Source organism: Desmodus rotundus, chromosome X (assembly GCF_022682495.2).
Source record: "Desmodus rotundus isolate HL8 chromosome X, HLdesRot8A.1, whole genome shotgun sequence".
NCBI classification, from domain to species: domain Eukaryota; kingdom Metazoa; phylum Chordata; class Mammalia; order Chiroptera; family Phyllostomidae; genus Desmodus; species Desmodus rotundus.
Window position 1 is genome coordinate 62,432,843 of NC_071400.1, and position 72,089 is coordinate 62,504,931.

Here is a 72,089-nt window from a genome sequence, read left to right on the forward strand (position 1 = left end):
TCTGGCTAAACTGTCCTAACAGGATTTTTGTTGAAGGCAGGCCTGGGTGATCAGACATCCTCTGAGGGGATGGTGCAGGATGAAGAACCCAATTAGATATTGAAGATGGTCAGATATCAAGGATGAGGGATTCTGGCTAAACTTACTTAGCAGGATTCTTGCTATCATTGACAATGCAGAGAAAAATACAGAAGCCTAAGAGTCGGGGCCTAGTTGAGAAGACAGTTCAAAAGAGCCTGAGTACAGCTTGGTCAAGGAGACAATCTTTGTCAGTAGGGCAAAGGAGCGTCATGTTAAAGATGAAACTATAGGTAGAACTTTCTTGTCAGGAATATGAAAGATGAAATTCCGTTAATTAGAGATAAATGTCATTGTGTTGACACCACAGTTAACCCATGTGAAGTGTAGTATAATGATTCATAAGTTGCAGTAGCAATGGCAGAATGTTAGATGATCTTAGATGATCGAAGGCATAATGTATTTCAAACATATCAGAGCAGTTGTCCATATGTCACTAGATGGCGCATTATTCTGGGAAATAACTTAATAGTTAAGTACATCCTCTCAAGAAAAAATATAGTATATGAAGTAGAAGAGTATATGGAAAAAATCATAAAAGTGGTAAGAATGGGAAATAATGTAATATCAGTAAAAACACTATTTTATACATTTAGGGATCCATAATCAGTAAAATTATACATACAGATGGCCAAGAGACATATGAAAAGTTGCTCAACATCACTAATCAGCACAGAAATACAAATCAAAACCCTAATGAGATACACCCTCACACCTCTTAGAATGGCTGTCATCAATAAATCAACAAACAAGTAGTGTTGGAAAGGTTGTGGAGAAAAGGGAACCATAGTGCACTGTTGGTGGGACTGCAGACTGGTGAAGCCACTATGGAAAACAGTGTGGAATCTCTTCAAAAAATTAAAAATAGAACTGTCTTTTAACCCGGCAATTCCACTTCTGGGAATATATCAGAACAAACTGAAACACTGTTTGAAAAAATATTTGCACCCTTATGTTCATTGCAGCATTAATTGCCATAGCTAAGCTATGGTGCCAACCAAGTGCAAATCAGTAGATGAGTGGATGAAAAAGCGAAGATGGCGGCGAGATAGGTGGGAGCGGAGTCCACTTCCCCTCAATGCCAGTGAAATACCTAGCTGATCTGAGGAGCAGAGTGAATAGCCAACAGTATTCCAGCATATATGAAGATCGGAGACCAAAGATAGAGGACATTGAAAGATCAGACGGTAAGAAGAGTGCTTAAGGACAATAAGATCCCCGGGACCTGCGCGGGAGAGGGCGACTGAAGCCCCGCCCGGGCACAGGGTCGGCTGCAGGATTATTGGGAGAGAGCCAGGCTGGGCTGTGTGAGTAGCCAGGTGCTTGTTTGGACCAGGGGGCCTTGAATAGGAAGAATTTCTCAAAAAGGAAAAGAAAATAGAGGCACTAAGCAGCTAGTTAGAGAACTCTCCACAGCAGCCAAGGCCTCTGGCGCCCCTCGCCCCTCAGCCCCTGGACTGTGAACGTGGAAAAGCAGCCCCGGCGCTCACCTGAAGCCCAGCTGGCGTGGACCCAGATTAGCGGACTGGGGGCCCACAACTAAAACTCCGGGTGAGCGTGTGCCCCAATAAGCAGCCCGGCTGCCTGGGCGCCAGACCCAAAGTGCCCCAGTGGGCGCGTACCCCAATCAGTGGCCTGGGGCCCACACCTGAAACCCCGGGTGGGCGTGCGCCCTGATAAGCAGCCCGGCTGCCTAGGCGCACAGACAAAAAGCGCCTGGGTGGGCGCGCAATCGGATCAGTGGCTGGCTGTCCCCGTGCACTGACCCAAAGCTGGGGATCCGCAGCCAACCCAAGTCCCAAGCGGAGATCAGCCACACAACCCAATCAACAGCCTGGCTGCCTGCAGGCGACCACACCCAAAAGCACCGGTTCTGAAAAACTCCTACCTAGCCCCTTTGCACAGAACCCTGCAGGGCCTACTGGCTCTCTAGGAGGAAGGCAGAACGCCCAGCAGAGGGGAACAGCAGGGCTAGGGGAGACTGCACTCCCTGGAAAGACTCGACCCAGTAGGGGGCTGAACTACCCCATAGAAGCACTGAGAGCCCCTAGCATCTAAGACAGCAAAGAGCAAGAAGGTGGAATGTGAGTTGCTTCTAATTGGTGCAACTCAAGGACAGCCACAGCTGGTGAACTAAACACCTAGTGGGGAGCAGAAGGACCCGGAGGAACTAGACTGAAGGCTGAACAACAGCGAAGAGTGTGGCTCAGGAAGGGAAATAAGTGAAACCAATCCTTCCAAACACCCCCTCCCATTCCACAGACAGGACGACCAGCAAAACTAACCTGACCAGTTTAAAGCCAGCAGAAGACTTTTTTTTTTCTTTTTCTTTTTTTCTTTCCTCCTTTCCCCCTGAATTCCTTCTTCCTTTCTGTCCCTCTTTCTTTTTTTTATTCCTTCTTCCTTCCATCCTTTACCTGTTTTATTCCTTCTTCCTGCCTTCTTTTATTTATTCTGTTGTTTTAATTTTTGTTAAAATTCCTTCTTATCTTGCCTCTGATCTCTTTCTATTCCTTCTTCCTTCCTTCCTTTCCTTTTCTATTTCCTTTTTTCCTCCTTCCCTTTTTTTTGCCCCCATTCCTCTTTTTCCCACAGGTGAGACAAGAAAACCTGGAGTGCTGAAAAGACCAGAGTTAGACTGTGTTACACCCATAAACGTCAGCTCAAGACCAGTGAGCACAGGAGATTAAGGAGACAGCACCACTGAATCCCACTGGCATTCTACCATAGAAGTTCATACCATAAACCCAGGGAGTCAGAGTAGATCAATTTAAGAAGCAGAGGCTAACAAGAAGAGTCTCACAAAAGATGGAAAGACACAGAAACAATTCCCAAATGAAAGGAAAGGACAAAGCCTCAGAAAGAATGCTAACTGAAAAAGAGGCAAGTCAACTATCAGATACTGAGTTCAAAGCAATGGTCATCAGGAAGCTCACTGAGCTCTCTGAGCTCAAAGAGAACTACCAGAAACTACAGGGAAACTACAATGAACTCACTGCAAACTATATCAACATGAAAAAGGAAATAAAAACTATCAACAAGGGCCAAGAGGAAATGAAGAATACAATTTCTGAATTGAAGAACACAGTAGAAGGAATGAAAAGCAGACTTGATGAAGCAGAGGATTGGATCAGCGAGCTGGCGGACAAAGTAGAAAAAAACACCCAGAAAGAGCAAGAAAAGGAAAAGAGGCTCAGAAAGAATGAAGAGGGATTAAGGGAAATGCAGGACAACATGAAACGTAACAATATCCGTATAATAGGAATACCAGAAGGAGAAGAAGAAGAGCAAGGGATAGAAAACCTGTTTGAAAAAGTAATGATGGAAAATTTCCCTAATCTGAGGAGAGAAAAAGTCACCCAAATCCAGGAAACACAGAGAGTCCCAAGCAAGAGGAACCCAAAGAGGCCCACTGCAAGACACATCATAATTAAAATGGCAAATCTCCAAAACAAAGAGAGGATCTTAAAGGCAGCAAGGGAGAAACAGGAAGTAACATACAAGGGAGTCCCAATAAGGTCAGCAACTGACTTCTCAATGGAAACGCTCCAAGCCAGAAGAGAATGGCAAAAAATACTCCAAGTAATGAGAAACAGAGGCCTACAACGAAGACAACTTTACCCAGCAAGGCTCTCAATCAAGATAGAAGGCCAAATAAAGAGTTTCCCAGACAAAAGAAGTCTAAAAGAATACACTTCCACCAAACCAGCTCTGCAGGAGATGCTAAAGGGACTGCTTTAAGGAAAGGAAGGAAAAGAGAAAGAGAGAAGAACACAGGTACGAAAGAATGGCAATGAATAGCTACCTATCGATAATAACCTTAAATGCACATGGATTAAATGCTCCAATCAAAAGACATAGAATAGCTGAATGGATAAGAAAACATGACCCACACATATGCTGCCTACAGGAAACCCATCTCAGGAAAAAAGACCTACACAGACTGAAAGTGAAGGGCTGGAAACAAATTTTCCAAGCAAATGGACAGGAAAAAAAAGCAGGGGTAGCAATACTCATATCAGATAAAATAGACTTCCAAAGAAGGGCCATAAAGAGAGACCTAGAAGGTCACTTCATAATACTCAAAGGAAGAATCCACCAAGAAGACATAAACATTGTAAATATATATGCACCCAACATAGGAGCACCCAAATATATAAGGAAAATCTTGCAGGATTTCAAGAAAGATATTGACAGCAACACAATTATAGTAGGGGACTTTAACACCCCACTATCAAAAATGGACAGGTCTTCCAAACAAAATATCAACAAGGATATTGTGTCACTTAACAACACCCTAGAGGAAATGGACTTAAATGATATATATAGAGCTTTTCATCCCAAAGAAGCAAAATACACATTCTTTTCAAGTGTCCATGGAACTTTTTCAAAGATAGACCACATGATAGGACACAAAGCAAGCCTCAACAAATTCAAGAAAATTGAAATCATATCAAGCATTTTCTCTGACCACAAGGGACTGAAACTAGAAACCAACCCCAAAGGAAAAAACCCCAAACACTCAAAATCATGGAGACTGAATAGCATGCTATTAAACGATGAATGGGTCAAGAACGAGATTAGGGAAGAAATCAAAAACTTTCTGGAAACAAATGAAAATGTACTCACAACAACCCAAAACCTATGGGACACAGAAAAGGCAGTCCTGAGAGGGAAGTTCATAGCAATACAGGCCTACCTTAAGAAGATAGAAACAGTTCAAACAAACAACCTAACCCTATGCCTACAAGAACCCGAGGAACAACAACAAAGACAGCCAGAGAAAGCAGAAGGAAGGAAATAACCAAGATCAGAGCAGAATTAAATGACATAGAGACTAAAAGCACTATTCCAAGGACGAATGAATCCAGGAGCTGGTTCTTTGAAAAGATAAACAAAATCGACAAGCCTTTAAGTAGGCTCATCAGGAAAAAAAGGGAGAGGATCCAAATAAACACAATTAGAAATGAAAGAGGAGACATTACAACTGGTACCATAGAAATACAAAGGATTGTAAGAAATTACTATGAAGAACTGTATGCTAAGAAATTTGAAAACCTAGGTGAAATGGACACATTTCTAGAAAAATATAATCTTCCAAAACTGAATGAAGAAGAAGCAGAAAACCTGAACAGCCCAATAACAGCAGAGGAAATTGAAGCAGTCATCAAAAAACTCCCAACACACAAAAGGCCTGGACCAGATGGTTTCACAGGAGAATTCTACAAAGCATTTAAGGAAGAGCTAACCCCTATCCTTCACAGACTATTTGAGAAAATCCAAACTGATGGAAGACTCCCAAACTCTTTTTATGAAGCCAACATCATCCTAATCCCAAAACCCGATAAAGACACAATAAAGAAAGAAAACTTCAGGCCAATATCGCTGATGAACATAGACGCTAAAATTCTCAACAAAATATTGGCAAACCGAATCCAGCAATACATTAAAAAGATCATGCACCATGACCCAGTGGGATTCATCCCAGGGATGCAAGGATGGTACAATATTCGCAAATCAATAAACATAATACATCACATCAACAACAGCAAAGACAAAAATCACATGATCATATCAATAGATGCGGAAAAAGCATTTGATAAGATACAGCACCCATTTCTGATAAAAACACTCAGCAAAGTGGGAATAAAGGGAGCATTCCTCAACATCATAAAGGCCATATATGAGAGACCTACAGCCAACATCATACTCAATGGACAAAAACTTAGAGCTTTCCCACTAAGATCAGGAACAAGACAAGGATGCCCTCTCTCACCACTCCTATTCAACATAGTATTGGAAGTCCTAGCCACAGCAATCAGACAAGAAAAAGCAATAAAAGGAATCCAAATTGGAAAGGAGGAAATGAAACTGTCACTGTTTGCAGATGACATGATAGTGTACATGGAAAACCCTATAGACTCCACCAAAAAATTACTCGACCTAATAAATGAATTTGGCAAAACAGCTGGATACAAAGTCAATACTCAGAAATCAAAGGCATTCCTGTACACCAACAATGAAACTGCAGAAACAGAAATCAGGAAAACAATCCCATTTGATATAGCAACAAGAAAAGTAAAGTACCTAGGAATCAACCTAACTAAGGAGATAAAAGACCTGTACTCAGAAAACTACACAACACTGAAGAAAGAAATTAAGGAAGACACAAACAAATGGAAGCATGTACCATGCTCATGGATTGGAAGAATTAACATAATCAAAATGGCCATACTATCCAAAGCAATTTATAGATTCAATGCAATCCCTTTTAGAGTACCCATGACATATTTCACAGATATAGAACAAACATTTCAGAAATTTATATGGAACCATAAACAACCCCAAATAGCTGCAGCAATTTTGAGAAAGAAGAACAAAGCAGGAGGGATCACAATACCTGATATCAAACTGTATTACAAGTCCACAATAATCAAAACAGCCTGGTATTGGCATCAAAGCAGGCACATAGACCAATGGAACAGAACAGAGAGCCCAGAAATAAACTCAAGTCTTTACAGTCAATTAATATTTGACAAAGGAGGCAGGAGCATAAAATGGAGCAAAAACAGCCTCTTCAATAGATGGTGTTGGGAGATCTGGACAGCTATGTGCAAAAAAATGAAACTCGATCACCAACTTACGCCATATACAAAAATAAACTCAAGATGGATAAAAGACTTAAATATAAGTTGTAACACCATAAAAGTCCTCGAGGAAAACATTGGCAGGAAAATCTCAGACATTCCACGCAGCAACATCCTCACAGACATGTCCCCTAAAGCAAGGGACATAAAAGAAAGAATAAACAAATGGGACCTCATCAAAATAAAAAGCTTCTGCATGGCTAAAGAAAACAGCACCAAATTACAAAGAGAACCAACAGTATGGGAAAACGTATTTGCTAATGATACCTCAGACAAGGGCCTGATCTCCAAAATATATAAAGAACTCACACGACTCCACTCCAGGAAGACAAACAACCCAGTTAAAAAAATGGGCAAAGGACTTGAACAGACACTTCTCCAAGGAAGACATACAGAGGGCCCAAAGACATATGAAAAGATGCTCAGCATCACTAGCCATCAGGGAGATGCAAATTAAAACCACAATGAGGTACCATCTCACACCAGTCAGAGTGGCCAACATAAACAAATCCACAAACAAATGTTGGCGAGGATGCGGAGAAAAGGGAACCCTAGTGCACTGTTGGTGGGAATGCAGACTGGTGAGGCCACTGTGGAAAACAGTATGGAATTTCCTCAGAAAACTAAAAATGGAACTGCCCTTTGACCCAGCAATTCCGCTGCTGGGATTATACCCTAAGAACCCTGAAACACCAATCCAAAAGAACCTGTGCACCCCAATGTTCATAGCAGCACAATTTACAATAGCCAAGTGCCAGAAGCAACCTAAGTGTCTATCAGCAAACGAATGGATCCAAAAACTATGGTATATTTACACAATGGAATTCTACGCAGCAGAGAGAAAGAAGGAGCTTATACCCTTTGCAACAGCATGGATGAAACTGGAGAGCATTATGCTAAGTGAAATAAGCCAGGAAGTGAGGGACAAATACCATATGATCTCACCTTTAACTGGAACATAAGCAATAGAAGAAAAAAGCAAACAAAATATAACCAGAGACATTGAAGTTAAGAACAATCTAACAATAGCCAGGGCGGGGGTGGGGGGTGGGGCGGGGACAGTGGGTAGAGGGGATTACAGGAACTACTATAAAGGACACATGGACAAAACCAAGGGGGAGGGTGGAGAGGGGGGGAGGGAGGTGGGTTCAGCTGAGGTGGGGTGGAGGGATGGGGAGAAAAGTCATACAACTGTAATTGAATAACAATAAAAATTTAAAAGAAAAAAAAGGAATGTATTCATTAGTGTCGTGTTGGCTATTTGTGGGACCAAGTGGGTGCTTGGGGCATCAGAGGGACTGCTCTTTAGAGTATGTAATTTTCTAGCCACTGTGCTATACCTGTGAAACTAGTTCAGAATGGTGTTGATGGTAAATTGTCATAGGAAAATAATAAATAAATATATACGTATATAAATAAATAATAAAACAGTAAGAAGGATGTATACCTACCTCAGTTCAAGGTGAAAGGAAAAAAAGAGGAAGGGACACAATAAGGGCAACATTTATCACAAATATTTCCTTTGTGGAAAAAAAAAAAAGGAAAAGCATCAGTAGTACCAGCTTGTCCCAGGAATCAGGAAACATCGTATTAAGCCCTGACTCTTATAGGACATCACAGTTACATTAAATACTTTTCTCTCTCTGGACCTATTTCATACTTAGTGCAAGTGAGGAGGTGAACTCATTCATCTCAAAGGCGCAAACAGCACTAAGAATTCTAATCTGTTCTCACTAATGGTCCTTGTTTTTTTATGCTTAATGCCTTAATGTCCATGTACCCACTTAATAATATTCTATGTATCTAATTAACAAATTGATATTTTATCTACTGGTTCGGAATGAGGCAGGAAATTAAAGAGAAAACAGAATGGAAAAATATTGCTGAAATATATACGTTGAAATAACTGAGAATGTTGAGGGAAATAGCCTGTAGCATGAGGATCTGGAAGTAGTATAAAATAGCTCCAGAGTCATAGTGAGGTTGGAAAAGGGAAAAAAAACCCAGGTCTTGACGATCTTTTGATGGCAGGCTGAAAAAGCAATATTCATTATGAGGGTGATACTTTGTGAATGTCCTGCAGCTCAGTTTTCCTGCAGCACATTCTCACCTGGCAACTGAATTCACATGCTACACTCTCTTTTCTCTGTTTTGTGGTGCCATTAATTATCAAAGGCCACATCAACAGTTACAGCTTTTGCAAAGGGAACCACCACAATGAATATAGTGATGGATTTTCAGACGCACTGGAATATTTAAATCCGATTTTATGTAACTTTAGTATATACAAGTGCACAGTGTGAAGGGAAGCATTCTATGTTATAATACCTGATTCATAAGAGCAGATAGGACAGTGGATATAAGACAAAGGGAAATGTAAATTATTGCTGGCTGGCCCCCAAATTATTAGGACAATAAAGGAAGAATAAACACAGGTCCAGTGAGTTTTAAAGTACTGTATAAACAATGCCTCTTGAAAACAATCACAGGCTTTGTCCCATTAAGACCCCCTAGGCGTCAATCTCAAAACACTCTAAAATGCATGTTCACATTCCAAGATATCCCCCAGTTACTAGAACGGTACTGCCTTGGAATAGATGAGCATGAAGGAAATTCCTAGGCAAACCAAGATATAGCCATTGATGGAATGGCATGTGGACAGGGTAAATCTCATCCACACTGAATTTTGAATACCTGGGTAGGGGGAGCCAATACTATAGTGTAGAAAAGGGGAGATGCCAATGTATGGGGGGCAAAGTAAGTTTACAGTTTGTATAGAAAATAATACAATAGTTAATAAATAAATAATACAAGAATAAACATTGCATTTCACATACATACAACTGTGAACCTACTTTTGCCCTCCTTGTATTTGTTAAAGAATGAAGTATCCTGAAGGGCTTAGCCTTTTGTTTTTTAAAACATTTTATTTATTTTTTAGAGAGGGTAAGGGAGGGAAACACCAGTGTGTGGCTGCCTCTTGCCACGCCCCCTACTGGGGACCTGGCCTGCAACCCAGGTTTGTGCCCTAGACTTTCAATCAAACCGGCGACCCTTTGATTCTCAGGCTGGCATTCAACCACCAAGCCACACCAGCCAGGGCAAGGGCTAGCCTTTTAAATGTGCCTTTCCTCTGCAAATTCTGTATAGAAGCCAGTGTTTTCTCCTGGTTGCTTTGCTCTTCCCCCAGTGTTTTGGCAGGCCCTGAGATCCCGTCTTGCTATAAATCTTTCTCTCTGCTGGTTCTAAGGGTAAAACTGAGAATGCAGTGGTGCTTGTGTTCAACAGAAAATTTTCACAGCTGAAAGCTTTTCTGTAGGAAGGGTTAAAATGCTAGCTAGAAAGGATCAGGTCCTGGGGCACAAAGGCTGAACCAGCAGAGGCTGGGCTTGGTGAAAATGATGAACATATCCTCTGTCCTGGAGTTGATGGGCACGTTCTTGTAAACAGTTTGGGGAAGAAATAGGTAAATTGTTTTGAAAAAAATTTACATTGGCTATAGATAAAGGGAGTGAGAGAAAATGAAGAAAGGCTAATTCTGGGATAGGTGCATAGTCCTTAAGATTGCTGTTGGGCAAGAGTCTGGAAAGTTCATGTATAAGCAAGAAGTTCGGGTCCATGTTGGTCAGTGGTGCTTGGTTATTCTCTTTAGATAATGGGGGAAATAGCCACCTGGAAATTAATTCAAAATTCAACATACATTCAGGAATGTAAGTAGCCTTTTGTTGGTTTTGCCCTGCAGTTTTTAAATTTTAATTTCAATTACAGTTTACATTCATTATTATTTTGTATTAATTTCGGGTGTATAACATAATGGTTAGACAATCATATACTTTACAAAGTGTTCCCCCTGATATTTCTAGTACCCACCTGGCACCATACATAGTTATTACAATATTATTGACTATATTCCCAATGCTGTACTTTGTATTTCCATGTCTTTTTGTAACTACCAGTTTGTTAAATCTCTTCACCTTTTCCACCCAGTCCCCCAACCTCCTTCCCCTCTTGCCATGCACTTTTTAACTACTAACCTCTTGTTTCTTCCTTCCACCTTCCAGCTCACTGTAATTTAATTTAGCACATCTCGGAATTTTCTCCTTGTCACTTGGATGGTGGCCAGCAGCATACTTTCACCAGGGAATCTGAACATGGGTGAAACTTGGGCCTCCAATGTGGGCAGGGATTACAAAACATCCTTGACAAAGGCAAAGCAGAATGTTCTATACCTAATAATGGGTGTTTTTTAAATAACGAGGCCCAAAATTTCACTGGATATTTTAAAGAAGCACTTATGCCCAGAGTGCGGACTAATAAACTCACTCATATTCTGACCTTTCCTGGCTTTTTTTGTTTTTTTTCTGTTCGGAATCACTGAAACCTCCAATGTGGTCCCTAGAATTGCCCCTGTTGAACGAACTCAAAAAGTCGGGAGGCTTTGCTATAAATAAATAAATAATAAAATTTATTCAAGGGTTTTAGGGTTTGCAGACTGGAAACACTGTTAAGCTACAGCCAGAGTCTTCTGGGGAAAAAAAGAAAAAACAGAAACAAAAAGAAAAGCTAATGGTTCTTATAGTAAAAAGTACATGGTTGAGAAAAATGAGTCCTACATTATTAACCTCTGGATTGGCCCAATATGGTAATTCTCTAGATGACCAGTCATCTGAATACTGGATGTCATGTGGTCTGGATACATGAAAATTCTTTCCTCTTTGTGTGTTAAACAGAGGGTTACCTAGAAGTTTGATGCATATACAGGCATTGACATAGGACTGGAAAGTTCATAACTTTAAGTTTTCAGCCTAGTTAAACAGAATAGAATAGTTTCCTCATACCTCAACCCACTTGAAGTTAGTAATATAGTGGCTTGACTACAGTGACTCCATTTTATTTCTTCACTCTGTTCCTAATTCTCCCTTTTTGATCAGGATTTTTCTCTCTGAAACCATCGTAGATCAAACAAAACATTTTTAAGTCTTCGATGCCAAGGTGACAATGTCTTTCTTGGGTTCATCATGTCCCTTGGAGGGGGGACATAAGCAAGAGACACGCTTGCAGCATATGAGTTTATGTTCAGCTCAATATTTGTGCCAATTTTCCTGTTGAAACCTTAAGAAAAGCCCAGTTAGGACATTATTATTATATATGTTTTAAAACAAGTCTCAGTCTTGAAAATAGGTCAGTTCAGTTACATAATTGTCTCTTATTTCAGGAGGCTATGATGCAGATGGTTCCCAAACTTAGGCCTATTACTATAAGCAATCAGGTATTTAGTAAGAGGCATCCCTATGGAAATAAAAAGACAAGCAATGGTTAATGATTGATGCAGACTATTATCCCAGTTTCTCATTTCTGAAAGCAGCCAGTTGAAAAGATTTCTAGATGTCTGGGTTGAAGAATCTTCAGATGGAATAAAGGGAGAAAGTGACAATGTGATAGATTGCAGATTGAATGTCCCTGGTGACTTTTTCTGCAACAGGCACTGAGATTGTCCATATATGAGGTGTTGTGATTTCTCTGAAGTTTATATTAAGTTGTCCCACTTTAGCTTGCATGGGTTTTGGGAAATAGCAGTTTTAATTCTCATGATCGCAAGTCAGAAGGGTGGGAGAAAACTTGGAAATGTTAGTTTGGACAGTCAGCCAGATGCTGTGGGAGACAAACATAATTCTGGGTCCAGTCCAATTTACAGGTAGGAAAAAACACCCTCAAAAGATAATGAATGACACTAGAATTTAATATTCAATAAGGTGTATTACTGAAACTTTTTTTTTCCAAAACCACCCTTATTTTTCTACAAAAGATAGCCAAATTAAAACTAAGGTGTTTCCAAAATAGGTCTATTTTTAATAAACTACTTCTGCTATTTACATAGAAGCAGCAAATGAGTAATTATAGATTTTTAAAAATCTGCTTTGCTGGAATTTTTCATGAAGTATCTTCATATTAAATTTTAAAAGGCCTCTCAAGGCCAAAAATGTCAAGGCAAGGACTTGCTGTTAGACTTTACCTGCAATACCTATAAATTTGGGTGAGTTCCTTTCCTTGGTCCCAAAGTATCTTGAGTTTCCTGTGCCTTCTAGGAAGCAGCCTTCCTTACTCACCTGGTAAGGCTGCTGGGGACCCTGTAAGGAAGGTACCAGGCTGATATTTGCAAGGGTTTTACTTGCCTACCTAAGTCAAACCTAGTTCCTTACAGCTCTTTGGTCATATCTGAATCTATGAATGTCTCTTTTAAATATGACATTCCAGTTAAAGCTATTGTAATATAACCAGTTTCCAACCATGTCCTGTTACAAGGAAAACAGATTCTTATTGAACTTATGCAAATAACAACATTGCCATGAAAATAAGAATACTCACATAGAGTTTCTGAATTCTGGAAGAATCAAGTAGGGAGAAAACTATAAATGTTTCAATTCTGCTCACAAAGGTATAATTTACCAAATTGTTCTAAGTCATAGGTAGCTTAAGAGAGAAGGTTTTCTTATATCTGGAAAACAAAAGATTAAAGAATCAATAATATTTCAAATAAAATTCAAATAAATTATAATCATTCTTATCAGTTCATTCAGTGCCTTGTTATCAATTTTTGTTGCTCTTGATCTTTTTGTTAACAACATTTTATAAATCCAGTTTTTACACTAGTCTCTTAACCATGCCTGGTGATTGAGGGAGTTATGGCTAGTGATAGATAATTTCAAGAAGTTTTCAAGGCTTACCATCAAGGTTTGTATGATTTGCTTAGTAAAAGGGATGCCTTGAACACTAGAGATTGTGGAAGGTGTACCCCAACTCAGACACACATTTTCTAACAGCTTCTTTGCCACTGTGAGTGCATTAGACTTTTGGCAGGGGGAGGCTTCAACCCATCTAGAAAACATACACACAACAAGAACATATCAATAACCTATAATGAGTGGCAGTTGATTGAAGGTCAGCTTAAATGCACTAGGGAGAATGAATGCAAAAAAACCAAAAACAAACAAAAAAGGGCTTTGGCCAGGGAAGCATGAAGAACAAAGTATCTGTCTCATTTTTTCCATAGTCCTATTTGTTTAGAGTACAAACACTGTTTACCCATCTTAGTTTCTCTGATTTAGGAGCAGACTGTTGCCATGTTGAAAGGTAATTCAAGTTGGACACTTAGGGATCATTTTTGCTGAAGCAGAATAGACTTCATCCACATGTGCCACAAACTTTATAGATTTTGTTGCTGCTGCCTTTACATGAAAGTTAGGGCATTTCTTTGATACTCAGATTCAGTCCTTTTAGTGTAAGCCTCATTTTTTAAGACAGAAAACATCTTATGCAAAAACATATCAGGCTTCCAGGAATTTCACACATTTTCTGGAACACTTATATACCTATACAGATACAATATACACATAGGCTTAATATATATATGAACATAGATTATTATGAAACAATGCTTAATACATTGACCAAAGTAATAAAATATTTCAAAGACAACTACAGAAGGTTAGCTCTTACTATTGAGATGATTCAGTTTTATTAAGTAATCAAAGACCTGATTAAGATGACATAAAACACTGAAAATTATTTTGATAGAACAGAGAATCATTGCTTTCTTGGCAGAAAGCTTTTCACAATATCTAATTAGGAGCAGTCCAAAAAAGCTTTGTTCTTCTAGAAGGTGAAATGGTATGCTCACCACTTCTATTAAACATATTAATAGAAGTCCTAGCCACAGCAATTAAGCAAATATATATATTCAAAATGTGAAAAGAGCAGTAAAAGTGTCCCTGTTTGCAGATGACATGATCTTATATGTAGAAAATCCTAAAGACCCTACCAAAGAAATAGTTAAACCTAATAAACAAATTCAGTAATATTGCAGAATACAAAATCAACATACCAAAGTCATGCAAATTTCATTTTTATACAGTGACAATGAACTATCTGAAAAAAGAATTATGAAAACAGTGCCATCTACAGTACCATCAAAAAACAGGAATAACCTTAGCCAAGATAGTGAAAGATCCGTACAGTGAAAATTGTAAAACAGTGATGAAAGAAATTGGTAAAGGCACAAATAAATCAAAAAGTATCCCATATTCTTGGATTGAAAAAATTAGTATTATTAAAATGCTCATACTACCCATGATCTACAGATTCAATGCAATCCCTATCAAAATTCCAATGGCATTTTTCACAGAAATATAATAAACAATCCTAAAATTCATATGGAAATAGAAAATACCCCAAATAGCTCTAACAATTTTGAGAAAGAAGAGCAAAGCTAGAGGATCACTCTCTGATTTTAACTATATTACAAAGCTACAGACACCAAAAGAGTATGGTATTGCCATGAAAAACAGGCACATAGATGAAACTGAATAGAGAACACAGAAATAAATCCATGCATATATGGTCAACTATTTTTGAGTAAGGTGCCAAAATACACAATGGAGAAAGACACTCTTTTCAATAAACATTGTTGGAGAAATGGGATATCCACATACAAAGAATAAAATTTGACACATATTAAACTATACATGAAAATCAAATAAAAGTGGACTAAAACTTAAGCATAATACCTGCACAAATAAAATTACTAGGAAAACAGATAGGTGGAAAGTTCTTTGACATCAGTCTTGGCAATGTTTGTTTTAATAAAATACAAAAAGCAGAGGCAACAAAAGCAAAACTAAGCAAGAGGGACTACACAAAACTAAAAAGTTTCCATATAGCAAATGAAAAGACAACCCACATAATGAGCTAAAATATTTGTAAACTATATAAATAATAGGGATTAATATTCAAAATATGTAAGATACTCTTAAACCCAATAATAACAATAATAATAATCCAATTTAAAAATAGGCAAAAAACCTGAGAAGACATTTTTCCCAAACACATAAAAATGACCAATGTGTATATGAAAAAATGTTCAACATCAATAATCATCAGAGAACTACCTATCAAAAACACAATGAGATACCACCTCTCACCAGGTAGAATGGCTATTAACAAAAAGACAAAATTTAGTAAGTGTTGATGAGATCGTGGAGAAAAAGGAACCCTTATATACTGTTGATGGAAATGTATACTGATACAGCCATTTCAGAAAATGGTATGCAGGTTTCTTAAAAATTAAAAAAATAGAATCCCCTTTGACCTAGCAATCTCATTTCTGGGCATATATCTAGACAAAATAAAATCACTATTGTGAAGTGTTATCTGCACCTCCATCTTCACTGTAGCAATATTCACATTAGCCAAAATATTGAAACAACTTACATGTCCAATGATGAATAAATATATAAATAACATGTGAGTATATAGATAGATATAGATATAGATATATAGATATATATAAAATATTGTTAACCCATGAGGAAGAACAAAATCCTGCCATTTACAACAACACAAAAGAAACTGGAGGACATTATACCAAATGATAGAAGCCAGACTCAGAAAGACAAATATTATATGATCTCTCTTATATGTAGAAAGGATGATTTTACATACATATACAGTAACAGAGAGTAGAATATTGCTCATCAGTGGCTAAGTTGTAAGGGGGAAATGAAAAAAAATTAGAATGGTAGTTTGCCTGAGTCTAGGTAGATGGAGCCAGGAACAGTTATTATTGAATGAATACGGAGTTTCAGTTTTGCAAGATGCAAGTATTCTGCAGATAAATGGTGGTGATGGTTGCATAACCATATGAAATTCAGTGTCATTTAACTGTAACTGAAAGATGGTTAAGATAGTAAGTTCTATGTTATGAGTACTTTACCACAATAACAAAATGTAACTATGTGAAATGATAGATGTTAATTCAATTGTGATAATCATATCAAATGCATATATACACACATTAAATAATCATGAATATATACATTTTGTCACTTTACCTCAATAAAACTAGAAAAAATTAAAAAGTATATTTTAAAGGAGGTGTTCCTTTGAAGACATCAATAAAATTGATAAACCTCTAGCCAGGCTAATTGAGAAAAAAGGAAAGAGGACACAAATAACTAATATTATAAATGAAAGGGAGGAAATCACTATAGATCCCACAGATATTAAAGGGATAATAAAGGAATACTATGAACAACTCTACTCACACAAATCTGATAAATGAAATGGACCAATCTCTGGAAAGGTACTATTTGCCAAAACTCACACAAAAATAGACACACATCTGAGTTCACCTATATCCATTAAAGAAATTGAAATAATAATAATCTTCCAAAAGAGAAAGCACCATGTCCATGCTGGCTCATTGGTGAAGTCTACAAAATTTTTAAGAAAGGAATTACATCATTTTTCTAAAGGCAGAATACTTCCCAACTCACTCTACAAGGCCAGCATTACCCTAATACAAAAAGCAGACAATGACATTATCAGAAAAATAAAATTACAGAATAATATCTCTTGTAAAGACAATGCAAAAATCTTCAACAAAATATAAGCAAATTGAACCCAACATATATTAAAACATTTACACCAAGATCAAGTGGCATATATCCCAGATATTCAAGTTGGTTCAACATTAAAAAATAATTAATGTAATCCATTACATCAACAGGCTAAAGAAAAACTATGCATGCTCATATCAATAAATGCAAAGATAAAGCATTTTACAGAGTCTAGCACTCATTAAGAGTGATAAATCTTCTCAATAAACTAGGAATAAAGAGGAATTTCCTCAACTTGATAATGAATATCTATAAAAACAGACAGCTAACATCATGCTTAGTGGTAAGACATTCAAAGCTGGTATCAGGTTGTCCCCTGTCACTACTCCTTGTTAACACTTTACTGGGAAGTACTAGCTAATGTACTAAGACAAGAAAAGGAAATAAAAGTTACATTATTTGGAATGAATACATAAAGCTGTCTTTGTTTGCAGATGACTTAATAGTCTATACAGAAAATCTGAGAGAATTGACCAAAAAAAAAATCCACCTGGAACTAATAAGTGATTATAGCAAGGTTGCAGGGTACAAGATTAATATACAAAAGTCCATTGCTTTCCTATATATACCAGCAATGAACATGTGGATTTTAAATTAAAAACACGATACCAATTACAATGCAGCAAACTAAATAAAATACTTAGGTATAAATCTAACAAACTATGTCCAAGGCCTATGTGAGATAAACTACAAAACTCTAATAAAATCCAAGAACTAAATAAATAGAGAAATATTCCATGCTTGTGGACAGAAAGACTCAATATTGTCAGGATGTCAGTTCTTTCTAACTTGATCTATAGTCTCAATGAAATCCCAATCAAAATCCCAGGCAGTTATTTTATGAATATCAACAAACGGATTCTAGAGTTTGTAAAGGAGAAGCACAATACCCAGTGTAGCCAACACAATTCTGAAGAAAAACAAAGTTGAAAGACTGATGCAACCTGGCTTCAAAACTTAAAATAAAGCTACGATAATCAAGACAGTGTGATATTGGCAAAAGAATAGACAAATAAATTAAGGGAACAGAATAGAGCCAAGAAACAGACCCACATAAATATAAGGAAGTGATCTTTTCAAAGGAGCAAATACAATACAATGAATCAAGAAAGTTTCTTCAAAAAAAATGGTGCTGGAAAAACTGGATCTCCACATGCAAAAAAAAAAAGATTCTAGACACAGTACTTACACTCTTCAGAAAAGTTAAGTCAGCAAAGATCACAAACCTAAATGCGAAATGCAAAACTGTTAAATTCTGAGATCATATAGGAGAAATGCTAGGTGACCTTGGGTTTGACAATGACTTTTTAGATACAACACTAAAAGCATGATTCATGATAGAGATAACTGATGGGCTGGACTTCATTAGTATTTAAAACATCTGCTCTGCAAAAGACAATTTCAAGAGAATGAGAAGACAAGCAACAGATTGGGGAGAAAATATCCATAAAAGGACTGTTATTCAAAAATATACAAAGGATTCTATTTTTAAGATTTTTTAAATTTATTTTTAGAGAAAGGGGAAGAGAGGGAGAAAGATGGGGAGAGAAACATCAATGTGTGGCTGCCTCTCATGTGCTCCCTACTGGGGACCTAACCCACAACCCAGGCATGTGCCCCCCTTTCCCCCCTCCCCCTGGAATCAAACTGGGAGCCCTTTGATGAGCAGGCCAGCACTCAATCCACTGAGCCACACCAGCCAGGGCTACAAAGGATTCCTAAAACACAATAATAATAAAAATACCAACCTGATTTTAAAATTGAGGAAAGAACTTTACAGACACATCAAGATGATATACACAGCAAAGCAGCATATGCGGAAATGCTCCACATCATGTCATCAGGGATACACAAATTCAAGCAACAATGACATACCACTACAAAACTATTATAATGATCAAAATCCAGAGTACTGACAACAGCTAATGTTGGCTACAATATGGAGCAAAATGAACTCTCATTCATTGCTGTTTAAAATGCAAAATGGTACAACCACTTTGAAATACAGTTGGTGATTTCTTACACAGGTAAACCAAGCCTTACCCTACAGTCCAGCAATTGTGCTTCTTGGTATTTAAAAAAAAATTTGAAAACATGTCCACATAAAAATCTGCACATGGATATCTATGGTATTTTTATTCATAATTGCCAAAACTTGGAAGCAAACAACTTGTTTTTCAGTAGGGGAATGGATTTATAATTGTGGTACATCCATGCAATGGAATGTTATTCAGCATTCCATTTAAAAATAAATGAGCTATCAAGCCATGGAAAGAATATGAGGAAGCTTAAATGCACATTACTAAGGGAAAGAAGCCAATCTGAATAGGCTATGTACTGTATGATTCCAACTACATGGTATTCAGGAAAAGGCAAAATTATGGAGATAGTAAAAAAAATCTGTGGTTTAGTTGCCAGCAGTTGGGGGTGAACAGGGGAGGAATGAATAGATGAAGCAGATTATTTTAGTGCAGTGAATATATTCTGTATAATACTATAATCATGTTCATATGTCATTATACATTTGCTCACACCCTTAGAATATAAAACACCAACAGTTAATGTGAACTGCGGAATTTGGGTGCTTATAATTGATCAATATAGGTTTATCAACTGTAACAAAGGGACCACTTTGGGGGGTGATGTTGATAGCTAGGGAGTCTATGCATATATATGGGAACGCTGTACTTTACACTCAATTTTTCTGTGAATCTAAAATATTTCTTAAAAATCTTTAAATAAAAAAATTCAAAAAGGAAGAAAAATTTATCACATGCTACCTTCAGGACATTATACTAAGTGAAGTAATGCAATTACAAAGACAAATACCATATAATTCTACTTATATGACATATCTACAGTAGTCAAACTAAGAAAAAGAAGGTGGAATGCTGTCTGCCAGTGGCTGGACGGAGGGGGAAATGAGTAGCTTCATGTGTATAGAATTTTAGTTTTGCTAGATGAAAAGGGGATTGGTTGCATAGTATGAATATACTTAACATTACTAAATTGTATAGTTAGAAATGGTTAATATAGCCCTGGCTGGTGTGACTTAGTGGATTGAGCACCAGCCTGCAAATCAAAGGGTCACCAGTTTGATTCCCAGTGGGGGCATATGCCTTGGTTGTTGGCCGGGTCCCCAGTAGGGGGTGCACAAGAGGAAACCACACATTGGTGTTTCTCTCCCTCTTTCTCCCTCCCTTCCCCTCTCTCTAAAAATAAATAAAAATCTTTTTAAAAAGAAATGGTTAATATGGTAAATTTATGTTGTGCATTTTAGAACAATTCAAAAAGGGCAGAAATTCTAATACATCACTACAACATGAACACATCTTGAAGACAGTAAGTGAAATAAGCTACACATATACACATACACAAAAAACAAATATTGTATAATTCCACTAATACAAGGTACTCAGAGTAGTTCATATAAACAGAAAGTAGATTGGTGGTGTTCAGGAAATGGGGGAAGGAAGTAATGAAGAGTTGTTGCTTAGTGGGTACAGAGTTTCAATTTGGGAAGATAAAGTTGTGGAGATGGATGACGGTGATGATTGTACATTAAGTAACTGCAAATGCGCTCTTAAAATGGTTTTATTTTATGTATATTTTATGTACAATAAAAAACCTTTGGTATAAAGTTTAAATTCTGTGATATAATTTTACATATCTCCTTATGATTTCCTGTACATATTTCTCCTACCATATCTCTCACCACTCCATCTACTTTCTTAAAATTTGTCATATATGCAATGTTTTCTCATGTTTGTGTTTTCACATGGTTGCTGATTGACATCCTTTTTCCGCTTTTGTTTGCTTAGTTACTATTTTTTAAAGATTTTATTTAGTTGTTTTTAGAGAGAGGGGAAGGGAGGGAGAAAGAGAGGGAGAGAAGCAAGGATGTGAGAAACATTGGTCAGTTACCTCTTGTACATGCCTCTGGCTGGGGACTGAACCCACAACCTAGGCATGTGCCCTGACTGGAAGTCAAACTGGCGACCTAAGCTTTGTGGGACGGCACCCAATAACTGAACCACACCAGTCAGGGCTGCTTAGTTACTATTCATCATTCTTCAGCTTTATAGTGAACATATTAGTTTGTAATCTGTCCCATTTCCCTTTGTTTTAGAAATTGTCCCTCACCGATTCAACATGACACTGGTGAGGCTGTGAAGCAAGGAGCCTTATCTTTCTCTCTTTTATGGTGAGCACACAGTCTTAGACTGTCCAGTAGGAGCACCTACTCTGGTGGATAGCGATTCATCTATAAATTGATATATGATCTAAATAGAGTCAAATAAAGTATTTTTTGAGCTATTTATATGTGGAGCTGGGAAAGAGACCACCTCTTCTTCTGAATGTGTGAGTTTAATGTAACGTAATCCTGAAGCTGCTAGGATGCCATCTTTCTCAATATGAAAAGATGGCCTGGCTAAAAACAAAATAAGCAAAGGATAGCTGACCTGGGAGATAAGGAGAAATATCTGAGGGCAACTTGAGCGCATGGATCCAGCCATGCGTTATAACATGTTTAATGATATGCCCTCCCTAAGTTGTACTGATTGCTATCTTACCATGATAGTCCCAGTACTTGATATAGCATGTCTCATCATAAGTATTTAGTGAATAAGTTTTGAAAGACTGAATTATTTTTATCTATGGGTTTATGCCAATTCCACAATAATATAAATATTTATCAAAGTTTCCTTCTAATATTTTTGAGACTTGATGTCTCATTTAAATTTATGGTACAAGGAGGGAGATCTAATTTTCTTCCCCACATGATCAGCCAGATGTTCTTAACAAAATTTAATGAATGATTCAGCCATTCTTCACTATTTTGAAATGCTATCTTTAAATTCTTAGATATGCCTGTGTTCATTTCTGGATTTTATATCCTGTTACACTGGCTTACATACACACTGCTATGACAGTAATATATAGTTTAAATTATTGTACTTCTACTGCATTATTTAATGTAAAGGTCTCCCCAAAATGAACTTTAATTTTTCATCAAATTTCTGAACAATTTTGAACTATATGAAATATTGAAAGTTACTGACATTTTCTAATTCTCATATTTTCCACCATGATTTTTATTAATGCTTTTAATTAAGATTTCCTATCTGTGTATTTTAGAAATGAAGTAGAAAATTACAAATAATAAGCATACCAACCATCTTGACCAGGAAAACACTTAAGATGTTGAATAATGGATATCAAAGATCACATATATAAATACCATAGAAAAACTGACAGTAAAGTGAAAAGAATATTCTGGAAACTTAATTCTCTTTCAAATTTTACCCCATATCCTCCCACATACACTTTCCTGATATTTTCATACTAACAAGTATGAGTGAATGGCCATTTGTAGGAAGATGATCATGTGTTGACACCAATTTCAGTAATATTTTATATTGGGAGTTATTATGAAACATTTACCAAAAAGTCACAATTTACTAGATAGTAATCATACAAAATTAACACAGCGATGAGAGACAAAATTTATTGTGACTATAATGGATTTATAGAAATTCAAAGTTAAATAGTAAGGTCTGGGTGTCACCAAAAGAGAGCACTGATAGGCTGCTGCAGGGACATCTCACAGGCATTATTTGCTTTGGTGAGTTCACCACGATCCAGGCCATGGTCTTCAATCTTAGAGGTCTACAGCCTGATCTTGGTCATGTCCCAGAATTCATCCAAATCAGGAGATGGTACTACACTGATTATATCATAGTACTGAAAGATATAAAATGATAAGGCAATTTATTTATTTACCATATATTGAGAAATGCAATTATCATACATATCAGATATATCTGTTATGAGGATAATATCCCACTTACTCTTCTGATTAGATTACAATGGAAGCAAAATTACTACAGCATTTCTTTTTAAGCATTATAAAAGTCATAGGATGCTGATAATTAGCTTCATGATTTATACCCGATATAGTTGCCTACACAATGAAGTTATATCTGTCATGTAGACCAGATATTCCCATAACCCTAGGCATTCTTCACTGAGAAAAGTGCTGGGATATCTACATTTGTGTGTCTTGATATTTTTAAGCTTCCATAATTGGTCTCTAGTCTCATTCTTCCCCCATTAGACCTGAACACATTCTCCTATAATTTAGAACATCTACATTTATTTATATACACAAATAATACATGAATATAATTTAACTGCATATAATCCAAACAACATAGACAAAATTACTCTTCACATCAATTTTGTCTTTCTTCAGTCATCCTATCCTCAAGAAGAAAACTCAAGTATCAGTTCTTTTTAGACCTTTTTCTATTTATTTATATCTAAATAGAGAAAATACTTAAGTAATACACTTTTACACAAGAGGTTTTGAATATAAATTATATCATATCATATACACAATTCTGCAATTTGTTTTAAACCACTTAATAATGTTTTAATAATTTTTCCATATCAAAATAGATTTATCCCAATATTTCAACTGCCCCAAGACATTACATTGTATAACAGAGTAATTTTTTCTCAAAAGTTCTGTTTTATTCATCTTTAGGTTTTCAAACCTGAAGAATGCTTTTGTATCATAGTAGGGGTCCAATTAATAGTTGGTTAATTTAATAATTACTTTTCTGAACATCTGTTACATACAGAACATTATTCTTGTCATTCAAGATAAAACGAAACATAAACAATGCTTCTGACTTCAGAAAGCTTGCAATCTGTTTGGAAATGCAAGGTAAAGAAAATAATATTTAAAATGACAAAACCGTAGAAACTATTTATATAACACCATATACCAAGGGACATTCTAAGCGATAGTTTATTTAGTTGTTCCTTCGTTAAAGAGTACTGAGTACCCTTGCAACATTTTTATCACCTACAATGAAGCATATGTGTTCATATATGGGAGTATCTCCACAAGTGCCATAAATGAAATATGCATCAAAGAGTACACACTTTACAAATATCTAGAAAATACAATCTTCCAAAACTGAATCAAGAAGAAGCAGAAAGCCTGAACAGACTGATAACGGCTAGTGAAATTGAGGCAGTAATCAGAAAACTCTCAGCACACTAAAGCCCTGGACCAAACCATTTCACAGCACAATTTTACAAAACATTTAAAGAAGAGCTTATACCTATCTTTCTCAGACTATTCCAAAATTTCCATGAAGAGAGAAGACTCCCCAACTCTTTTTGTGAGGCCAGCATCATCGTAATCCCAAAACCAGATAAAGACACAACAAAGAAAGAAAACTACAGGCCAATATTGCTGATGAACAGAGATACAAAAATCCTGAACATATCAAAAGACAAAAGTCACATGATCATATCATTAGATGCAGAAAAAGCATTTGATAAGGTACAGCACCAATTTATGATAAAACCACTAAGAAAAGTGGGAGGGAGCATATGTCAACATAATAAAGGCCATGTATGAAAAACCTACAGCCAACATCATATTGACTAGGCAAAAAACTAAAAGCTTTCCCACTAAGATCAGGAATAAGACAAGGATGTCCACTTTCACCACTTCTATTCAACATAGTATTAGAATTCCTAGCCACAGTAATCAGACAAGAAAAAGAAATAAAATGCATCCAAATTGGAAAGAAGGAAGCAAAACTGTCATTGTTCGCAGATGACATGATAGTGTACATAGAAAGCCCTACAAACTCCACCAAAAACCAACTCAACCTAATAAATGAATTTAGCAAAACAGTGGGATACAAAGTCAATATTCAGTAATCAAAAGCATTTTGTACAGAAACAACAAAATATCAGAAACAGAAATCAGGAAAAAAATCCCATTTGCTATAGCAACAAGAAAAATAAAGTACCTAGGAATAAACCTAACCAAGAAGGTAAAAATACTATACTCAGAAAACTGTAAAACTCTGAAGAAAGAAATTAAGGAAGACACAAACAAATGGAAGCATGTACCATGTTCATGGATTGGAAGAATCAACATCATCAAAATGTCCATACTATCCAAAGCAATCTATAGATTCAATGAAAACCCTATTAAAATACCAATGATATATTACACAGATATAGAACAAACATTTCAAAAATTTATGTGGAACCATAAACGACCCTGAATAGCTGCAGCAATTTTGAAAAGACAAAGGAGGAGGGATCACTATACTTGACATCAAACTATATTACAAGGCCACTGTAATCAAAACAGCCTGGTACTGGCATAAGAACAGACATAGATCAATGGAACAGTATAGAGAGCACAGAAATAAACCCAAGTCTCTATGGTCAATTAATATTAGACAGAGGGGCAAAAACGTAAAATGAAGTAAAAATAGTCTCTTCAACAAATGGTGTTGGGAGATCTGGACAGCTACATACAAAAAAAAAAAAAAAGAGTCTCAATCACCAACTTACACCATACACAAAAATAAACTCAACATGGATTAAAGACCTAAAAATAGTCATGATACCATAAAAGTCCTATAAGAGAACATAGGCAGGAAGATCTCAGATATTCCACGCATCAATGTTTTCACCAATATGTCCCCTAGAGCAAGGACACAAAGGAAAGAATAAACAAATGGGACTTCCTCAAAATAAAAAGCTTCTGCACAGCTAAAGAAAACATCAGCAAAATGAAAAGGGGCTCAACCGTATGGGAAAATATATTTGCCAATAATATCTTGGACAAGGGTTTGATTTCCAAAATATATAAATAACTCACATGACTCCACTTCGGGAAGACAAACAACCCAATTAAAAAATAGGCAAAGGCCCTGGCTGGTATGGCTCAGTGGATTGAGTGCTAGCCTGCAAACCAAAGGGTTGCTACTTCGATTCCCAGTCGGGGCACATGCCTGGGTTGCAAGCTAAGTTCCCTGGTGCAGGGCATGCGAGAGGCAACCATACACTGATGTTTCTCGCCCTCTCTTTCTCTCTCCCTTTCCCTCTGTCTAAAAATTAATAAATAAAATCTTTTAAAAATGATGTTTAAATATGGGCAAAGGACCTGAACATTTAGCCAAGGAGGACATATAGAGGGCCCTGAGACAAATGAAAGGGTGTTCAGTGTCACTAGCCATCAGAGAGATGCAAATTAAAACCACAATGACATACCATTTCACACCGGTCAGAATGGCCATCATAAACACATCAACAAACAAGTGCTGGCGAGGTTGTGGAGAAAATGGAACCCTAATACACTGTTGGTAGAAATGCAGACTGGTGCAGCCACTGTGGAAAACAGTACAGAATTGCCTTTTCACCTAGCAATTCCACTACTGGGATTATACCCTAAGGATCCTGAAACACTAATTCAAAAGAACCTATGCACCCCAATGTTCATAGCAGGACAATTTACAATAGCCAAGTGCTGGAAGCAACCTAGGTGCCCATCAATCAATGAGTGGACCCAGAAACTATGGTACATTTACACAATGGAATACTATGCAGCAGAAAGAAAGAAGGAGCTCCTACCCTTCGGGGCAGCATGGGTGGAACTGGAGAGCATTATGCTAAGTGAAGTAGGCCAGGTGGTGAAAGGCAAATACCATATGATGTCACCTATAAGTAGAACCATAATCAACAAAAGAAAAAAAGCAAGCAAAATATAACCAGAGACATTGAAATTAAGAACAAACTGATAGTAACTAGAGGGGAGGTAGGAGTGGGTAATGGGGGAAAGAAGAGGAAGGATCCTCAGGGAACATGTATAAAGGACCCACAGACAAATCCAAAAGGGGTAAGGATTGAGGGTGGGAGGTGTAGGGGAAAGTGGTAGTGAGAAAATGGAGACAACTGTACTTGAACAACAATAAAAAAGAGAATTAGAGTAGAAGAAAAGGTTGAAAATATAGTAATCAGATTTTTTTAAAAAATGGAGCAAGGTCCCTGAGAAGATAGTAAGGAATAGAATACACAGCATGTGTAGAAGAACTGACCTTTGACAGAAAGGGATATCTGCTCTGTTTTAGCAGAAAGACAGAAGAAAATGCAGGCAGGTGCAGGTTGATTTATAAATATACTGCTGAAAGATTAGAAAGTTCCTATTTAAGGTCCTTGTTTCCTGTATGAAGCATAAAGCATTAGGTGAGCATGGAGGGAGGGAGAACTGGCAGTCCAAGGTTTGGTAGAATGAGAAGGTATGAAACTCTCAGGATGGACCAATGTGGTGTTATTAGCAGAAAGTGTTGAGTGACTATTTGAAGCAAGTAATCATGAATTTAGAGTGTTCCCAACCTTCCAGGAAGGTTAAATTGTTCAGGGGTTGGCAGAAGTAGGTGGTTTAGGTCAATCCAGACCTGGGATTTCAACAGCCAGGTGAAAGAGAAGGTGAGAAAAAAGATAGTTTTGCCAAGAGAAAGATTTTAATAATAGACCATGGAATCAGTGCTAAATATGGGGGAAGGTAAAGACAGAAGGAGACCGATAGTTTTGAAACTGCAAAAGGGAATAGATTGTGGAAGTCTCAGTGACATTGAAAAACTACTGTTTTTCTAATCATCAGAGAAATGCAAATTAAAATGAGATATCACCTCACACCTGTCAGAATGGCTATCATCAATAAATCAACAAATAAGTGCTGGCAAGGATGTGGAGAAAGGGGAACCCATTTGTACTGTTGGTGGGAATGCAGAGTGGTGCAGCCACTGTGGAAAGTAGTATGGAGATACCTCAAAAAATTAAAAATGGATCTGCCTTTTGACCCAGTGATCCCACTTCTGGGAATATGGGAGCGTATCCAAAGGAACCCAAAACACTAATTTAAAAGAACATAAGCACCACTATGCTCATTGCAGCGTTATTTACAATTGCCAACATATGGAAGCAGCCCAAGTGTTCAACAGTAGATGAGTGAGTAAAACAACTATGGGACATTTACACAATGGAATAGAATTTGGCCATAAAAAAGAAGAAAAGTTTACCCTTTGGAACAGCATGGATGGACCTGGAGAACATTATGCTAAGGAAAATACGCCAGTCAGGGAAAGACAAATACCATATGATTTCACTCTCATGTGGAATCTAATGAACAAACTGAACTAACAAGCAAAATAGAGACAGGATGACAGATAAGGGGTTGGAGAGGGTAGGAGGTGGAGGTATTGAGCAAAAAGGAAAAAGGACTCACGGACGTGGAGAGCAGTGTGGTGATTGTGGGGGAGAAAGAGATATAAGGGGACTAAATGGTAATGGAAAAAGTATAATAAAAAATTTTCAAAAATTCAAAGAAAGAAAAAAGAAGAAAAAAACTGCCACCCATGAATATTCAAATTAACAAAGCTGTCTTTCAGAAATGAAGGATAAAGACTCTCAGAGACAAACAAAAGCAGAGAGAATTCATCAGCACTAGATCTGCCATACAATAAATGCTGAAAGGAGTTCTACAAACTATAAAGAATATTAATTAGTAACATGGAAACATGAAAATGTACAACCACTGGTAAAGGTATGTATATAGTAAAGCTCAGACTACTCAAATACTGTACCAGTGGAATGTTAGCACTTAACTCTAATAATAAAGAACAAGACTACTAAAAAATAACTATAGCAACAATAATTATTATTCAATACACAATAGAAAAAAGTTTTTGTGTATGATGGAAGTTGTTATCTTCATAAAAGAATGTTAAATCTATAAGATGTTTGATATAATTCTCATGAAAACTACAGAGCAAAAGACTATGGTAGATTCAAAAAGATTAAAGAGAATGGAATCAAATAATACCATTACAAAAAAATCATAAATTCAACAAAGAAGGCAGTAATTAAGGCAACTGGAACACTAAAATACAAAACAGCCAGTAAATAACAAAATGTCAACAAATTTGTATCTGTCAATAATTACTTTAAATGTAAATGAACTTCTCTAAAAAAAAAAAAAAGAGTGCCTAAATGGATTAAGAAACAAGACTAAACTATATGCTGCTAACAGGAGATGTATTTTAGCTTTAAAGAAACAGATGGAAAGTGAAGGAATGTAATTAGATGTTCCATGCAAATGGAAATCAAAGAAAGCTGGAAAAGTTACAGCATTAAAAATATAGACTTTAAGAAAAAAGGCATTCAAAACAAACAAAGTCATTATATCATGATAAAGGGGTCAATCTAACAGGTGGATATAATATTTGTAAATATTAATGTAGCCAACACAGGAACAAATAATTATATAATGCAGTGTTAGCAGATATAAAGTGATAAATAGTCTCCAATAAGACTAGGGGATTCCAATAACCCAATTTTAACAAAGAATAAATCATACAGACAGAAAATTAATAATCAAACATTTGAAGACTTTCAAGATGGTAGCAGAGTAGGTAGATCTTATATTCACCTTCTCCCAGGATCAAACTGGAAATACAATTAAATTAAATAATAATCACCCTGAATAACTAACTAAAGACTAGCTGAAGAGGAGTCTTATAACCAAAGATTTACAGAAGAAGGCTCATCGAGACTGCATCTGCACAGCAGCTTGCACGCCATGGTCAGGGTTGAGCCTCACATTCAGATAGCCTGAGGGTTGATGGCACGTACAAACAGGGCAATAGCAATCAAGACGCAGTTAAAACAGAAGGGCTCACATAACTCACACAAGGAACATTCCTAGAGCCCCAGTTCAGGAGATCAAGGAGACTGCACCACAGGATATCTACTACTACCATGCCACAAAGATGGGGAGTCATAGCAGATCTATCTAATACATAGAAACAAACACAAAAAGATAGCCAACATGGGCAGACAAAGAAACAGACCCAAAATAAAAGAACAGGAGGAATCTCAAGAAAAAGAGCTAAATATAATGGAGGTGAGCAATTTATGAGACATGGAATTCAAAGTAATGGTTATAAAGATGTTCAAGAATTTAGTGAGAACTACAACAGTATAAAAGAGGATGTAGAAACCATGAAAAAGAACTAGTTTGAAATGAAAAATACCTTATCTGACATCAAGAATACACTGAAAGGAATAAAAAGTAGGTTGAATGAAGCAGAGAATCAAATCAGCAATTTGAAAGATAAGGAAGAAAAAAACACCCAATCAGAGTAACAAAAAGAAAAAAATTTAAAAGAGTGAGGATAGTTTAAAGGAACTTTGGGACAACATGAAGCATAACAATAGCCACATCATAGGTGTACCAGGGGAGAAAGGAGCAAGCAAACAATAGAGAAATTATTTGAAGAAATAATGACCAAAACTTTCCCTAACCTGGTAAAGGAAAAAGACACAAAAGTCCAGGAAGCACAGACAAACACAAACAAGGTGAATGGAAATAGGCTTACACAAAGACACACCATAATTAAAATGGCAAAGGTTAAGGACAAAGAGAGAATCTTAAAAGCCACAAGAGAAAAGCAGTTAATTATCTACAAGGGAGCTCCCATAAGACTGTCAGCTGATTTCTCAACAGACATTTAAACCCAGAAGAGATTGGCATGAAATATTCAAAGTGATGAAAAGCAAAGACCTACAACCAAGACTACAAAATAAAAAACAGAGGAACGGAGTTAAAAATTTAAATGGCAATAAATATGTACCTATCAATAATCCCTTTAAATGTAAATGTCTTAAACTCTCCATTTAAAAGACACAGAGTAGCTGAATGGATAGGAAAGCAAGATCCATATATATATGCTGTCTACAAGAGACCCACTTCAGAACGAAAGACACACAGACTAAAAGTAAAGGGATGGAAAAAGATATTCCATTCAAATAGAAATGGAAAAAAAGCTGGGGTAGCAATACTTTTTTTCTGACAAATTATACTTTAATACAAAGGCTACACTAGGAGACAAAGAAGGACCCTATATAATCATAAAAGGATCAATCCAACCAGAGGATATAACTAGTAAATATTTATGCACCTAACATAGGAACACCTAAATATATAAAGAAAATCTTGATGGACATAAAGGGAGAGATTGACAGTAATACAGTCATAGTAGGGGATTTTAACACCTTATTGACTTCAATGGATAGATCTTCCAGGATGAAAATCAAAAAGGAAATGGCCACCTTAAATAACATACTAGATCATATGGATTTAAGCATTTCACCTTAAAGCAGCAAAATATACATTCTTTTCAACTGCATGTGGAACATTTTCTACGAGAGACCACATGTTAGGAAACAAAATGAGCCTCAATAAATTTAAGAAGATTGAAATCATATCAAGCATCTTCTCTGACCATAATGGTTTGACACAAGAAATCAATCACAAGAAAAAAATCTGAAAAACACAATGGAACTGTGTTTTTTACAAAAATCTGACAAAGACATGGAACTCAATAACATGATACTAAACAATGAATGGGTTAAGAGTGAGGTCAAGGATGCAATCAAAACATATGAAAAGTTACCTTAAAACATATGAAAATAAACACAAACAACTCAAAAGCTATGGGACACAATGAAAGCAGTCCTAAGAAGGAAATTCATAGCATTATAGGCCTACTCCAGGAAACAATAAAAATCTCAAATAAACAATCTAACTTTACACTTAAACGAACTGAAAAAACTAAGACCCAGAGTGAATAGAAGGAAGATAACAATAAACATCAGAGTGAAAGTAAACAATGTAGATTATAAAAAAACAATACAAAAGATCAATGAAACCACAAGCTGGTTCTTTGAAAATATGAACAAGTTCAACAATCCTTTCATCAGACTCATGTAGAAAAAAAACAGAGGACTCAAATAAATAAAATCAGAAATGAAAGAGAAGTTACAACTGACACTAAAGAATCACAAAAGATTTTAAGAAAATATTATGAATATCCCTGGCTGGTGTGACTCAGTAGATTGAGAGTGGCTTGAGAACCAAGGAGTCACTGGTTTGATTCCCAGTCAGGGCACATGCCTGGGTTGTGGGATAGGTTCTTAATAGGAACCTAGGAACCTAATAGAAGCCTAATAGGATCCTAGGTCGCACATAAGAAGCAACCACACATTGATGTTTCTCTCCCTCTCGTTCTCCTTCCCTTCCCCTCTCTCTAAAAAAATAAATAAATAAAATATTTTAAAAAAAGAAAATATGAACAATATGCCAACATATTGGACAAACTAGAAAACATTGATAAATTCCTAGAAATCTACATCTTCCAAAACTGAATTAGGAACAACCAGAGAATCTGAATAGACAGATTACAGCTAGTGAAATTGAAGCAGTCATCCAAAAACTCCCAATAAATAAAAGTCCTGGATCGGATGGCTTCACAGATGAATTTTACCAAACATTCAAGAAGTACTAACACCTATTCTCCTCAAACAATTCCAAAAATTCAAGATGAGAGAAGACTCCTAAGCTCCTTTCATGAGGCCAGCATTATCCTAACTGCAAAACCAGATAAAGACATACCAAGAAAAAAAATTATAGGCCAATATCCTTGATGAACATAGGTGCTAAAATCCTCAAAAACTATTTGCTAACCAGATCCAGCAATACATTATAAAGGTCACACACTATGATCAAGTGAGATTTATTCTGAGGATTCAAGATCGGTACACTATCCCCAAATCAATAAATGTGATACACTACATTAAAAAAATGAAGGATAAAAACCACATAATCATGTCAATAGGCCCAGAAAAGCATGTGATAATATCCAAAATTCATTCATGATAAAAACTCTCAGTAAAGTGGAAATAGAGGGAACATTTATTACTTCAATGTAATAAAGGCCAGATATGAATAACCCACAGCCAAACTAAATGAGAAAAAACTAAATGTGTTTCCCTTAAGATCAGGAACAAAAAAGGGATGTCCACTTTCACCACTCTTATTCAACATAGTGTTGGAAGTACTAGCCACAGAAATCAGACTAGAAGAAATAAAAGGCATCCAAATTGTCATCTTTATTCACCAATGACATGGCGTTGCACATAGAAAAGCCTAAAAACTCCATTAAAAAACTGCTACAACTAATCAATGAATTTGGCAAAGTAGCAGAATACAAAATTAATATTCAGATATCAGGGACATTTTCATACACCAATAATGAACTATCAGAAAGCAAAACTAAGAAAACAACCCTATTCACTATTACAACAACAACAACAACAACAACAAACAAATAAGGTACCTAGGAATAAATTTAATGAAGGGTGTAAAAGACTTGTACTTGGAAAATTATACAACACTGAAGCAAGAAATTGAGGAACATACAAAGTAGAAGCACATACCATGTTCATGGATTGGAAGACTTAACATCATTAAAATGTCCATACCACCCAAAGTAATCCATAGTTTCAATGCAGTTCCTATTGAAATACCAATGGCATATCTCACAGATCTAGAACAAGTATTCCAAAAGTTTATATTGAATCAAAAAAAGACCTTGAATAGCCTCAGCAATCTTGAGTAAGAACAAATTTGGAAGTATCACAATACCTGATGTGAAACTATACTATAAGGCCACTGCAATCAAAACAGCCTGGTTCTGGCATAAGAACAAGCATATAGATCAATGGAATAGAACAAAGATCCAGAAATCAACCCATGCCTATATGGTCAATTAATATTTGACAAAAGAAGCAAGAGCATACAAGGGAGTAAAGACAGTCTCTTCGATAAATGGTGTTGGGAAAATTAGGTACATACAATAAAACCAACTTACACCCTACAGAAGAATAAATTCAAAATGGATAAAACATTTAAATGTAAGTCACGGAACTATGAAAATCTTTGAAGAAAACATAGGTAGTAAAATCTAACACATCTCACGCAGTAATGTTTTTGCCATTATGACTCCTAGGGCAAGGGAATCAAAGGGAAAAAATAAACAAATCGGACTACTTCAAACTAAAAAGCTTCTGCACAGCCCAAAAAAAAAAAAAAAACAACGAAATGAAAAGAGAACCCACTGTATGACTGAACATATTCACCAATGATACATCTGATAAGGGGTTAATTGCCAAAATATAAAAAGAACATATACAACTAATGCCAGGAAGACAAACGATCCAATAAAAAAATGGACAAAGGTCCCTGGCTGGTGTGGCTCAGTGGATTGAGTGCCAGCTTGCGAACCAAAACGTTGCCGGTTCAATTCCCAGTCTAGGGCACATGCCTGAGTTGCTGGCCAGGTCCCCAGTAGGGGGTGAATGAGAGGCAACCACACATTGGTGTTTCGCTCCCTCTCTTTCTCCCTCCCTTCCTCTCTGTCAAAATTAAATAAATAAAATCTTTTAAAAAATGGACAAAGGCCCTAAATAGACACTTCTCCAAAGAGGACATACAGATGGTCAATAGATATATTAAAAAATGCTGAATGTCACTAATCATCAGAGAGATTCAAATTAAAACCACAATGAGATATAATCTCACAACTGCCATAATGGCTACCATCAATAAATCAACAAACAAGTGCTGGCGAGGATGTAGAGAAAAGTGAACCCTTTGTTCACTGCACTATTGGTGGGAATGTAGGCCAGTGTAGCCACTACGGAAAACAGTATTGGAGTTTTCTCAAAAAATTAAAAATGGAACTGCCTTTTAATCCAGAGATCCCACTTCTGCAAATATATCCTAAGAATCCCAAAATACCAATTTGAAAAATATATGTACTCTTATGTTCATAGCAGCATTATTCACAATAGCCAAGATCTAGAAACAGCCCAATTGCACATCAGTGGATAAATGAGTACAAAAGCAGTGGTAAAGCCATGGCAGGATGGCTCAGTTGGTTGGAGTGTCATCCTGTACACCCAGAGGTTGCAGGTTAAATTCATGGTCAGGGCACATACCTAGGTTGTGGGTTCATTCCCCTGTTGGGGTGTATATGGGAGACAACTGATTGATATTTCTCTCTCACATCAATGTTTCTCTCTCTTTCCTTTCTACTCTTTCTAAAATGAATAAAACATATCCTCAGGTGAGAATTAAAAAAAAAAGGCAGTGCCACATTTACACAATGGAATACTACATGGCCATAAAATGAAGGAAATCTTACCTTTTGTGACAGTATGGATGGACCTGGAGATTATTATGCTAAGAGAAATAAGCCGGTCAGAAAAAGACAAATACAATATGATTACACTTATATGAGGAATCTAATGAACGAAATAAACTGTTGAACAAAACAGAAACAGAGACATGGATACATGGAACAGACTGACAGCTGTCAGAGGGGAGGTGGGAGTAGGGAATAGATGAAAAAGGTGAAGAGATCAGCCAAATAATCTACATGCATAAAGCATAGACACAGACAACAGTGTGGCTATTGCCAGATGGGAGGTGGGCTAGGGATTGGGTGGAGATGGACAAAAGGAGGAAAATGAGGATATCTGTAATAGTGTCGATGATAACAATAAAGTAAAAAAAAATAAAATAATAATGAAACATTTGATTTAAATAACACATTAGATCAGATTAACATATTTACAAGATGTTCCATCCAAAACCAGGAGAACACACATTTTTCTCAAGAAAACATGGAATATTTTCTAAGATCATATTTTAGAAGAGAAAACAATAATTAATAATTGAAGGAAATGGAAATCATACCAATGATCTTTTTAGACAAAAATGATATGAAAGTACAAAGCAATTACAAAAGGAATACTGAAAAATCTACAAATATACAGAGCCTAATAGCATGCTACTAAAAATTCGATGGGTCAAAGAGTAAATCAAAAGAGAATTTTTTTAAAAACTCAAGACAAATGAAATTTGAAATAAGATATACTAAATTTTATGGCATGCAGTTTTATTTTAATTTTTTATTTATTGATTTGAGAGAGAAAGAGAGAAATATTGATTTGTTGTTTCACTTATTTATATATTCATTGGTTGATTCTTGTATGTGCCCTGACAAAATCTACAACCTTGTGTACTGGGACAATGCTCTAACCAACTGACCTCCCTGCCAGGGCCAACAAAAGCAGTTTTAACAGAGAGGAACATAGCAATAAACACTGCTGTTAAGAAACAAGAAAGATCTCAAATTAACGAACTAACTTTACACCTCAAGGAACTAGACAAAGAACAAACTAAGTCCTCTTAGCATGAAGGAAATAAGAAAGGTTAGAGTGAAATAAATCAAATAGACACTGGAAAGAAAATAGCAAAGATAAATTTAACTAATAGCTGATTCCTCAAAAAGAAAAATAGAATAGACAAGTCTTTAGCAAGGCTCATGAACAGAGAGGGCTCAAATAATAAAATCAGAATTTAAAGAGGACACATTACAGCAGATACACAGAAATACAAAGAAACATAAGAGGCTACTATGAACAATTATACTCCAAAAAAATTGAAAAAAAATGGTAGAAGTCAATAAGTGCTCTAAACACACAAACTTCCAAAACTGAATGAAAGAAAAATACAAAATTTGAACAATTCAATTACTATGAAAGAGATTGAATTAGTAACAATAAGCTTCCCAACAAAAGTCCAAGATAAAATACCTTCATTGTTGAATTCTACCAAACATTAAAGATGAATTAATACATGTTCTTAAACTTTGCCAAAAAATAGAAGGGGAAGGAACACTTCCAAACTCAGTTTGCAAAGCCAGTGCTACCCTGATGCCAAAATCAGAAAAGGAAACCACAAGGAAAAGAAATTACCAGCCAAATATTCCTGATGAAATACACATAAAAATCCTCAACAAAATATTAGCAAACTGAATTCAACAGCACATGATGTCTTTTGATCATATGGTAAGACCAAGACAGACTTATTTCAGGGGTGCAAGGATGGTTCAATATCTACAAAAGAACGAATATGACACACCACAAATAAAATAAAACATAAAAATCATTTAATCATCTCAATAGATGCAAAAAACAACTAGACAAAGCTAATCATCCATTTATGAAAAAAGAAAAAACTCCCTATGAAGTGGATACAATAGGAATGTACTACAACATAATAAATACTATAGGACAAGCCCACAGCTAACATTATACACAGCTGTGAAAATCTAAGCTTTTCAACAAACAATAAGTGCTAGTGAGGATGTGGAGAAAAGGGAACCCTAGTGCACTATTGGGCAGAATGCAGACTGGTGCAGCCACTGTGGACAACAGTAAGGAATTTCCTCAAAGGACTGAAAATGGAACTGTTTTTTGACCTGGCAATTCCACTGCTTGGGTTATACCCTAAGAATCTTGAAACACCAATTCAAAAGAATCTGTGCACCCCAATATTCACAGAAGTGCTATCTATAATAGCTAAGTGTTGGAAACAGCCCAAGTGCCCATCAGCAGATGAGTAGATTAAAAAACTGTGGTGCATTTATACAATGGAATACTATGCAGCAGAAATAAAGAAGTCCTACACTTTGCCACAGCATTGGTGGAACTGGAGAGCATTATGCTAAATAAGCCAGGCAATTAAAGACAAATACTGTATGACCTCACTTATAACTAATCCAATGAACAACATAAACTAATAAGCAAAATAGAACCAGAGGCATGGCAACATGGAACAGGCTGATAGCTATAACAGGGGAAGAGGGAGAGGTGGAATGGTATAAGGAAGGGGAAGGGACTAGTCAAAGAACATGTATGAATTACACATGGACAATGGGGAGGGGATTGTCTGTGGGCAAGAGGGGTAGGCTGGGTGGAAGGAAGCAAAAGGGAAAAAAAGAAATTGGGACAATTGTAATGGGATAAACAATTAAAAAATTAATAAAATCTCTCTACATGATCAAAAAACAAAAATCAGCTTTTCCTCTAAGAACAGGAGCAATAGAAGGATTCCCACTCTATGCCAGTTTCATTTAACATAGTATCGTAAGACTTATCCAAACCAATTAGGCAAGGAAAAGAAAAAAAGATACTCAAATTGGAAAGGAAAAAGTGAAAGTATCTATCTCTAGTTGCAGTTTACATGATATTATATATAAGAAGCCCTATTCGAAATTTGCAAATCAATCAATATAATACATATTAACAAAACAAAGGATAAAAATCATATGATTGTATCAATAGATGCAGAAAAAGCATATGAAAATTTCTAAATCCATTTATGATAAAAACTTTCAACAAAGTGGTTATAGAAGAAACATACCTTAACATACTAAAGGCCATATATGACAAACCCACAACTTACACCAAACTCAGTGATGAAAGGTTGAAAGTTTTTCCTCCAAGATCAGGAACAAGACAAGGATATCCACTCTTGCCACTTTTATTCATGATAGTATTGGAAGTCCTAGTCCTAGCAATTAGTTAAAAAAATTAATAACTGGCATCCAAATGAAAAATAAAGAAGTAAAACTGTCACTGTTTGTAGATGACTTGGATACTTTATATAGAAAACCTTGAAGACTTCACAAAATACTATTAGGACCAATAAATGAATTCAGTAAAATTATGGTATGCAAAATTAATATACAGAAATTGCCTTCTTGTCTATACTAATACTAATGAACTATCAGAAAGAGAAATTTTAAAAATCCCATTTACAACAGCATCAAAATGAATAAAATACCTGGGGATAAATTTAACCTAGCAGGTGAAATCTGTTATGAAAACTATAAGCCATTGAAGAAAGAAATTAGAGATGGCAGAAATAAATGGAAAAATATACCATACTCATGGCTTGGAAGAATTATTATTGTTAAAATGTACATACTGACCAAAAGATTCCATATATTTAATGCAATCTCCATGAAAACACCAATGGTATTTTTCACAGAGCTAGAACAAAGAGTCCTAAAACTTATATTGAACTATAAAACCCCCCGAATACCAAAGAAATCCTGAGGGGAAAAAAAGAACAAAGCTGGGGATAGCACAATCCCTGATATCAAACTATACTACAAAGCTACAATAATCAAAATACTATTTTAGTGGCATGAAAAAAAAAAAAAAGACGTGTAGAACAATGAAACAGAATTGAGAACCCAAAAATAAACCCACAAATATATGGTCATTTAATGTGTGACAAAAGAGGCAAGAATGTACACTGGGGCAAAACCGTCTCTTCAATAAATATAGTTGGAAAAACTGGACCAATACATGCAAAAAAGAAAACAAGACTATTACACCATATATGAAAACAAATCCAAAATAAAGACTTGTATGCAAGACCTGAAACCATGAAACTCCCTGAAAAAATGTAGACGGTATGCTATTTGACATTGGTCATAGAAATATTTTTGGACTAGTCTGCTTAGGCAAGGGTAACAATAGCAAAAATAAATGAGATTACATCAAAATAAAAACCTTTTGTACAGTAAACAAACCCCCAACAAAATGAAAAAGAAACCTACTGAAAGGTAAAATACACTTGGAAATCATATATCGTATAAAGGGTTAATATGTAAAATACATAAGGAACTTATACAACTTAATATAAAAAAAAAAAATTAAAAAAAAAGGTCAGAGGATTTCAATAGACACTTTTCCTAAGAAGACATACAAATGGCCAACAGGCACATGAAAAGATGCTCAACATTACTAATCATCAGAGAAATGAAAATCAAAACCACAATGAAATATTACTTCTAATCTGTCAGAATAGCTCCTTATCAAAAAAGACAACCACTATTGGCAATGACATGGTGAAAAGGGAACCCTCATACATTGTTGGTGGGAATGTAAAATGGTGCAGCCACTGTGGAAAACAGTATGGAGAGTCCCCAAAAATGAAAAATAAAACTCCTATACAACCCACCAATTCCATTTCTGGGTATTTGTGCAAAGAAAATAAAAACACTAATTCAGAGAGCTATATGTACCCCTATGTTCATTACAACATTATTTACAATTGCAAAGATATGGAGGCATCCTAAGTGTCCATCAGAAAACTAATGGATAAGGAAGATACATATATTAAATGAAATATTACTTAACCATATAAAGAATGAAGTCTTGCCATTTGTGGTATCAAGGATGGACCCAGAGGGTATTATACTAAGTGAAATAAGGCAGAGAGAGACAAATACCATATGATTTAAAAAAAAACAGAAATATCCTCCCAGATACAGAGAAACAAACTGGTGGCTACCAGAGAGGAGAGAGATTGGGGAATGAGTGAAATAGGTGAAGAGACTAAAAGCTACAAACTACCAGTTATAAAATACATAAATCATGGAAATGTAAAGTACAGCATAAGGAATATAGTCAATAATACTATAGTAACTTTGTATGGTTAGAAATGGTAACTAGACTTACCATGGGGATCACTACAGAATGTATATAAATATCAATCACTATGATGTACACCTGAAACAAATAGGATATTATATGTCAATTATGTGTTAATAACAAATTAAAATTAAAAATCCTAAATACTATGCCCAAAACTTTTAGAACAAATGATCAAATTTAATAATGTTGCAGAAAACAAAATCAATATACAAAAATCTGCTGTTTCTATACACTAATAATGATATATAAGGAAGAGAAAATAATACATAATACCATTTATAAAACATCTAGGAATAAATAATAAACATCCAGCATTAAAAAAATAAAACATCTAGGAATAAAATTAATTGAGGTGAAAGGCATGTACACTAAAAACTGTAAGACATTACTGAAAGAAATTGAAGACAAAAATAAAAAGACAATCCATGCTCATGGATGGAAAGAATAAATATTGTGAAAATATCCCTACTGCCAAAGCAATCTACACATTCCATGCAATTCTTAGCAAAAATTCAATGTCGTTTTTCACAGAAAGAGAAGAAAATCCTAAAATTTGTATGAAACAACAAAACACCCCCAATAGTCAAAGCAATCTGCAGAAAGCAGAACAAAGCTGGAGGTATCTCACTTCTTGAATTCAAACTTTATCATGAAGCAATAGTAATCAAGAAAGTATGGCACTAACATTAAAATAGGCCCTGGCTGGTGTGGCTCAGTTGGTTGGAGCATCATTCTGTAAACTGAAAGGTTTCGGGTTCCATTCCCAGTCAGGGCATATGCCTGGGTTTGCAGGTTCGGTCATCGGTCAGGGCGCATACAGGAGGCAACCAATCGATGTTTCTCTCTCTGTCTCTCTGTCTCCCTCTTTCTCTTCCCCTTCCCTCCTTCCCTACCCCTCTCTCTAAAGTGAATAATCATGTGCTTGGATGAGGCTAAGAAAAAACAGACCCAAAGATCAATGCAATGGAATACAGAGTTCAGAAATAAAACCATACATGTAAGTTCAATTAATTTACAACAAAGGAGCCTGGTATATACAATGAGGAAAGGATAAATGGTGTAGAGAACAGTAGACAGCCACATGGTAGAGAATGAACCTGGACCACTATCTTACACCATACATACATTAAAAAACAAACTCAGAATACCCCTGGCTGCTGTGGCTCAGTGGATTGAGTGCTGGCCTGTAAACCAAAGGATTCCTAGTCAGGGCACATGCCTGGGTTGTGGGCCAGGTCCCCTGTGGGGGCACACAAGAAGTAACCACACATTGATGTTTCTCTCTCTCTCTTCCCCAATCTCTCAAAGTAAATAAGTAAAATTTAAAAAAAAAACCAAATGCAAAATAGATTAAAGTATTTAATATAAGGACTGAAACCGTAAAACACATAGAAGAAAACATAAACAGCAAGCTTCTTGACATCAGTCTCAGGAGTGTCCTTTTGGATTTGATTCCAAAGGTAAAAATAATGAAGTAGGACTACATCAAACTAAAAAACTTCTGCTCAGCAAAGGAGACAGTTAACAAAATGAAAAGGCCACCTACCAAATAAAAAAAGGTTATTTGCAAACCATACATCCAATAGGGGTTAATATCCAAAACATACAAAAGAATCATACATCTCAATAATAACAACAACAACAAAACCCCAAACAGCTTTATTGAAAATAGGCAGATGGCCTTGGCTGGTGTGGCTCAGTGGATTGAGCGCCAACCTAAAAACCAAAGGGCCACCAGTTCAATTCTAAGTGAGGGCACATGCCTGGGTTGTGGGCTAGGTCCCCAGTTGAGGGCATGCAACAGGCAACCACACATTGATGTTCCTCTCCCTCTCTTTCTCCCTTCCTTTCCCTCTGTCTAAAAATAAATAAATAAATAACTCCTGTGAGGCTGGGAGTTTCTCCTGCTGCCGAAACCCCCACAGATTTTTACATCCAGAGGTTTTGAGGCTTTGTTTTCCCTTGCTGGAACCCTGGGTTGCTCGATCTGTCTCACTCTCCACTTGTTCCTCCTGGTTTATCAGCCACTGCCTCACCTGCCTGGAGGACCTGCTTCTCCAGGAACCACCTGCCACGCTTCCTCTCCACTCCTCCTACCAGTCTGAATAAATGTTTTTTCTTTAACTCCTTGGAGCCAAGCCCTTATTATATTAACTGTTAAAGGGACTTGTCTAAGGTAAAGGAGATGATCAAAAATATGAACAGTAAATGACAACAAACTCACAACTATCAACAACTGAACCAAAAACAAAAACAAAAACAAAAACAAACTAAGCAAACAACTAGACAGGAACAGAACCACAGAAATGGAGATCACATGGAGGGTTATCAGCAGGGAGTGGGAGAAGGGAGAATGGGGGGAAAGGTACAGGGAATAAGAAGCATAAATGATAGGCACGAAATAGACAAGGGGAGGTTAAGAACAGTATAGGAAATGGAGAAGGCAAAGAACTTATATGTACGACCCATGGACATGAACTAAGTGGGGGGAATACTGGTGGGAGGGGGGTATAGGGCAGAGGGGAATAAAGAGGAGGAAAAAATGAGAGAACTATAATAGCATAATCAATAAAACATACTTTGAAAAAAGAAAAAAATAAAAATATCTTTAAAATTATAAAATAAAATAAGGATACGAACTCCTTTAAAAAAACTCTAGATAAAACCAACAAACCACAAAGGAAGATATCAAGAGAAGAAAGGAACAGAGAAGAGAAACAAAAACAAATTTTTAAATGGCAATAATCACATACCTATAAATAATTACTTTAAATGTAAATGTACTAAATACTCCAATTAATAGACATAGGGTGGCAGAATGAATAAAAATATAAGACTCACCTATATGCTGCCTAAAAAGGACTCACTTTAGATCAAAATACACAAACAAACTGAAAATGAAGGGATGGAAAAAGATATTCCATGCAAATAGAAAGAAAAAGAAAGCTGGGGGAGCAATATTCATACCAGATGAAATACTCTTTAAACAAATAATATAAAAAGAGACAAAGAATGACTTTCCATAATGATAAAGGGGTCAATTCAAGAAGAGGATATAACAATTGTAAATATCTATGGACCCAACATAGGAACACCCAAGTATATAAAGCTAATATTAATAGACAGAAAGACAGAAAATAAAAGAGTAATACAGTAGTAGTTGAGGACTTTAATACCCTACTTACTACAATGGATACATAATTCAGGCAGAAAATTAATAAGAAAATAATGGTCTTAAATGCCACATTAGGCCATATTGATTTAAGAGACATTCATAAAAAATTTCATCCCTCAACTGCAGATTACATATTTTTCTCAAGTATACATGGAATATTTTCCAGGATAGACCACATATTAGGCCACAAAAAAAGTCTCCATAAACTGAAGAAGACTGAAATTTTATTGAGCATATTTTCTGACCACAATAGCATGAAACTAGAAATTAACTACAGGAGGAAAAGTTAAAAAAAAAAAAAAATTCGTGGACGCCCTGGCCAGTGTGGCTCAATTGGTTGGAGCATCATCCCATAAACCAAAAGGTCATGGATTCAATACCCTGTCAGGGCACATATGTACGTTGTAGGTTCGGTCACCAGTAGAAGCAATACAGAAGACAACCAACCAGTTGCTGTTTCTCTCACATAGATGTTTCTCTCTCTCTCTCTCCACCCACCCCCTGCACTCTCTGAAATCAATAAATATATCCTCAGGTGAGCATTTTTTTAAAAGGCAAAAAACACAAGTATGTGGACATTAAACAACATGGTACTAAACAAACAACACAACCTTACAAAATTCATGGGAATGCAGCAAAAATACCTATAAGAAGAAAGTTTATAGCTATACAGGCCTACCTCAAGAAGCAGGAAAAATCCCAAATGAACAATGCGACTTTTCACCTAAGGAAACTAGTAAAAGAAAAAAAAAAAACCCAAAGGACATAGAAGGAAGGAAAATAATAAAGTTCAGAGAGGAAATAAACAAAATAGACTAAAAAGCAATGGAACATCTGGTCAAGATGGCAGCATAGGCAGACATGGCTCACCTCTTTGCAAAACCACAACAAAATTACGACTAAAATATAGAACAACTATCACTCAGAAATCAAGTTGAATGGAAGCCTGACAACTATAGCATTAAAGAAATCACATCCATCTAGACTAGTAGGAGGGGTGCAGATGCAAAACAGGCTGGTCCCACCACCATGTGTGGTGCATAAAAATTCAGGAGGGATATCTTGGGAGTGAGGAGTCACAGTCCCACACCAGGTCCCTCAGCAAGGTTCCAGTGCCAGGAAGATAAGTCCCCACAACTTCTAGCTGCAAAAATCAGCAGGGATTGAGTCAGTGAAAGAAAGTGCTGGAGTCCCAAGCAGTTCCTCTTAAAGAGCCCACACATGGACTCATGGACTCATACTCACTCCCTCTGAACGCCAGCACTGGGGTAGCAGCTTGAAAGGCACCAATAGCATAGTAGGAGAAACCAGTAGCATGCTGGGAGAAATCAAGGGAACCACAGCCCATTGTCTCTTTTCTAAACCCTCCCCCCCACAGAGCCACAGAGCCGGCAAGCTAGTGCCATATCTGAGACTCCCTTAACCTGGCTAACACTGTCTGACCTACCTTATAGGTCCCCAGAGACTCTGTCCCACCCAAACTGCTTTTCCATATGAATGGCTGGTCTTGGCTCATGCTTCACAACTTCCTAAATCCTCTCAAACAAGCAACAGCTGACCTCAGTGAGCCTCAGGCCAGCACTAGCTGCAGCCAGCCTAGATTCACAGCTTGGCTTCTCCTGGTAAACTCTAAGCCCAGCAGAAGTAGCAGCCATCTCAGATTGCTTCATAGCTCAGGCAGGGTGCCCCAGGCAAAACACAGGTGGGGGCTGACTTTGGCCTGTACCACCTGGCAAACCCCAGTTTCTGTGGCTAGTACTGGAAGTCCTAGCCACAGAAATCAGGCAAGAAAAAGAAATAAAATGCATCCAAACTGCAAAGGAAGAGGTAAAACTGTCATTATTTGCAGATGACATTACACTATATACAGAAAACCCTAATGAATCCACCAAAAATTAATAGAATTAATAAATGAATTCAAGTATGTAGTAGCAGACAAAAATCAATATACAGATCCATCACATTTCTGTACATTGATAACAAATGATCAGAGGAGAAATTGAGAAAATAATCCCATTTACAATAGTACCAAAAGAATAAAATACCTAGGAATAAATTTAACCAAGGAGATGATTCGAAAAACTATGACATTGAAGAAATAAAAAAAGAAAAGAGAACACAAATAAATGGAAGGATATACTGTTAAAAGGACCATACTACCAAAACAATCTAGAGATTCAATGTAATCCTTATAAAAATACATATGACATTCTTCTCATTACTGGAAAAAATAATCCTAATGTTTATATTGAACCACAAAAGACTACAAATAGCCAAACCAATCTTGAGAAAAAAGAACATAATTGGAGGTATCACATGACCCGATTTCAAACTATACTACAAAGCTATAATAAGCCAAACAATATGGTACTGGCACAAAAACAGACACATACATCAATAGAACAGAATAGCCCCAAAATAAACCCTTGCTAATATGGTCAACTAACCTGAGCCAAAGGAGGCAATAACATACAATGGAGCATTGACAGTACCTTCAACAAGTTGTTTTGGGACACTGGACAGATACATGCAAAAAAAGAAAAGAACTGGACACCTCTCATATCATCTATAAATATAAACTCAAAATAGATTAAAGACTTAAATGTAAGACCAGAAGTCATAAAACTTCTAGATAAAACATAGATGGTATAATATTTGACATGATTCTTAGTAATATATTTTTGGATATGTTCCCTCAAACTAGGTAAACAATGGAAAAAAGGAAACAAGTGGAATTTTGTAAAACTGAAAAGGTTTTGCACAGCAAAGGAAACCATCACAAAACAAAAAGACAACCTACTAAATGGGAGAAGGTATGCACAAATGACATCTCCAATAAGTAGCTGAGACCCAAAATATATTAGGAACTCATACAACTCAATAACAAAAAAGATAAAGAACACAATAAAAAAATGGGCAGAAGACACGAAGAGACATTCTCCAGAGAAGACATGCAGATGGCCAATAGACATGAAGAGATGGTCAACATCATGAATCATCATGGAAATGCAACTCAAAAGCAAAATAAGATTATTACCTCACACATGTCAGAATGACCATCATCAATAAATTGACAAATAACATTACAGTGCTGGCAAGAATGAGGAGAAAGGGAACCGACGTGCACTTTTGGTGGAATTGTAAGTTGTACCCTCTATGGAAAACGGTATGGAGATTTCTCAAAAAAATAAAAATAGAACTACCACATAACCCAGCAATTCCATTTCTAAGTATTTACCAGAAAAAAATTAAAACATCAATTTTCAGTATTTACAGAAAAAAACGAAAACGCCAATTTGAATAGATATATACACCACCATGTTCATTACAGCATTACTTACAATATCCAAGATATAGAAGCAACCTAGGTGTCCATTGATAGATGAATGGAAAAAGAGGATGTGATACAACCCTGACTGGTGTAGATCACTGGATTGAGTGCCAGCCTGAGAACTGAAAATTCACCAGTTTGATTCCCAGTCAGGGCACATGCCTGGGTTGCTGGCCAGGGTCCCAGCTGGGGGCATGCAAGAGGCAACCGATTGATGCCTCTCTCACACATTGATGTTTCCCTCCCTCTCTTTCTCCCTCCTTCTCCCTCTCTCTAAAAGTAAATATATAAAATCTTTTTTAAAAAAAGCAGCAGTGACACAGACATGATGGAATGATAATCATAAAAAGAATGAGCTTGCTATTTGCTACAACATGAATGGATCTAGAGAGTGTTATGCTAAGTAAAATACAGAGACACAAAATACTTTATGCTTTCACTTATATGGGGAATTTAAAAAATAAAACAAAGCAAAAACAGACTCATAGATACAGAGAACAAACTAATGGTTGCTAGAAGAGTGGGCAGTTGGGTGATAGGTTAAAATATAAAGGGGAATAAGAACTACAAAGTTTCAGTGGTAAAATAAATAAGCCATGGGGATAAAGCGCACAACACAGAGAATATAATCAATAACATTGTAATAACTTGATATGTTAGGAGATGTTTACTAGACTTAGTGTGGTGATCACATTGTAAGGTATCTACATGTTGAATCATTATACTGTACATCTGAAACTAATATAATATTGTATGGCTACTAAACTTTAACAAAAATTTATTAAAAAGAACAGTATGATACAGGCATAAAAAGGACAAACCAATAGAACATAATCGAGTGCCCAGAAATACATCCCCACATATATGGGCACCTAATATCTGACAAGGAAGCTAAGAGTACTCAATGGAGAAAAGACAGTCTGTTCAATAAATGATGCTGAAAAAACTGGATATTCACATGAAAAAAGAATGAAATGGGAGCCCAATCTTACACCACTTGCAAAAATTTATTCACCTCAATGAATTAAAGACTTAAGGTAAGACCAGAAACCATAAAAGTTTTAGAATAAAAACAGTGAAAAAGCTTTTTACATTGGTCTTTGCAATGAATTAATGGGTATAATACCCAAAGAAAAAATAAACAAGTGGGACTACATCAAACTAAAAAGCTTCTGCACAGCAAAAGAAATGATCAATAGATTGTAAAGAAAACCTATGTAATGAGAGAAAATAATTGCAAACCACATATCTGATAAAAAATTAATATCCAAAATATAAGTATCTCATACAGCTCAACAGGAGAAAAATAAGTAATCCAATTTTAAAAAGGTACATAGGGTCTGAATAGACATTTTACCAAAGACATTCAAATGGCCAACAGGTACATGAAAATTTGCTCAGCATCACTAATGGTCAGGGAAATGCAAATGAAAACTACAATGAGATATCTCACATGCTAGAATGATAAATGCTGGTGTGGATGTGGAGGAAAGGGAATCACTGTATACTGTTGGTAGGCATGTAAATTGTTACATGTACTAGGGAAAACAGTATGGAGGTTTTCAAAGAACTAAAAATAGGACTACCATATGATTTAGCAATTCCATTTCTGGGAATATGGCTGAAGGAAATGAAATTACTATTGACAAGAGATATCTGTACCCCAATATCCACTGTATCATTATTTATAATAACCAAGACATTGAAACAAAGTAAATGTCTACAGAGAGATGAATGAGCAAAGAAAATGTGGTCTATATACATGATGGAATATTATTTAGCCATAAAAAGTTAAGCCTGCCATTTCTGACATAATGGAAAAATCTTGAGGACCTTAAGCTAAGTGAGCTTCTATCTGAGCACAGCTAATCCTATACTCTCTTACCTACCACCACTACCTGTTTGGATACAGAACTAAAGTTGAGGGAATTCAGGCTGTAAGGATATATACACTAAGTATTTACAGGTAAAGGAGCATGATGTCTGTAAGTTACTCTCAAATAGTTCAGACAGACAAAATGGGAGAGGGAGAAAGAAAGAGGAGAGAGGAAGAGGGGGAAGTGGAGGAAAGGGAAACAGGTAGGGGAGGAGAAGAGGAAAAAAGGGAAGGGAGGGGGGAGTGGAATGATATAGAAACAGAGAATGATAAAGCAAGCCTGACAATGTGTTAATTGGTGAATCTGGGGAAAGGGTATATGGTAGTCTGTTGTAATATTCTTACAAATTTTCTTTAAGTATAGAATTAGATCAAAATAAAAAAGTTTAAAAACATAAGCATAAATATCAGCAATAATTCCACCATGGAATAATATAATCACTATTTTCCTATGTATTTAATGAAACAAAAAGCTTTATATTTTCAAAGTCTATTGGGATGAGGAGCCAGTGTATAATTTTGTTTTTATTTCCTGAAAGATAAAAAACATTAAACACTTTAGAGCAGAAAATAAGATGTTCATTTGTAATTGAAATAATGATTTCACAATATATGATTTTTAAAAAGACACACACGTTTGTAAATTTTAAAAAACCAAATAACTCATGAGTCAAAAAGAAGTCATGAGAAAATAAAAATAATAATGCAGACAACTGTACTGCATTAAAATAATTTTTTAAAATAATAATTGAATGAAAATTAGTTAGTACATATAAAAACCTGTGAAATTCTTCTAAAAAGGTATATAGTGAAAAATTTATAGTCATAAATTATTTTAGAAAAAAATCTCTATTTCCTTTTCTTATGATAAAAAAAAGAATTTATGGGAAAATGATAATTGTGCAAGTATTTTTTAAAGGTTGTTCATTGTAAGAATGAACCTATTGCAAGCCTTAATACCATTAGGGAGGAGATCTTGTTAAATAAACTATAATATGTTCATCAACAATGAAATATATCCCTGTAGATTTATATTTTTTGGCTTGGAAAATTGGCTAAATTATATTGTTTAATAAATAACAAAGCTACACTAAAAAAAAAATTGAAAATTACTGAGCTAAAGGTCCAAATAAATAAATTGGAATAAGAGGAAACAGAAAGTAAAGAAAAAAGATAAAACCAAAAATTACTAAAATAAAAAACGAAATATTCAATGGTAAGACCTAACGAGACCAAAACCAGGAGATGTTATTAGACATTGATTATCATAATTTATCATATAGTCACGCTGTCATATTAATCAAGAAAAAAAACACATAATCATGGCAATAAATATTTACAAAATATCTGGAGAAAAAACTCCATTCTCATTCACAAGAAAAACTCTCAGCAAGTTAATAGAAGGGAACTTCCTTAAGATGAAAACTGAAATCTACTAAAAATAATGAAATATTTGTAAAATTCCCTTGTAAATTCAGTAGCAAGACAAGGAAATCCTCTGTCACTTCTACTAATTTTTGTTGTACTGAAGATCATAGCTAGCAGAGAAAACAAGCTAAAAATTTTCTAGCCATATTGGATGAGCAAAAAATATTGGATGGGAAGAATTTGCCATTATTCCCAATATAATTAACAAAGGATCCATAAATTATCAGAATAAATAGAATTAAGAAAGGTTGCAGCATGTAAAATCAGTATGTAAATATATCAATCATGTTCCTATTTACCAGAAATAATCAGAAAATGTGATTTAAAATATACTTTTCATAATAACAACAGAAACTATAAAGCAATAAGGAGTTATTCTAACAAAACAGATTATAGATAACATTGTTATGTGGTATATATGGTTTCATATAGCATAGAAAATGGTTTCAATTTTATCATTTGGTGATAGCTTTTTGTTTTTTTGTTTGCATAGTCATTTGTAATGTCACAATTAATTCAGTGTCATAATCAACTCTTATTTTTCTTCTCCCCTTAATTTTTGGTAAAGACATTACCTTAAAAATCACAACTTCCCAGTGCAGGACAACAGGAAAAGCAGGGTAGCATTCTCAATAATCTTCGTTGTCTTCACTGAATAAACTATTTTATGAATGCACCAAGAAAATGGAGTCATACTGCAATCCCTCAAAGACTGAAAAATAATAAATAAGGTAAAATAATATTTTCTGTTACTGTTTATCTCTTTCCCCTGGCCTCCTCAAGTCTTTATGCTCCACCATTCTCCCATTTCAATTATGATTCATGTAAAAGAGTTATAAGCATATATATTATATTAGAAAGAGTTTATTGCATAGCTAAGCATAGACTATGGAAGCCCTTTAGAATAGTATCTGGCACATAAAAACGTTCAGTAAATATTTACTATTATTACAATTTTCAATGATTTGCATCACTGAAGGAAATTATGTAGCTCTTGCACTTCTTGGCCTATATTACCTCCCTTGTTTTCTATCTGAGCACAGCTAATCCTACACTCTCTAACCTACCACTGCTACCTGTTTGGATACAGAACTAAAGTTGAGGGAATTTGGGCTGTAAGGAATGATCTAGCAATACTTTCAACTGAACTAGAGCTCATTCATTTCCTATGCAATACCACCGAGCCCTAAATTCAGAACACCCTTAGTTATCACTGTTGTCCTATTATTCATTTATCTATTCAAATATCTGTTTCACTCCTACTATGTAGCAGACACTATGCCTTGGTCATCATCCCTTCTAGCTGCCAGCACAATGCCTAGTCCATTGCAAGGGCTTCATAGAGAGGTTTATTGCATAAATGAAGAAAGAAAAAGCCCTGTCTTTGGATCACAAGGATCTGTGAAGCTTACATCAGATTTGGTTTTATTTTTTGCATTCTGTAAGCTCATGTAAATAGAAGATTTGTTTCTCTGACAGTAAAAATGTAGACTCTTAAAATACATCACTTGCTTGAAAATCATCAATGGTTGCCACGCTTACAGATTAAACTGCATACTCCTTAGCATAATATTCAGGGCCCTACAATGTTTTGTCTCACCTCATAGTCCTTCTCATAGATTTCAGAGTTATAGCCAACCTCTTCCCAGAACAAACCTGTCTTGGGGCTTTTGTTGTAGAAACATGAGGCCTGAAAAACATTCTCTCCCCTTTCACAAGGCAGATGTCACTCACCCTTTAAGGCTCAACCAAATTTCCCTTTTCCTCTCTGAAAGTTCATGATTACTACCAGGCAGAATGACTGGGTCCATCCTAGGTTGCTTCCTGAATACCTTGAACAAGCAAACATTATGGCACTTGGGTTTGACTTATCATATTGTAACTTTGTTTTTACTTATTAATTTCTCCCATCATACACAGGGAAATGATCACACACTTCTATAGTTCACTTTATAAATACATTCTGTTAGCACAGTGGTAGGCAGGGGAATTAGGCCTTGAATAAATTGTCATTATTGATCTTAAAGCATTTTTAAACTGAAAGTTTCAAATGTACACAAGAGTAATGAGAACATTAGAATGAATCCCTGTAAATACATCACCTACCTTTCATCATTATCAACTTATGAACCTTTTCTTTCTAACCCCCACGTCAACCCCACTAAATTACAATACTTTCGAGCATATCAAAACATTTAAGTCTACTTCTTAATATAACCCACAATTATCACAACTAACGTAGTAAAAATAATTACTTAATATCATTAAATATCCAAAATTTCACCCAAGCATATGTTGTGGAAGAATTATTTAATGCTTCCATATTCTTTCTTCAATTTTAAGAGTGGAGAGATCAGGAAAAGCGGGAAGGCGATATAGGAAACGCGTAATTAACTTTCAGAGAGCCAGAGTGTCCCAGATGAGAAAGAAAGGATCTGACCTGGTTTAGGGTGGGAGAAGTATAGTCTACTACTTCTCCGGCGGAGGAGGGTGCGATTTCAGGCCGGGTGATGCAGGAGGAGGTGCGGAGGGGAGAGGGGTACTACCTCCGTTGGGGGTCCCTTCCGGATAATCCCACCGTGGAGCTAGGAGGCAGCGCTTTTTTGGAGGCTTGATTTCCCGCGTGTTTCCAGGTGGGAGCGTAGATCTCCCGGAGGTGCAAGGTTGGTCCCCCATAAGGATTATAGGACCTGGGCGTCAGCTTTCTGTGGTGGGCCCTAGCGAGGCAGAAAGACCTGAGATGGCGCCGGGTCCCCTCCAGACACAGAGCTTCCTCCCGATTTCTCTCTTACCGTATTTCCTGTATCCTGAGACGTATATCCCCTCTCTGCCTCCGCCCCAGCTCCTTACCCTACCCCATTTTCACGTTTCTATGAGGATGGGTCTTAAACGACGCGTTTATGTAATATAATGTTTTTCCATCCTTTCTCCCCATAGTGTAACTAAATCTACGGGCTGTCTTATACAATCTATGCAGGTAAATTCTGCGTGCATAGTAACGCGGCGTGGAGTGTGAGGGGCTGTGGGGGCTAACAAAGAAATTATCGAAGAGCTAAGTGCTTTAGCATCGAGTTGCAGATGCAAAACACAAAGCTCTGGAACTACTTCCGACCATTTAGAAAACAATACACAAACGTGTTAGTTGACTCAAGTGCTGAATAGCACACTAGCATTTACCTTGGAAATTGAATGTGGGCAATAAGTTTACTGTATGTCACAGAATTTAACATCACGTTTTTCTTCATATTGTAACAAATTTGAAACTTCTGAAGGCTTACCTTTTTAAAACGTTTCAATATCCATGAAATCGTGGACAATTGATGGTATGTCATACTTTAATTGGTAATGTTTATTTTGTCCTAGAGTTATGGAAAATAATGATTCATCTTCATGTCACAAGCATTTTATATTCTATTATATGTGGTAAGTAACCAGGACAGGGCACAAATTGGCTTGGAAAAAAAGGCCACTGGAACTTCACTGTTCACACCCATCTCCCGTAGGCTATGGACAAACTACACCACACATTTCCAGTACTGTCCTCAATTTTTTAATAGTTCATTGTATTGTATTTTCCATTACCATTTATCCCCCCATATCCTCTTCCACCTCTACCCACACCCTCCCTCCCCAATCACCACAATGAGTTCTTTCTCTCTTTTGCTGGGTCCCTCCACACCTCCACCATCCCCTCCAGCCTGCTTTCTATCTATGAGTCTGTCTCTATTTTTCTTCTTACGTCAGTTTGTTCCTAAGATTCCACATATGAATGAAACCATATGGTATTTGTCTTTCTGTGAATGGCCTATTTCACTTAGCATAATGTTTTCCAAGACCATCCATGCTGTCACAAAGGGTAAGTAAAACTTTCTTCTTTTTTATAGCTGAATAGTATTCCATTGTGTAAATGACCCATAGTTGTTTTATCTGCTCGTCTACTGATGGACACTTGGGCTACTTCCATATCTTGGTGAATGTAAATAATGCTGCAATGAACATAGGGATGCTTATGTTCTTTCAAATTAGTGTTTTGGGTTTTTTGGGATAAATTCCCAGAAGTGGGATAGCTGGGTTGTAAGTATACTCATTTTTTAAAAAAATTTATAAAAGGAGATAGTTCAATCCTTAATATAAAAATATAACTGACTTTCAAAATCCTCTGCTAAATGCAAGCTTTGTGATATTTAAGTAGTTGATTAAACACTTTGAGCTTTAGTTTCCAGGTGATAATTTTTTCCTTGCAGAAATATTGCCATAATCATGGATAATGCAATTAAAGTGCTTATTAACCATGATTGCCTCTCATCTCCATCATCACTACTTTCCACCAAGTAACAGCACAGCCCTTTATGCAAACTAGATACTCAGAAAATGTTTGGAATATAAATGACCCTGTGGTTTTCTATCAGATGCCACTAATAAAGACAAGAAATGTAGCAGTAGGCTAATAGAAATGTGTGATAGGGAAATCAGGAGAAACAAGATGCTAGAGCTGTGAGAGTGGTTGGGACTAGACATAGAGATGTGGGAATCAGTAACATAAATGTGGTAGTTGAAGTCATGGGAAAGGACTACATCCCCAAGAGAAAATGTAGAGAAAAGAGAAGTGGGCTAGAGACAAAATAGTGAGTAATAGAGAAAGAAGAGAAGCTTGCTACAAAGGCTAAGAAAAGTAGCCAAAGTCAGAGGAAATAACTCTAAACCAGGGTTTCTCATTCTTGATGCTATTGACATTTGAGGCCAGATCATTCTCGGGAGGGAGGGGGCTGTCTGTGCAGTGGAGGGTGTTTAGCAGTGTTACAGCCCAGGGCAGTAGCATTCCCCTTGTTCCTTTTCTAGTGTTTTTCATCTCAGTGAATGCCATGCTTTCAACACAATAGAACTCAAATCTTGGAGTGTTTATTTTTTTTATATTGCAAAATATTTTAATATTTCCCAAAGTAAATGAAGAGGAATTTTTACAGTTTTTTTTACATGGGTCTCTAAATCTGTGAGACTAAAAACTTTAAAAGTTGAAATGAAGGGTTTTTTTTTAAACTATAGTTTAAGTAAATTAAGAGAAGTATGTGCCCATTTTAGTGAGATGACAGGAATTAAATATTATATCAAATCCAGGTGACTTTGATTTATCATAAACATTTGACTTGAGGTGAAAACATTCTCAACTTAGAGCTGTTGCCATCAACCTGGACTCTTTCCATTTCAACTGGATTTATCTATTTGTATTTTTAGTTGTGGTAAAATACATATAACAAAATTTACCACTTTAAACATTTTAGTTTATGGTTTAATAGTGTTAAGTATATTGTCAATGTTGTGCAAACAATCTCCAGAAATTTTTCATACACATTAAACATACCTTTACATTTTCCCCTTTCCAGTCCTTGGCAACTACCATTATACTCGCAACTGGATTTTGTTCGTTTATTTTTGTCATACCAAAATAGAAAACTAAGGCCTTTTACTTCTAGGTCTCAAAATAATTTTTCCCCATCATCTCTCTCAAGTTAAGCTTTTTCCTTTTCACAACATTGATGAATTAGCTGAATGTGAATCTTGGAACCAGGAGAGGGCACTCTTAGGTTGAAGAACTAGATTTGAAAAGTGCTATAGATCTGAATTTCTTTCATAATTTAAAGTGCCCAAAGAGAGAACAAAAACAAAGAATAAAACTGAACCCACCTCTGGGTGATGGTTTTCATTTAAGGTTTTTGTTTTGTTTTGTTTTGTTTTTAATTGAGATGTTGGTTGATTCATTGTGATTTCTTTTAGAAATGAGCTTTCGTTTTGAGGCCAAGAATTTTCCTCTTCTATGTAGAAATATAAAGAATTTCTCTGTTAATAGGTTTTTTTAAAAAACTTTTTATTGTTATTCAATTACAGTTGTCTGCATTTTCTCCCCATCCCTCCACCCTACCCCAGCCAAACCCACCTCTCTCCCCCACCTCCACCCTCCCCCTTGATTTTGTCCATGTGTCCTTTATAGTAGTTCCTGTAAACCCCTCTCCCCACTGTCCCCTCTCCACTCCCCTCTGGCTATTTTTAGATTGTTCTTAACTTCAATGTCTCTGGTTATATTTTGTTGTTAAGTATACATCTAAGGACAAGAACTAGGGAGTTTCTGTGACATTCTTATTAAATGAGAAATAAGAATGATTTGGAGAGAGAATACACATATGTTTTTTGTTTTATTTTAGGTCTTAATGTATTATTTAACTATTAACTTTTAAGAATTCTATGAAGTATTCACAGTTTTTGTACTTAGTTTTTTGTTTTATTTTCTTCTAACTTAACGATGCATCCTGGTGAATTTTCCAGATAAAACATTCTTCTCATTTTAAAATTAAGCCCTGGCTGGTGTGGCTCAGTGGATTGAGTGTTGGCCTACAAACCAAAGGGTCACGTGTTCAATTCCCAGTCAGGGCACATGCCTGGGTTGCCAGCCAGATCCCCAGTAGGGGGCATGGGACAGGCAACCACACATTGATGTTTCCCTCCCACCTTTTCTCCCCCGGTTCCCCTCTCTAAAAATAAATAAATAAAATATTTTCAAAAATGTAAAGGCTGCACACAATCCCAATTATCATAATTTTTTATTTAACTAATTGTCAATGGATGGATGTTTGTCAACACTTTCGTTGTTTCCAGCTTTTTTAAAATTTCAAATGAATCTACATACCATAAATTTGCCCTCTTATTGATATAATTCAGTATTGTAAGTACATTTACAAAATTGTACATCCATCACCACTGTCTAATACTAGGATATTTTCATCACTCCCATTAAGAAAGTACGTCCCCATTAGTGGTCACTCCGAATCCTCCATCTCCACAGCCCATTGGAAACACTAATCTGTTTTCTGTCTCTATGAACTTGCCTATTTGGATATTTCATATAAGTAGAAACATACAATATATGGTCTTATGTGTGCAGCTTATTTCATTCACCATAATACTGAATTGGCCAACAAGTCTGTTTAGTTTTTCCTGTAAAATAAAAGATACATTTTTCATTTCCACCAATAACTTTATTGATTTTGGATATTTTGAGTATGTTGGCTATCTCCTGCGTGGTATAACATTGATGGTACTTCATTAATGTCCCTATATGATCGCTATCAACTTCAACTGGTCTACCTGACTATAGAGCATCATCATCCAGTGAGAAATCTCCAGCACGAAACTTTGCGAACCACTTTTGACACATTCGATCAGTCACAGCACCTTCTCCATACACTGCACAAATCTTTTTTTTTTTTTTGCATTTCAGTTGTGTTTTTACCTCTCTTGAAATAATAAAGCACGATATGCTGAAAATATTGCTTATTTTCTTCCATTTCAATGTTAAAAATAGCTACACAAAAACTCACCAATTTTGATGGTTTTTTTTAAATGCATCCTAATGTGACAGCTGTCACAATACAATCTAACAAAATTGTTTCAAATGAAGTTAAAGACAACTAAGCCCTATTACAGCCATCCTATGGGGGAAAAAAACGAACTTTTTGGACAACCCAATATTTTTCAAGATTCATGATGTTATACCATGCATGTATTAGTACTTCATTCCTTTTATTTATTTGTTTGTTCATTTATTTTTTTAATCCTCACCCAAGGGTATGTTTATTGATTTTAGAGAGTGAGAGAAAGACAAAGAGAGAGAGAGAGAAAGAAATATCAGATCGGTTGCCTCCTATACGCGCTGCCACGGGAATCGAATCCACAACCTAAAGAAGTGCCCTGACTGGGAATGGAACTGCAACCCTCCTGCACACAGTATGATGCTCCAACCAACTAAGCCACCCAGCCAGGGCTTCTTGTTTATTTTTATTGTGATAAAATGTACATAACATAAAATGTGCTGTCTTTTTATTCTTTTTTCATCGAGATAAAGATTGCTATCTTAACTATTTTAAAGTGTAGACTTCAATAGTGTTAACTACATTCACATTGTTTTTCAACCAATCTCCAAAACTCTTTTCATCTTGTAAAACTTAATTGCTATACTCATTAAACAACAACTCACCATTCTCCATTGCCCCCAGCCCCTGGCAGCTACTATTCTACTTTTGTTCTTATGAGTTTGACTACTGTAGCACTGCATATATATAGAGTCATACGACATTAGTCTTTTGTGACCAAATTATTTTACTTAGCATAATTTCCTTAAGTTTATTCATGTTGTAGCATGTGCCAGAATTTCATTCCTTTCAGAAGCTGAATAATATTTCATTGTATATATTACATTTGTTCATCCATTCACCTGTTCATAGACACTTGGGTTGTTTCCACCATGTGGCTATTGCGAACAATGCAGTTATGAAGATGGGTGTTCAAATATCTCTTGAAGATCCCCAATTCAAGTTGTTTGGATATAACCCAGAAGTGGAATTGCTGGATCATATGGAAATTTTACATTTAACATCTTGAGGAAATTTCATGATATTTTCCATAGTGGCTGTACCATTTTACATTATCACCAATATCTCCACACTCTCACCAACAATTGTATTTTGGGGTTTTTATGGTGGTCATCTTTTTTTTGGCTATTTCTTCATAGCCCTTTTTTAAACTTCATGTAGTGGTGTAGTTTCAGGTATACAACATAATGATTCGATATTTGTATATATTGTGAAATGATCACCACAATAAGCCTACTTACCATCTGTCACCACACATAGTTACAGAATTTTGTTTTTTGTGATGAGAACTTTTAAGATGTACTCTCTTAGCAATTTTCAATTATGCAGTACACTGTTATTAACTATAGCTGTCATGTTGTACATTATATTCCCATGACTTATGTATTTTATAACTGGAAGTTTGTACTTTGTGACTTCAACCATTTTGTCCACACACACAGCCTTCAGCCTCTGGCAACCAATCTCTTCTCTGTATTGATAAGCTTGTTTTGTTTTTGTTTTAGATTACACATATAAGGGAGATCATATGGTATTTTTGTCTGCCTGACTTACTTCACTTAGCATAATGCACTCAAATCTATCCATATTGTTGTGGATAGCAAGATTTCATTTTAGATGGATATATACATATACCCATTCATTTGTCCATGGATACTTTAGTTGTTTCCATATCTAGCTATTGTAAATAATGCTGCAATAAATATGGGGATGCATATGAGGTCTGTCCAGAAAGTATCATAATATTAAATATTATGAAATACAGAGACACTTATTGAAAAAGATACAAGAAACATTGTACATAGGACAATGACACCTCAGTCCCCCTCAAAGTAGGCACCTTGGGATCTCACACAGTTCTCCCAATCACCATCAGCTGCCCCATCGTATTTTCCTGAATCTTATCAATGGCCCAAAATCTCTTCCCTTTCAAAGGTGATTTTAGTTTTGGGAAAAGCCAGAACTTGCAGGGTGCCAAATCTGGGCTGTAGCGGGGCTGAGTCACCTGGGTGACTTGATATTTCACAAAAAAACTGCAAGAGACATGATGCGTGAGCAGACACGTTGTTGTGATGAAGCTGCCAATCACCAGTTACCCAAAGCTGTGGCCTTCTGAATCATCTAAATAGTTTCATTGGAGGAATGTTTAAGCTTAATGCAAAATTTGATGCAGATTCGTTGCTCTACTTGCTCAGTCATTTTGAATGTGACGACCACACAGTACACATGCTCACTGAACAGTATCTACCGCCCCCACTGACAAGTACAGTGAAATTGTCATTGTTCATGCACGCACATTCCAGTCCTCTCTCCTTGGTTGCCAGATTATGTCAACATTGCACAAACCATTCTTTTTATATTAACAATGGCTGGACTTTTTCCAGAGAGACCTTGTGTATCTTTTCAAATTAGTGGTTTTTTTCCTTTCAATAAATACCCAGAAGTGGAATTGCTGGATCATATAATAGTTCTATTTTTAATTTTTTGAGGAACCTTGATAATAGTCATCTTAATGTGTGTGAGATGGTATCTTATTGTGGATTTGCATTTCTTTAATGACTAGTGATGTTGGATATGTTTTCATGTGCTTATTAGATATCGGTCTATCTTGTTTGGAGATGTGTCTCTTCAAATTTTTGCCCATTTAAAAATTATCTTTTTATTATTGAATTTTAAGTGTTCTTCATATATTCTGTTGCTAGACTCATCACTTGTTTGAAAATATCAAATATTTTCTATTCTATGGGTTCTTACCACTTTTGTGATAGTGTCCTTTCATCTATAAAAGTTCATAATTTAGATTAAATCCAATTTATCTATTTTCTCTTGTTATTTGTGTTTTCTATGTCATATCTGTGAACTCATTACCAAATCGAAGTCATGAAGATGTGCCCCTGTTTTCTTGCAAGAGTTTTATAGTTTTAGTTTTTATATTTTGGTCTATAATCCATTTTGAATTAATTATAATATATGGTGGAAGGTAGGGATCTAACTTTATATTTTTTATTTTTTATTAAGTAACCAGTTAATAACATATAAATTTCAGGTGTACAACATTGTTGTTTGAAATCTGTATACTCTATTGCACACTAACCACCAAAAGAGTAGTTTCTATTCTTTAGCATATATTTCACCCCTTTTACCTATTTTGTCCCCCCTTCCTCCTTCCCCTCTGGTAACTATCATTCTATTGTGTATATCTATGAGTTTGTTTTCTATTGTGTATATCTATGAGTTTGTTTCATTATGTTTGTAAGTGCATTACTTTTTTGTTTTATATTCTACATATGAGAGAAACCATATGATTCTTGGCCTTTTCCATCTGACTTATCTCACTTAGCAGAATACCCTCAAGATCCGTTCATATTGCCACAAATGGTAATATTTTATCATTTTTATGGCTGAGTAGGATTACATTGTATGTATATGCCACATATTTTTTATCCATTAATCTGTTGATGGACACTGTTTGTTTCCATATGTTGGCTATTGTAAATAATGCTGCAATGAGCATATGGGTATGTATATCTTTTCAAATAAGTGTTTTAATAGTTTTTGATAAATACCCAAAAGAGGAATTGCTGAATCATGTATTAATATTAACCCTAACCTTTTGGGAACCTCTATACTATTTTCCATAGTGGCTGTACCAATTTACAGTCCTTCCAACAGTGTACTAAGGTTCTCTTTCTCCAGCACTTGTTATTGCTTATCATTTTGAAAATAGCCATTCTAACAGGTGGGACATGATATCTCATTGTGGTTTTGATTTGCATTTTCTTAATAATTAGTGAAATTGAAAATCTTTTAACATGCCTGTACATCTTGTTTGGAAAAATGTTTACTCAAGTCCTCAGCCCATTTTCAATAAGATTTCTTTGTTTTTGTTGTTACTGTTGTATTATATATGTTCTTTATATATTTTGGATATTAACCCCTTATCAGAAACATAGTTTGTGAATATCATCTCCCATTGGGTTGGTTGTCATTTTGTTTTTTTATGGTTCTTTTGCTGTGCAGATAATTTTTAGTTTCACTCAGTCCCCTGTGTTTATTATTGGTTTTGTTTCCCTTGCCTTTGGAGGCAAATTCACCAAAAACACCACTGAGACCAATATCCAGAAGCTTAATATCTGTTTTCTTCTATGTATTTTGTTTTTTCAGGTCTTACATTCAAGTCTTTAATTTATTTTGAGTTAATTCTGGTGTTTGGTGTAATTTAGTGGTCTTGTTTCATTCTTTTGCATATGGTTATGCAGTTTTTCCAACCCCATTTATTAAAGAGACTTTCCTTTCACCATTGTATATTCTTGGCTCCTTTTTCATAAATTAGTAGCCATATACACATCAATTTATTTCTATGCTCTTTATTTTTTATTGGCCTGTGTGTCTGTTTTTATGCTAGTATCATACTTTTTTTTTCTTATAGTGTAGTTAGAAAATAGGACTGTGATACCTCTGGCCTCACTTTCCACCCCCCCACCCACGCCCCTTCAGGATTGCTTTAGCTATTCAGGGTCTTTTGTGGTCTCATAAAAATTTTAGGATTTTTTGTTCTTTTCTTTTAAAAATGCTATTGAGATTTTGATAGCTACTATATCAAATCTTTAAATTGCTTTAAGTAATATGGATATTTTAACAATGTTAATTTTTCCATTCAGTGAACACAAAATACTTCTCAATTTATTTGTGTCTTCTTCAATTACTTTTAATCATGTGTTATTGTTGTCAGTGTGCAAATCTTTCACAAATTTATTAAGTTTATTTCTAGGTATTTTATTATTTTTTTAAAATTGTTTCCCTACTTCTCTTTTTGTAGTTTATTGTTAGTATATACAAAAGCAACATATTTTTGTATATTGATTTTGTATCTTTCAATGTTACTATATTTTGTTACTGTTTCCAATAGTTTTTTGTGGAGACTTTTGGGATTTTTATGTGTAAAATAATTTCATCTGCAAATAGTGACATTTTTTCTTTATTTTTTATTGTTGTTCACGTACAGTCGTCTCCATTTTCTCCTGCCTCACCAATGCCCACCTACCACCCTCAATCCTACCCTCCTTTGGCTTTGTCCATGGGCCCTTTCTTTATACTTGTTCCCTGAATGACCCTTCCCCTTCTTTCCCCCATTATCCCCCTCCCCACTCCCCTCTGGATAGTGTCAGTTTGTCCTTTATTTCAATGTCTCTGGTTCTGGATATATTTTGCTTATTTGTTTATTTTGTTGATGTGGTTCCACTTATAGGTGAGATCACATGGTATTTGTCTTTCACCATCTGGCTTATTTCACTTAGCCATCACAGGCATGCAAATTAAATCCACAATGAGATATCACTTCACACTGGTCAGAATGGCCATCATAAACAAATCAACAAACAATAAGGGTTGGCGAGAATGTGGAGAAAAGGGAACACTAGTGCACGGTTAGTGGGAAGGCACACTGCTGCAGCCACTGTGGAAAGCAGTATGGAATATCCTCAGAAAACTAAAAATGGAACTCCCTTTTGACCCAGCAATTCCACTGCTTGGACTATACACTAAGAACCCTGAAACACCAATTTAAAAGAACCTATGCACCCCAATGTTCATAGCAGAACAACTTACAATAGCCAAGTGCTGGAAGTAACCTAAGTGCCCATCAGTAAACGAATGGATCAAAAAACTATGGTAGATTTTGGAGATCAGGCCCTTGTCTGAGGTATCATTAGCAAATATGTTTTCCCATACTGTTGGTTCTCTTTGTAATTTGGTGCTGTTTTCTTTAGCCATGCAGAAGCTTTTTATTTTGATGAGGTCCCATTTGTTTATTCTTTCTTTTATGTCCCTTGCTTTAGGGGACATGTCTGTAAGGATGTTGCTGCGTGGAATGTCTGAGATTTTCCTGCCAATGTTTTCCTCAAGGACTTTTATGGTGTTACAACTTATATTTAAGTCTTTTATCCATCTTGAGTTTATTTTTGTGTATGGCGTAAGTTGGTGATCAAGTTTCTTTTTTTTGCACGTAGCTGTCCAGATCTCCCAACACCATTTGTTGAAGAGGCTGTTTTTGCTCCATTTTATGCTCCTGCCTCCTTTGTCAAATATTAATTGACCATAAAGACTTGAGTTTATTTCTGGGCTCTCTGTTCTGTTCCATTGGTCTATGTGCCTGTTTTGATGCCAGTACCAGGCTGTTTTGATTACAGTGGCCTTGTAATATAGTTTGATATCAGGTATTGTGATCCCTCCTGCTTTGTTCTTCTTTCTCAAAATTGCTGCAGCTATTCGGGGTCGTTTATGGTTCCATATAAATTTCTGAAATGTTTGTTCTATATCTGTGAAATATGTCATGGGTACTCTAATAGGATTGCATTGAATCTATAAATTTCTTTGGGTAGTATGGCCATTTTGATGATGTTAATTCTTCCAATCCATGAGCATGGTACATGCTTCCATTTGTTTGTGTCTTCCTTCATTTCTTTCTTCAGGGTTGTGTAGTTTTCTGAGTACAGGTCTTTTACCTCCTTGGTTAGGTTGATTCCTAGGTACTTTATTTTTCTTGTTGCTATATCAAATGGGATTGTTTTCCTGATTTCTGTTTCTGCAGTTTCATTGTTGGTATACAGGAATGCCTTTGATTTCTGAGTATTGACTTTGTATCCAGCTGTTTTGCCAAATTCATTTATTAGGTCGAGTAATTTTTTGGTGGAGTCTACAGGATTTTCCATGTACACTATCATTTCATCTGCAAACAGTGACAGTTTCATTTCCTCCTTTCCAATTTGGATGCCGTTTATTGCTTTTTATTGTCTGATTGCTGTGGCTAGGACTTCCAATACTATGTTGAATAGGAGTGGTGAGAGAGGGCATCCTTGTCTTGTTCCTGATCTTAGTGGGAAAGCTCTAAGTTTTTGTCCGTTGAGTATGATGTTGGCTGTAGGTCTCTCATATATGGCCTTTATTATGTTGAGGACTGCTCCCTTTATTCCCACTTTGCTGAGTGTTTTTATAAGAAATGGGTGCTGTATCTTATCAAATGCTTTTTCCGCATCTATTGATATGATCATGTGATTTTTGTCTTTGCAGTTATTGATGGGATGTATTATGTTTATTGATTTGCGAATATTGTACCATCCTTGCATCCCTGGAATGATACCCACTTGGTCATGGTGAATGATCTTTTTAATGTATTGCTGGATGCGGTTTGCCAATATTTTGTTGAGAATTTTAGCGTCTATGTTCATCAGCGATATTGGCCTGAAGTTTTCTTTCTTCGTTGTGTCTTTATCTGGTTTTGGGATTAGGATGATGCTGGCTTCATAAAAAGAGTTTGGGAGTCGTCCATCAGTTTGGATTTTCTCAAATAGTCTGTGAAGGATAGGGGTTAGCTCTTCCTTAAATGCTTTGTAGAATTCTCCTGTGAAACCATCTGGTCCAGGGCTTTTGTGTGTTGGGAGTTTTTTGATGACTGCTTCAATTTCCTCTGCTGTTATTGGTCTGTTTAGGTTTTCTGCTTCTTCTTCATTCAGTTTTGGAAGATTATATTTTTCTAGAAATGTGTCCATTTCACCTAGGTTTTCAAATTTCTTAGCATACAGTTCTTCATAGTAATTTCTTACAATCCTTTGTATTTCTGTGGTATCAGTTGTAATGTCTCCTCTTTCATTTCTAATTGTGTTTATTTGGATCCTCTCTCTTTTTTTCCTGATGAGCCTACATAAAGGCTTGTCGATTTAGTTTATCTTTTCAAAGAACCAGCTCCTGGATTCATTGATCGTTAGAATTGTGCTTTTAGTTTCTATGTCATTTAATTCTGCTCTGATCTTGGTTATTTCCTTCCTTCTGCTTGCTCTGGGCTGTCTTTGTTGTTGTTCCTCCAGTTCTTGTAGGCATAGGGTTAGGCTGTTTGTTTGAAATGTTTCTATCTTTTTAAGGTAGGCCTGTATTGCTATGAACTTCCCTCTCAGGACTGCCTTTGCTGTGTCCCATAGGTTTTGGGTTGTTGTGAGTTCATTTTCATTTGTTTCCAGAAAGTTTTTGATTTCTTCCCTAATCTCATTCTTGACCCATTCATCGTTTAATAGCATGCTATTCAGTCTCCATGATTTTGAGTGTTTTGGGTTTTTTCCTTTGGGGTTGGTTTCTAGTTTCAGTCCCTTGTGGTGAGAAAAGGCTTGATATGATTTCAATTTTCTTGAATTTGTTGAGGCTTGCTTTGTGTCCTATCATGTGGTCTATCTTTGAAAAAGTTCCATGTAGACTTGAAAAGAATGTGTATTTTGCTTCTTTGGGATGAAAAGCTCTATATATATCAGTTAAGTCCATTTCATCTAGGGTATTGTTAAGTGACACAATATCCTTGTTGATATTTTGTTTGGAAGACCTGTCCATTTTTGACAGTGGGGTGTTAAAGTCCGCTACTATAATTGTGTTGCTGTCAATATCTTTTTTGAAGTCCTCCAAGATTTTCTTTATGTATTTGAGTGCTCCTATGTTGGGTGCATATATATTTACAATATTTCTGTCTTCTTGGTGGATTCTTCCTTTGAGTATTATGAAGTGACCTTCTGGGTCTCTCTTTATGGCCCTTCTTTGGAAGTCTATTTTGTCTGATATGAGTATTGTTACCCCTGCTTTTTTTTCCTGTACGTTTGCTTGGAAGATTTATTTCCAGCCCTTCACTTTCAGTCTGTGTAAGTCTTTTGTCCTGAGATGGGACTCTTGTAGGCAGCATATGTGTGGGTCATGTTTTCTTATCCATTCAGCTATTCTATGTCTTTTGATTGGAGCTTTAATCCATTTACGTTGAAGGTTATTATCGATAGGTAGTTATTCATTGCCATTTTTTCCTACCTGTGTTCCTCTCTCTTTCTCTTTTCCTTCCTTTCCTTAAAGCAGTCCCTTTAGCATCTCTTGCAGAGCTGGTTTGGTGGAAGTGTATTCTTTTAGACTTCTTTTGTCTGGGAAACTCTTTATTTGGCCTTCTATCTTGATTGAGAGCCTTGCTGGGTAAAGTAGTCTTGGTTGCAGGCCTCTGGTTCTCATTACTTGGAATATTTTTTGCCATTCTCTTCTGGCTTGGAGCGTTTCCATTGAGAAGTCAGTTGCTAACCTTATTGGGACTCCCTTGTACGTTACTTCCTGTTTCTCCCTTGCTGCCTTTAAGATCCTCTCTTTGTCTTGGAATTTTGCCATTTTAATTATGATGTGTCTTGCAGTGGGCCTCTTTGGGTTCCTCTTGCTTGGGACTCTCTGTGTTTCCTGGATTTGGGTGACTTTTTCTCTCCTCAGATTAGGGAAATTTTCCATCATTACTTTTTCAAACAGGTTTTCTATCCCTTGCTCTTCTTCTTCTCCTTCTGGTATTCCTATTATACGGATATTGTTACGTTTCATGTTGTCCTGCATTTCCCTTAATCCCTCTTCATTCTTTCTGAGCCTCTTTTCCTTTTCTTGCTCTTTCTGGGTGTTTTTTTCTACTTTGTCCTCCAGCTTGCTGATCCGGTCCTCTGCTTCATCAAGTCTGCTTTTCATTCCTTCTACTGTGTTCTTCAATTCAGAAATTGTATTCTTCATTTCCTTCATTTTTATGACTTTTTGAAAGAAGTGTCTGCTCATGTCTTCTGCCCATGTTTTTTAAATGGGATTGTTTGTTTTTTATGGCATTGAGTAGTATGGGTTTTTTAAATACATTTTGGATATTAACTCCTTGTCAGAGCTATTCTTTGCAAATATCTTCTCTCATTCAGTTGGTTGCCTTTTTGTTTTATTGGCAGATTCTTCTGCTGTGCAGAATCTTTTTAGTTTCATATAGGTCCTTTTAATTTTTCTTTTGCTACCCTTGCATTTCACATCAAATTCATAAAGTATTCTCTAATACCAAGGTCCACAAGTATAATACTTAATGTTTTCTTCTATGTAATTTATTGTTTCAGGTGTTTGATCCATTTTGAGTTAATTTTTGTATAGGATGTCAAACAGTAGTCTAGTTTCATTCTTTGCATGTGGCTTTCTAATTTTCCTAGCACCATTTATTGAAGATGCTTTCTTTTCTCCATTGTATGTTTTTGGCTTCTTTGTTGAAAATTATTTGCTCAATTGCATGTGAGTTTATTTCTGGAGTCTCAGTTCTGTTCCATTGATCTATATGTCTAGTTTTCTGCCAATACAATGTTGTTTTGATTATTGCTGCTTTGTGTTATAATTTAAAGTCAAGGAGTATGGTTCAGCTGGCTTCATTCTTTTTTCTCAGAATTGCTTTGGCTTTTGAGGTCTTTTGTGATTCCATACAAATCTGACAATTTCTTGCTCCATTTCTTAAAAAATCTGTCATTGGGGTTTTGATGAGGATTGCATTAAGTCTGTATATGTACAAGGTTCAGAGAAGCATGGCCATGACAACATTTACAATTCCTTTTTGAAAAATCCACATTTTAATACAGTGATTCAACTTGAGGTAAAAGAGAGAAATTGCACGTGAAATACAATCATTAGGTTAGAGTTACCCATATTAAATAATGTGTTCATTCTCTACTTGAATTCATAGATAATCTGTTTAGATTACACATTACTTAGAACACATTATTAATAACCTGCATAGAAAATCAGTTTAGAGTTTGGAATTATAAAAGTCTGACTCTCTTTATTCCAACATTTTAAAAATGTGGTTGTTAATACATGACATACTCTTTCAACCTATTTCCCTTTGCTAACACTGTTCTTTCTGCTTGGAATGTGTTTCCTACTAATTCCTATTCATCTGATACAACTTAGTGTAGATGTCTCTTCCACGAAGTCTATGGGAACACCTAGATGGCCTAGCGGTACTTCCTTTGTATTACAGCACTGTGTGCATATGTCTTCCATAACACTAACTTGTATTGAATTTATTTGTTCACAGATCTTTCTCCTGACTAAAATATAAGGCTTATGTGACTAATTTATTTCTTTTTTAATTTTAATATTTTAGATTTCTTTTTTAATTAATTTATTTTTATTCAGTTACAATTGTCTGCATTTTCTCCCCTTCCCTCCACCCCACCCCAGCCAGTCCCACCTCCCCCTTGATTTTGTCCTTGTGTCCTTTATAGTAGCTCCTATAGACCCCTCTCCCACTTCTTGGCCTTTTGGCTAAGATCAAGTGTAGTATCTGTTCTTATCAGTTTAATTTATTTCTTTATTCTCCACATTTAACACAGTATCTGGTACAAAATAAGTGATTAGTAAATGATTTATTTGAACTATGGAGGTCATTTGAATGTTTATTGCAATAACATTATTAAAGTAAACAGATGTGATGCATCCACGTTAAGAATTCAACCAACTCTTTAGGAAAACACACACTAAATTTGCAGCTGCTAAATGTTTATGTGTGTTTTTAAAATATGGGCCAGGACTTGAGAACCAAGATGGCGGCATAGGTAGACACACTGTGCCTCCTCGCACAACCAGAACTGACAGAAAATCTAATGGCAAAGAAGTCCGACACCAAGTAGATAAAAAAGAAACATTCATCCAGACCGGTAGGAGGGGCAGAGACGGGCAGCAGGGGCGGAGAGGACTTGCGTGGCCATGGCGGGACCAAGACTGGCGGAGTGTGGGACGAAAGGGGCAGGCAGTCTGACCACCAGCAGACCCTGCGGCCCTACATTCGCACACAGATAAACCAAGAGGGCCGGACTCAGAGTGGCAGAGAACGGGGCAGGCAGAGCTGCAGGTAGTACTCTGTGGCCCCACACTCACGCACAGATAAACGGGGACGAACAGGGGGAGCGAAGCAGACCACGCAACCCAGGGCTCCAGCGCGGGGAAATAAAGCCTCAGACCTCTGATTGAAAGCACCCGTGGGGGTTGGGGCGGCAGCAGGAGAGACTCCCAGCCTCACAGGACAGGTCGTTGGAGAGACCCACAGGGGCCTAGAGTGTGCACAAGCCCACCCACTCGGGAACCAGCACCAGAGGGGCCCAATTTGATTGTGGGTAGCGGAAGGAGTGACTGCAATCCGGTGGAGAGTGGAGCGGGCGCCATTGCTCCCTCTCGGCCCCTCCCCCTCGTACAGCATCACAGCATGGTGACTAGCATTACCCCGCTCCAGCCCGGGAACACCTAAGGCTCCGCCCCTTTAAGTAACAAATGCACCAAAACCAAAAAAAAAAAAAAAATGGCCCAAATGACAGAACACTTCAAAGCTCCAGAAAAAATACAACTAAGCGAGGAAGAGATAGCCAACCTATCAGATGCACAGTTCAAAACACTGGTTATTAAGATGCTCACAGAATTGGTTGAATTTGTTCGAAAACTAGATGAAAAAATGAAGCTTATGCTAAGAGAAACAAAGGAAAATGTACAGGGAACCAACAGTGATGCGAAGGAAACTGGGACTCAAATCAATGGTGTGGACCAGAAGGAAGAAAGAAACATCGAACCAGAAAAGAATGAAGAAACAAGAATTTGGAAAAATGAGGAGAGGCTTAGGAACCTCCAGGACATCTTTCAACGTCCCAACATCCGAATTATAGGGGTGCCAGAAGGAGAAGAGGAAGAACAAAAAATGGAAAACTTATTTGAACAAATAATGAAGGAGAACTTCCCCAGTCTGGCAAAGGAAATAGACTTCCAGGAAGTCCAGGAAGCTCAGAGAGTCCCAAAGAAGCTGGACCCAAGGAGGAACACACCAAGGCACATCATAATTACATTAGCCAAGATTAAACACAAGGAAAGAATCTTAGAAGCAGCAAGAGAAAAAGGACACAGTTACCTACAAAGGGGTTCCCATAAGACTGTCAGCTGATTTCTCAAAAGAGACCTTACAGGCAACAAGGGACTGGCAAGAAGTATTCCAAGTCATGAAAGGCAAGGGCCTACATCCAAGATTACTCTATCCACCAAAGCTATCATTTAGAATGAAAGGGCAGATAAAGTGCTTCTCAGATAAGGTCAAGTTAAAGGAGTTCATCATCACCAAGCCATTATTATATGAAATGTTAAAGGGACTTATCTAAGAAAAAGAAGATCAAAAATATGAACAGTAAAAATGACAGCAAACTCACAGTTATTAACAAACATACCTAAAACCAAAACAAAAGAAAACTAAGCAAACAAATAAAACAGAAACAGAACCACAGAAATGGAGATCACATGGAGGGTTATCAATAGCGAATTGGGAGGGGGAGAGAGGGGGGAAAGGTACAGAGAATAAGTAGCATAAATGGTAGGTGGAAAATAGACAGGGGGAGGGTAAGAATAGTGTAGGAAATGTAGAAGCCAAAGAACTTGTAAGTATGACCCACGGACATGAACTATAGGGGGGGAATGTGGAAGGGAGAGGGTGGGCAGGATGGAGTTGAGTGAAGGGGCAGAAATGGGACAACTGTAATAGCATAATTAATAAATATATTTAAAAATGTTTATTTGTTCTTTTTGAACCAAGAAAATATCAGGAAAATTTTCTCTTATCCCTAAATGTTATTATTTTATTAATGTCACCACCACCATCTTTTCCTTTTCTGGAAGTTGCTTCTTCCTGAAACTGCAGAGTAGAAAGCTTGCCTTTTCCATCTGGGAGGCTCGCTGGGGAGGGAGCCAAGTATGTCATAGCGGGAGGGCAGGGTCTCAAGGCTTCCTAGTATTAAAAGAAGAAACTTAGACTGAGCACCAAAGTGCACAGCAAAGGAGAGGGAAGAGAGCAGGAAGGCACTTCACAGGCTGAGCCAAGCCTGCAGCAAGGCAGAGAGGGGCTGAGGCTGTGTTTGGCAATATTCGAGTGGCTGGAGATTCAAGGTAACTACTCCATTGATCCCCTTATCTTTCATTTCCAGTTCACTGCTTCTGGAATTCAGGAGCTTCTACATTTGAGTTGGGCATGCACATGTTTCTGTGTGTTCTTTCTATGTACTGAGAGAGGACTGCATGTGAAACCTGCCTAGATATCCAAAAGCAGGCAAGTTTCTTCCCTGAAAAGGAATTCTGAAAATTCAGAGCACTTTTCATTTGGTTATTTTTGTATTTGAATTTTTAAAGCATCTCTGTACTAGCATTGTTTTTTATGAGCAGAGAAAAAACTATAGATCCAAGTTACTAGTAAGGGCTGGGAATGCTGCTAAGGATTTTCTCCTTCAAGTAGGAAAGTAAGACTATTTCTTAATTCTTATTTAAACTTGCTTTTTCCTTTCGCTTACACTTCCAGTTCAGCTGTTACCTACTTTACTTTCTTGAATCTCTTTGAAATGGAACAACATAAAAGGTGGGAGCCACATTTCAAATTCATATCAATGTGTTCATTTTTATAAGTGAGTGTATTTTTAAGACAGACTGGCCAAAAAGAAGAGGGATTGAGAGGGAGAGGGAGACAGAAGAGAGGAAATATTAGGACACAAAGATATCAGGTTTAATAAAATTAGAAATTGATCATTTATAAACTGTCTGATTTCCTTAGAAAATGCTTCCATATCGTTTTCAGGTATACATCAGGGGGTTTTGATATATTTGACTTTGTTCTTCTTTTAAAAACACTGCATCTTGGTTGCAGGATTCTTTGACTACAGAAAGCAAGTGATGCATGAGCTACTTTCTCTAGTGCCTTTGAAACATTGAAATGTAAAGTTCAGCTCTTC

At 36.3% G+C, this 72,089-nt stretch overlaps 2 protein-coding genes and 1 pseudogene across 8 annotated transcripts in view; 2 read left to right on the forward strand and 1 right to left on the reverse strand.

Annotated features, from left to right (window-relative positions):
- Window positions 1-11,213: 11,213 nt before the first annotated feature.
- Window positions 11,214-52,842, reverse strand: NBDY (negative regulator of P-body association). 7 transcript variants are annotated; one of them, XM_053917616.1, is made up of 6 exons: window positions 52,515-52,842; window positions 50,650-50,786; window positions 40,289-40,339; window positions 38,220-38,327; window positions 13,092-13,221; window positions 11,214-12,014 (listed from the first exon to the last, which is right to left on the reverse strand). In XM_053917616.1, the coding sequence occupies exon 1, from the start codon at window positions 52,748-52,750 to the stop codon at window positions 52,544-52,546; it is 207 nt and encodes a 68-aa protein (XP_053773591.1). In that variant the 5' UTR covers window positions 52,751-52,842; the 3' UTR covers window positions 11,214-12,014; window positions 13,092-13,221; window positions 38,220-38,327; window positions 40,289-40,339; window positions 50,650-50,786; window positions 52,515-52,543. The 7 variants fall into 7 exon arrangements, with proteins under 7 accessions (XP_053773591.1, XP_053773590.1, XP_053773592.1 ...); XM_053917615.1 differs by having other exon boundaries at window positions 11,214-13,221; XM_045198651.2 differs by lacking the exons at window positions 11,214-12,014; window positions 13,092-13,221; window positions 38,220-38,327 and adding exons at window positions 20,365-22,924; window positions 51,809-51,898.
- A 15,745-nt stretch (window positions 52,843-68,587) lies between these two features.
- LOC112308223 (U2 spliceosomal RNA) lies at window positions 68,588-68,730 on the forward strand (annotated as a pseudogene).
- A 2,419-nt stretch (window positions 68,731-71,149) lies between these two features.
- The window catches only part of LOC112308158 (BTB/POZ domain-containing protein KCTD12-like), a 7,166-nt gene continuing 6,226 nt past the window's right edge, over window positions 71,150-72,089 (forward strand). The window contains exon 1 of the mRNA XM_024564333.3: window positions 71,150-71,256. The gene's annotated coding sequence lies outside the window, so the exon portion shown is untranslated. The remainder of the gene's footprint in view (window positions 71,257-72,089) is intronic.

Coding starts and splice junctions, on each gene's coding strand:
- NBDY (XM_053917617.1), bottom strand. CDS start 52,750: ATGGGGGACCAACCTTGCACCTCCGGGAGATCTACGCTCCCACCTGGA.